Below are 72,089 nucleotides of genomic sequence, written 5' to 3'. Positions count from 1 at the left end.
GTCATATAATGCTAAAGTCTACCCCAATTTTTCTTAAAAGCTACCTAATAACAATCTTAGATGTAGGTTTTACATTTTATATACACAAAAGGTAAAATCTATCCTTATTGAGTTCCTCATAATTGGTCATTGGTATGTACCTTATATTTCTCTTGGCTCTTGTATGTCAAATCTTCAGATTTCAAAACTTTAAAATTTCAAGTTGCTTGTTTTTTTTTTTAACAGAATCCTGAAAGTCTGACATTTCATTAAATTTCCTTCTTTTCATTCAGAATTATGCTTATCTTTGCTGGGTATGATATTTTTGGCCAGAAATTCAGTTCTTTTGTGCTTGGATATATAGTGTTCCAAGAAGTGTAATCTTTCACTGCTGGGTCTTGTGTGATTCTAATTATGGCACTGCATTGGTAGATTTCTTCTTGTTGTTCATAATATTTTGTCCTTGAGCTGGGGGTTTCAGAATTTGACTGTAATGTTCCTGCAAGTTTTCCTCATAGGATCTCATTCAGTTGGTGATTAGTGAATTTTTACATTTCTACTTTCCCCTCTTATTCTAATCCTTCAGGACAATTTTCTTTAATTATTTCCTGTATTATTGTATCAAGGTACTTTTTGTGATGATAGCTTTCAAATAATCCTGTTATTCTTACGTTTTCTCTTCTCTATCTGTTCTCAAGATCAGTGGTTTTTCTTATGAGGTATTTCACATTCTCTTCTATTTTTTTCATTCTTCATATTTTGTTGTTGGGTTGTTTTTTTTTTAAATTTCTTGACCTCTTATAACTTTGTAGGTTTCCCCTTGCCTAATTCTGATTTTTAAGGAGTTATTTTCTTCCTTAATTTTCTGGATCTCCTTTTCTAATTGGTTGGCTTACTTTTCATATTCTTGTTTTTCTTGGATTATTCTCATTTTTCTTGTAAGTCTTTCTTCAGTTTCTCTCATTTGATTTTTAAAATCTTTTTTAAGTTCTTCAATGCATTCTTTTTGGGCAGGCGACCATTTGACATGGGTAGTGGAGGGTTACTTTGCTTCAGTATCCTCCTCTGGAGATGCACCCCAATCTTCTCTTTGCCCATAGTGGTTTTCTATGGCTGGATTCTTTCTCCTTTGCCTGGGCATTTTTTAAACATTTTCATTTTTACAATCACTTCTTGTTCTGGGAGTTGGTGGATGGTTTCTCTGGCCTCAGATCCTCTTCAGTCTGACCTTGAACTCAGACCAAGACCTACATCCTTCTGTAAGTGCCCACAGCTAGCTTCCCCACTGCTTCTGCACTCACCAGGTGTGTGGTGGTTTCTTCTTGCCCCCACCACATCTCCACAGCACAGCTGGTTCTGGCATTCCTTATCAGCAGAGATTCCCTAGATCTTTCCCAGCTCAGACACCCAACTCCCCTCACTGTCCTGGGGGTAAAAATTCCAGTGCCTAGAGCCAAGGCAGCTTCCCAACCCGGCTAACCTCAGGGCTTGCTGCTTGTTTTTTAAGGGGTCCCTAGCCTGGAGGTGTTTACTCTTCACGGGATGAAAACCTTGTCCTCTGATTTTTCTCCAGATCTTCTTCTATTGACTCCAGAGGACCCCTGTTCTACCCCTACCCTTATTTAATTTCACCACTTGATGTTCACCACTGAGGTGCTATTTTATCTCTTCTGTGGTAGAAAATCCTGAGAGCTTGAAATTTTCTGACTTCCTCTACCATCTTCCCAGAATCCTCTCTTCAATAATTCTCAAATTATCTCTCCTTGATCTATTTTCCAGGAGGGTTGTTTTTCTTATATTTCACATTTTCTTCTATTTTTTCATTCTTTTGACTATGTTTTATTGTTTCTATGGAGTCATTAGCTTCCACTTGACCATTTATAATTTTTAAAGAATTACTTTTTTCAGTGAGATTTTGTATCTCTTAACATTTGGCCAATTCATATCCTTAAGAAGTTATTTTCTTCAGTATTATTGAACCTCATCTACCTTTTGAGCAATTCTGATTATTAAGGAATTATTTTCTTTAATTTTTGTGCCCCTTTTACCAAGTTGTCAATTCTCTTTTCATAATTTTCTTGTACTGCTCCCATTCGCCCTTCAATTTTACTTCTACTGCTATTATTTTATTTTTAAAATCATTTTTATCCCCTTTTTAACTCTTCTTGGAATTCTTTGTTAGGTTTTTAATACAGTCTACATTTTTCTTTGATGCTTTGCTTGTAGATGTTTTCAGCTATTATCTTCTTCTGAGTTTGCATGTTAAGCTTCCTTAATACTATACTAGATTCTTATGGTCTAGTTCTTCTTTTTGTTGTTACTGTTTTCTTATTTTTGCAGTCTATTTCTTGACTTTGCATTTTATGTTAGAGTTGGGCTCTGCTAACTTCTAGGTTATATTCTGAATTTTATGCCCTGCTGCTTTCACAGCTAGGCCTGGGGGCCTGTAAGTTTCCAGGGTTTGCAAGGTGGTGTGATCCAGAGAGGGTTCTGGTCACTGCCCTCCTGCTCTGTGCTTTGGTCCTTGCCCAAGTAGGGCCCCTGCTTCCTCATGACCACAACCAGTCCTCTCCTTCCTGGAACTGTGACCCAAACTGGGTAATGGGTACTGGGTGCCAAATAGCACCCAATACCTCACCCAGTACTAGCACAGGATCCCTAGGAATGTCCTTCTGACAAGGTGCTCAGTCCCCTGACTGTCCTTGGATTCTGGATGCTAGGCATTCCTTGTGCCACTGCTGTTGCCATCACTCAAAGTCCCACAGCCAGGGCTGTTTCCATCAACTTCCTGGTCAGCCCTTTACCCAACATCTGAAGATCTGTCCTTGTGTTCCTAAGCTTTCTTGGGCTGGAAAAAATGATTGGTTGTGAGGTTGTGATCCCCTCAGAAATCAGTTTTACCCACTTTTTAAGGTTGTTTATAGGGATGTGTTGGGAGATCTTTGGGGGGAAAATGCTGAATTCACTCTGCTATTTTGGCTTCACCACTCATTATTTTCTTATTGAAAGTAGAACATAAAAAATATGATTTCATAAAAATCCATAAATTCCTATTATGCACACTCTGATTTCTTTTTTTTTTATGATATATACTATATTCAGGTTCTTACTTTCAAAACTTTCCTGTCTATCTGCATTTCCTTCTGGACTTCGTTCTGTTCTGTTTTGTGCATTTTATTTAAATGATTTAGTAGCCCTCTTTTCTTAAAAAAAGAAAAAAAACACTATTAGCCCCATTTTTTCTTTCTCTTCCCATTCCCCAGGCAAATTGGGGGAGAGAAGAAGAGAGGGAGGGAGAGAGAAAGCAAGGAAGGAAGAAAGAAAAGGAGGAAGGAAGGGAAGGAGAGAGAGAGGAAGGAAGGAAGGAAGGAAGGAAGGAAGGAAGGAAGGAAGGAAGGAAGGAAGGAAGGAAGGAAGGAAGGAAGGAAGGAAGGAAGGAAAGAAGGAAGGAAGGAAGGAAGGAAGGAAGGAAGGAAAGAAGGAAGGAAGGAAGGAAGGAAACCCTTGGAATAAATAGGGATACTCATACAAAATCAATCCACACATTGGCCATATCTGAAAATGTATAACTCATTCTCTGCCATAAGTGCATCATCTTTTTGTCAGAAGGTGTATAGCTTGCTTCATTATCAAGTTGTGGAAAGCCAGTGCATTGACTATTGTACTAAGTTTTCCAAAATAATTTGTCTTTACAGTGTCATTGTTAAAGTATAAAATGTTCTGGTTCTATTTAATTCACTCTGCATCAGTTCATAAAAGATTTCTCAGTTTTTTCTTAAAATGGTCACTTTTTTTCATATTTTTGTAGTATAATAATATTTACATACCATAATTTATTCAGCCATTCTCTAATTGATAGGTGACTCCTTTGTTTCTAGTTCTTTGTCATAACAAAAGAAGCAGCTACAAACATTTTGTGTGCACATAGCATCTTTTCCTCTTTTTTTGATATTTCTAGGGGTACATAGGATTAGTAGTGGTATCAGTGGGTTAAAGGGCATGCACAGTTTTGTAACTTTTTTGGTTAGTTTTTAAAACTGTTTTTCAGAGCAGCTGGATGAATTCATACCACTACTAACAATGCATCAATATCCCTGTGTTTCCATTTGTTTTTGCTCATTTTTGCCAATTTGTTGGGTATAAGGCAGAATTTCAGAGTTGTTTCATTCGTATTTTTCGTTAGTAACTTGGAGCATTTTTATAAGGCTTTTGATAATTTGGGTTTCTACTTTTGATAACTGCTTGTTCATATCCATTGGTCATTTAAATAGTGGAGAATGGCTCTTGTTCTAACAGTTTAAATTTAAATAAGTTCCTTATTTATATTGGAAATGGAACTTTTATTAGAGAAACATTGCAAAAATCTTTCCCCATTACTTGTTGCCTTTATAACTTTTGCTACATTTGATTTATTTGTGTACAATCTTTTGAAATTTATATTGTCAAAGATGTCCATTTTCTCTCCTATGATCCTTTCCATGTCCAGTTTGGTTATGAATTCTTCCCTTGTTAATAGTTACGAAATCTATTCCTTCCTTGCTCCTCTAATTGGTTTATGCTATAACCTTTTATATTTGAGTAATTTTTTCTAGAGTTTATATTAGTATAGTATATTAGTATATATTAGTGACTCTTCATTTTTGTCAAACTGTTTTTAGTTTTTTCAGCAGTTTTTGTTGAATGAATTCTTATCCCAGTTTTACTCTTTGGCTTTACTAAACACTATACTACTATGTTGTTTATTTCTATTTTCATATACCTAATTTGCTTCACTGATTGGCTTTGCTATTTCTTGTCCAGTACCAAATAATTTTGGTGATTACTACTTAATAGGATAGTTTGATATCTGGTACTGTTAGACTTATTTACTTCCTACTTTTTTCATTATTTCCATTGAAATTCTTGATGTTCCTCCTGATGAATTTTATTGTCTTTTTTTTAATATCTCTAAGGCAATTTTACATATGCAAATTAATTTAGGTGGTATTGTCATTTTTAGTATAATGATGTAACCAAAGCATAACCATGTAATCTCTTTTAAGTTATTTAGGTTCATCTTCATTTCTATAAAAACCTTTTTGAGTGTGTTTCCTATAGTGCTTATGTGTGGCTTGATAAGTTGACTTCCAAATATTTATACATTCTGTTCTTATTTTGAATGAAATTTCTCTATCTCTTGCTGCTACATCTTGTTGGCAATATATTGAAAATGTGTTGAAAATATATTGACTTGTGTCTTTTATTTTATATCCTGCTACTTTGCTGAAGTTCTTAGTTGCATCAATTAGATTTTTTTAATGGGCTGTCTAGGGATATCTAAACAGAATATCATATTGTCTGCAAAATGTGGATAAATTTCTTTCTTACTTCCTATGTTTATTCCCTTAATTTGTTTTTTCTTGTTGTCATACCTAGTATTTCTACAACTATACAAAATGTGAGAATCAAAACCCATTTTTACCCTGAATCTTATAACAATCTCTAGTTTTTCTCAATTATATCCAATGCTGACTCTCAATTTTGTGTAGGTACAATTTTTTAATATTAAGGAATGGTTCATTAATACTTTTTAATGATTTTTGACAGAAATGAGTCTTGTATTAACAAAAATGGGTCAGATGCTTATTCTGCCTCTATATATAATCATGTGATTTTAAAATATTTTAGACATAATATAGCCTACTATATTGATAATTTTCACATTATCACAGCTGTATTCCTGGTATAAATCCAATTTGGTTTTAATGAACAATTTTTTTTTTGATGTGTTGCTGTTGACTCTTTGCTGATATTTTATTTTAAATTTTTACATAAGTATTCATTAGGAATGTTGACATATAGTTTTTTTCTTCTCTAGTTTAGATATCAAGACCATATTTATATGAGAAGGAATTTAGTAGGCTCCCTTTCTTTCCTATTTTTACAAAGTTTATGTAATATTATAATTGATTATTCTTTGAGTACTTCATAAAATTCACTTGCAAATACATCTGGTTCTGATTTTTTTTTTCCTTTGGGAATTCATTTATGGCTAACAATATATTTTTCTGAGTTTGGATTACTTAAACTCTCTATTTCCTCTTCTATTAATCTGCACATTTTATGTTTTTATAAATATTCATCAATTTCATCTCAATTATAAGTTTCACTGGTATATAATTGAGAAATTTACAATGGTTTTCTTTCCTTTACCTTCAATTGTTTTTAATTGTTCTTTTCCACTTTTGTTGCAAAATATTTGGTTTTCCTATCTCTTAAAAATGAGATGAGTTGTTTATCTCTCTTATTAGTATTTTTAAAAATTCCCCTAAAGATAGTTTTAGCTACAGCAAACTAGCTAATGATTAATCTATTTTATTTTGGGTTTTTTAAATAGATTCTCCTAATTTTATTTATAAATGTAACAGGGTTTGGGTTGGGGTTTTGTTTGCTTGTTTCCTTTTGATTTTTTAATCTCTATTTCTCAGAATAATTACTTTGGAATTTAGTTTGTTTTGTACATTTTAGGAGATTTTTGACTGCATATCCAATTCATTTATCTGTTCTTTCATTTGTATTGCTAATGAAAATATTTAGAGACATATATTTCTCCCTACAGAACTGCTTTGGCTGCATACCAAAAATCTTGCCATGTTCTCTCATTACCATCGTTTTCTTTGACAAAATTCTCTGTTGCTAATTGGTTGTGTTTTTGACCCACCAAGTCTTTTGTACAAATTTATCTAATATTAATTTTATTATTATTAAATTATTATTTATTATTAATTATCTAATAATATTAATATTATCTAATATTAATTATTAATTATCTAATATTAATACTTTCTTCAAAAGACTCTTTATAGAATATAATTTTGTTGATTGGTCAATAAAGGATTGTTTAATTTTTTGGCTTTGCTGCATTTGTTTAAATTAGGGTTTTAATGTTATAGTGTGTGGCCAGTTTTTGTAAGGAAGCCACATACTACTTAGAAATATATATAATCTTCTCAATTTTGATTTAGTAATACCAGAAATAGGCCACATCTAAATTTCTTAAATTTGATTCATGCCTTAAAGCTTCTTTATTTTTTATATTTCTGTTAGATTTCTCTAGATCTGAAAGTTAGGGGCACTGAGGTCCCCAACTCTCAGTTTTATTATTTCTTCCTGTAAATTGGTTAAATTTTGCTTCAAGTGTTTAGATACTATACTATTCAGTATATATATATCAATTCATAGTCTATGGTGCATTAAGCATAATGAGATTTTCCTGTTTATCTCTTTTAATCAATTTTTTTACTGTTGTCTTGCATGAGATCATCATTACTGTCCCTGCTTTTTTTGAAGTTTCCCTGAAGCATAATAGATTTTGCTTCAGCCCCTCATTTTAATTCTGGGTGGAACTCTATCTTCTAAGTATGTTTTTTATAAACAATATATTGTTGGATTCTTGTTTTTAATATGTTCTGTTGCCCTTCTCCATTTTGTGAGTAAATTCATCTCTTTCATATTCAGTTTTGATTGTTAATTGTGTGTTTCTATCTTGTATCCTTATCCTTATTGCTCTCTTTGACCTTGCTCCATCCTTACAAAGAAAGAAAGCAGTGAGAGTGGAGGAGCATTAACACTAGTGATCTATATTTAAATTTGCTCTGCTTCCATCCAATGCAAGTATTCTTTTCATCTCACTTAGTCCGCAAACACAGGTCCTTGAAATATGTCATATAACCTTTCTTAAAAAGCATCATTTTTTCAAAGTTTAATGATTGTTAGATAATCTCAACTTGTTGTCCAAATCAGTTATTTTAGTAGAATATACCTTACACATTTTTTAAAAAGGTTCATTTACATAACAAGTTGAAAAGAGATTATCTAAGAATCATTAGATTTCCCAAAAAAAATGATGCTTTTTAAAAGCCATATAAGGTATGTTCCATATACCTTATACATGGATGTAGCTAGGTAGCTTAGTGGAAAGAACACCGGGCCTGGAGTAAGGAAGACATGAGTTCAAATTTGACCTCAGATGTTTATTAGCTGTGTGAATCTGGGCAAGTCAGTTAACCCTGTTTGCTTCAGTTTCCTCTTCTGTAAAGTGAGCTGGGAAAGGAAATGGAAATGGAAATTCATTCCAATATCTTTGCCAAGAAAACCCCAAATGGAGTCATGAAGAGTCAGACATGACTGAAACGACAGCAACCTTACATATCTTATTTTACAGTCTTTTGATTTTGTTTTATCATTTCTTATTATTTCATGGAATCACTTCTTCTTTTTTGTCATTTCTGATTTTCAGTCACCAGGTTATGATTTTATCTGTTCTGTACTAAGCTATGTAAGTTGGGCTATTATGTTGCCAATCTATACTGAGTCCCCTCCTATATCCCAGTCTTCTTAGTTAACTCTTGAAAATGTAACTCTGATTTTTTGTTCTATTTCTACCTTACCTTCTTTCAAAAATATTTTGAGGAAATAGTAAGATTTTTTACTCCCCCTTCAACCTGTGCAAAAGCAGAAAGAAATATAGACATACAGATTTAAGATCAATAACAGCATCCCAGCTCCTTTGCCTAATGGGATATCATATTCCAATCCCTTCGATCTTTTAATGTAGAAGCTGCAAGGTCCTGTGTGATCCTAACTGTAGTTGCTCAATATTTAAATTGTCTCTTTCTGGCTGCCTGCAATATTTCCTCCTTCACTTGATAGTTTTGGAATTTGGAAATGATATTCCTTGGTGTTTTTAGTTTGGGATCCCTTTCAGGAGGTGAACGGTGGTTTCTTTCAATGACTATTTTGCCCTCTAGATCTAGGACTTCTGGGTAGTTCTCCTTGATGATTTCTTGAAAAATATTGTCCAGGCTCTTTTTTTCATCCTGGCTTCCTGGTAGACAATAATTCTTAGATTTTCTCTCCTGGATCTCTTTTCCAGGTGAGTTGTTTATCCAGTTAGATATTTTACATTTTCTTCTATCTTTTCATTCTTTAGATTCTTGATGTCTCACAGAGTCATTAGCTTCTACTTGCCTGACTCTAATTTTAATCAAATTGTTTTTTTCAGTTAACTTTTAGATCACCTCTTCCATCTGTCCAATTGTTCCTTTTACGGAGTTATTTTCTCCAGTTAGGTTTTATACTTCCTTTACCATTTGTCCAATTTTCTTTTTTAAGGAGTTGTTCTCTTCAGTGAATTCTTTTTGCATATTTTTAAAATCATTGGCTGGTTTTTCTTCTATTTCTCTAATTTGGCTTTTAAAATACTTCTTGAGCTCTTCCAAGAATCCTCTTTGGACTTGAGACCAGTTCATATTCCTTTCTGAAGTTTCAGATGCGAGTACAGTCCCAGTGCTGACCTCTTTGGTGTTTATGTTTTGATCCTTGTCCCCATAGAAAGATTCTATGATCTTTTCTGGTTTGTTTCTTACTCCTGGCTCTTAAAGTAGGTCTCTGCTTCTGGGGCACAGGGGGCTCTGTCCCACAGTTCTTGTGCCTAGAACTTGAGGTTTTGTGCATTGTGGACTCTGGTTCTTTCAGCTAGAAACTAAAATGCTGCAGCTTACCTGGTGCTGAGCTGGCTGGTGTATGAAATCAGAGACCAGGTAGAGTCTTTCTGGGTTTCCCTGGAGTTACCCTAGAGCTAGCTGAGTTAAGTGTGGGGGAGGGTGATCTAGCCACAGGAGGTCTTCTCTGCTGAGCTAGAGCATAGTCAAGCTCAGTGGCTGGTGAACCCTTCTGCACTAGGATCTTCCTGATTTCTCTGCAGTGCTGAGGCACATCTGGGGTCCTGGTGTTAGTAGGTGTGGGCTCTACCCTCCTGAGGCTCAGAATCTTCTCCTGGTTTGCTGAGGTGGAGCTGTCTGGGACAGCCACAGCAAGAGGGACCCCCCCTTTGTGATTTTCCTAGCCTAATGGGCTAAGAGACTATTTGCCCCTTTGACTGATCCACTGTTCTAGGATGTTTCCTCGGAAAATATTTTATGGGTTTTTCAAGGTCAACAAGGGAAGGAGTAGATCATTTGTCAATCACTCTGTCATCTTGGCTCCTGGAAGTTCAAGTGGGTGACTTACAGACATTTATTCTGCAGGCTGATAGTCTCAGGAGCAGCTACTGCAGTTACCCAGGGCTCCACAGCTTCTCACTTGGTTCCACTGGACTCCCATCCTAGGCCGATGTGCCTGTGATTTTGCTGCCTCACGTAGCCCAGGGTTTCCTGCTCAGTCCTTCCTCAGCGGGGATCCCACTGGTACAACCTGTGTGCTGTGTGCTCCTCCAGCCCCTGATCAATAACAACATCAAGAAAATAATACATACCACATGTCATTATCAGCACTACCAATGAGTGCCTGGAATGATCCTCCTTCCCTCTACACTTATCAAAATATTACCTGTCTTTCAAAAATGAGCTGAAATGCTACTTTCCTTGATCACTCCTAGTAGCAGTGATCCCTCCTTCCCTCTCCATTTCTAGAATATTTCTTTCTCAATGAGTTCAGTACCTTCAATGAATTCACTGTCTTCCTTTCCACCCCAACTCCTGCTCTTGTATCAGAAGACTTCAACATATGCAGTGCTTCAGCAACGACCACAGTGTGTGAGAGTTTTTTCTGGTAGACTTGGAATTTTGTAATAACACAAGAACTTGTTAAAAAAAAAAATCCCAATGGTGGTTTTCCTAAGGCAAAATGCCTCCCACACTCAGAGAAAGAAATATGGAAATCATTCGCAGAATGTAGCAGATCATGTTTGTGTGTGTGTGTGTTTTTGTGTATCATGTTTTGATTTGTTATATGATTTCTTCCATTTATTTTAGTTCGACTACATAGCATGACTATAGTGAAAACGTACTCAATAGGAAAGTATATGTAGAACCTATACAGAATTGTATGCTGTTGTGGGGAAGGAGGGGGGTAGTGGGGGGTAGGTGTGGAGGGGATAAAATCTTAATTTTATGGCAGTGATTGTAAAACATTAAAAAATAATAATAATAAAATTAAATTTAAAAAAAACATGCAGTGTTTTTCCTTTAAATATTCTAACTTCTGGTTCCTGGTTACATAATTTTGTTGACTACACCTCAACTGCATACATAGATGGTCCTACCCTAGATCTTGCCACCACCTACATATATTCCACTTCCATGTTAAATTCCTCTATATGATCATGGTCTTTTATCATTCTCTCTTTCTCTTTGTCTTTTGACTACTAACCTACTTTTTCAATCTCAGCAGGACCTCCAGTGCCATAATATGCCACAACACTTTCACAGGCCATCACTTGTGCATTAGCTACATTCTACTCTTCCCAGTGGCTAGAGAAGAATAATGAGGATAATAATAATAATAAACATTTAGATCGTACTTAAATGTTGCAAAGAACTTATATATGTTATTTCATTTGATTATCATAACAACCCTGGAAGTTAGGTAATATTATTTTCCCCATTTTACAAGTGAGAAAACTGAGGTTGAGAAAGGTTAAGTGACTTGTCCAGAGTCATACAACTAATATCTGAGACAGAATTCAAACTCAAGTCTTCTTGATTCTGTCTTCTGTGTCACCTAGAGTACTAAACAAACTGTCCTTGTCTTCTCTAGAAGTCTTGAGTCCTGATTGGCCTATGTACTGTCTTGGAGTAGTCCAGATAGAACACCTAAAACTAGCTGAAGAAATTCAGCTGTGTGATAGTTGTCTTATCATATGTTATTTAAGTCTTATTGATTCTATACCAAAAGAGCAAAGTACTGTACAGAATATCCAAGCATACTTAGCTATTCCCATGGGGAAGTACATCTATCATGTCAAGGTCACAGGTCTAGGACTCAGTGAAATACCACAAGGTCGAGGAAGATGTAGGATTGTTCCTGGGCACATGCTCAGAGGTATTCTGATTGAATAAATGTAATCAATCAACAAGCATTCATTATGTGTTTACTGTCTTCCAGGCTCTGTGTCAGATGGTGGGATCCAAAAGCAACAGGGAAACTAGTCACTGCCTTTGTGGAGATGATAATCGAGTGTCAATCCAGAAAGATTAAAGAAAGTCACAGACCTGCCCTTGCTAACCAGGAGATCCAGATAGAGTGATTCATCAGACAGTTCAGGCCTGAAGTGCAAGTTTTTCAGTTCCCCAAAGTTGTCTTTACCTTTGCGGGGAGTATAAAGAGCATAATGGGTCATTTTATTGCAATATCTCCTTCAGAGCTTATTCTATCATCTTTCACTGCCACTGGTAAGTTGAATCTTCAAAGGGAAATCTCAAGGATTTAGAGAGAACTCTGTGGGTAGAATATCTCCTTACACTGTAGTTCATGAGCCCCTACCAGTGTGATCCTCTTCAACTCTCAACCAGTCATATCATTTAGTTCTTTAGCATAGGCATCTACTCAAATCAGGAACAGTTAGGAAAAGGCACTTCTCCCAAAGCTCGTACATACTCCCACACAAATATACTCTCACACAAAGAGTTTAAAGGGGTAGGAAGAGTGGACTGATGATGAGGCACTCATGGAGAGAATATATTTGACCAAGACAACTCACATCTCTAGAACTACATTACCTCAACGTCCTTCTTTCTCTGGAGTATCCTCACAAGATTTTCTGCATAGCACTATTGATGGACAAGTTATTTAGGTGTTCATTTGGACTTGCCCCTCAGAGAGCACAGTATGTCTGCTAGATGAGGAGCTCAGCAGTATCTTGTCAGAATGAGTCAATCTTCTGTTGGACTGAGTGAAGCAGGTTACTCAAGTGTTTAAGTAGCTCTTCATTAGCCTCTGTTGGGATTGGAAGCTCAATTCCGTGTGGATGGTCTCGGGCGGGTAAAAGTGGGACTTCTAAATCTTAGAGTCTTACGAGGCCCTCCATGAACAGCGGGGATTCGAGAAGGTCAGACTGAGCTAGCTCGGCTAGCTCGGGTATTTCCGCCTCTCCCCGGGAGATACGTGATGGGTGGAGTCTCCCTGCCCTCGAGATTGTCCCGGATTGGAGCACACCTAGTTACCTAACAGCACGGTATTGAGATGCAAACTGTGTGGCTGAAGGTTAAGTAGGATTGAGGAAGCCTGAAAGCTCTCTCTTAGCACATGTGGAGCCAAGAGAACAGTAGGCTCCGCTCCTCTTCTTTCCTCTCTCCCCTCCCCCTCTCTCCCTGCTTGTACTTCTACTTCCAATCCCTTAAGCTTAGCCTCCTTAGGAAGTCTCCTCCTCTTCCTCCTAAGGAAGACCCCCCCTGCACTTGTAATTAGACCCTGTAATAAAGCTCAACCCCTGTTCGACTCTGGAACGTCCTTTCTCTCATACGTTTATCCGGTTTGGCCAACCGAAGACCTGGGACAGGTAAGAAAGACTCGGGTAGCCCAATACAGGCCTCTAGGCCTGGCAAGCCTCTGTTGCTGCTGGACTGAACTAGGAAGATAGTTCAGCTACTGAGCACAGCTATTGTCAAATTGAACTGGACAGACTGCTCTGCCACTGGACTCCTTGCAGAGAATGCTATGTCAAATGGATTAACCAACCTACTGCACTCCCTGGGTTTTCTCTTTCTTGGGCAATTGCAGTTTTTATCTTCTCCAAACTGACTTGGCTAGGTGTTGCAGTACTCTTCTTAGCTGGAGTGTTACATCATGCTTTTCAGTAAGGTCCACAATCATGGTTTCAAGATTGACAGAAACTTCTCCTTTTTGATTCCTTCAGAAACTTGCAAGAGAAATCTATCTTGCCCAGATAGGAAGTTGGAGAGATAGAACTGCTTCTGTTTTACACTCCTTTTTGGTGCAGAAGTGGCTTTCCTCAGGGAGGCATTCCATATTTATACACAGCAGTTATCTCAGTTACAACTCCCAAATTCTTGTTGGGTTTTATGCAGATGCAGTGGTATACTTAGTATAACTGATACTCAAAATGGATCAAAACTATTTTCAGTAATCATGAAATGAATAGTTATGAATGATAATAATTATATAAAATTATTAATAGCCAGAAAATAAATATTGCAAAATTTCTCACATATATGTATTAAGCAAAGAAAAACACAAAAATTACAGCATAAAAAAAGGAAAAAGTAATGGACTTGTACTTTTATATCACATTAATATATTTTTGAAAAGGAGGAAAAATGTATGGCTGCATAATGGTTTGTCACAATAATGAATACTAACATGGTAGTTTCTGGTTTTGAGTCTTAACCTTTTGACTTCTGTTAATAACTTTCTAAAAAATGAACCTCATATATTTATGTGTAATAAACAACATAACCAGACTTATCAACTCACCACTGATCACAACTGATCAGAGAACACTTTGTGCTAGTTTAACTTTTGAAAAATTTCTTTCACATGGAGAAATAGACATACAACTAGTTAAGAAAAATCTTATACATAAGGATATGTTTGGCAGAGATTTATAAAAATTCCATTTTGCACATGAATTTTATAAAAACTGAAATATCTACAGAAGGTATCATTTAAGCAACTCCTAAACTGTACTACTGATATATTTTACTTTATTGATTCATTCTTTAGTTTTAAGACAATTACCAGTTTCAAAAGCATAACTTTCAATTTTAAAGATTATTGTTCAAATTCAGTAAGACATTTCACGTGTAAGCTAAAATTTGAACTTAAAACAAACATAAAACTGTACCTTGCAGTTTGTCTGTTTCACTGTTTCAAATTGTAAACATAAATAAAAATTGCCGTGGTCACACAGAATGACGGGATTTATGTAACTCAGATTTGGTTTCTTTGTTTTTATAATCATTGTGTTATCATTATTTATTTCAAATACATGGTTTAGTGACTGGAATATGTAGAATTAAAGGGCCTGAAAATGTGAACATTGATTAAAGTGAACTTGAATGATTCAGAGCCATTACGAACTTACCCTTGAAACACGTTTTGAAGCTGAGGGTGCCAGGGCTGACTATGGTCATGCAGCGATTTTTAGAACCTAGGCAAATAAATGATTTTTTTTCAGGAACGAGTATTTCCACTGGCATTGTTTAGAATTGCTTGCACATTCATAGTAAAAACAGAATGGTTTTATTATGATTTTAAAACTCTGCAGACAATCAGAGAATTAGGCTTTTATGAAACTAAATCATGCAATGGATAGAGCCCTGGGCCTAGAGTCGCAAAGTTCTGTATTAAAATGGGGCAAAGCATTTCAATTCTCTGTTCTTCAGCTTACTCAGCTGTACAATAGGATAATAATAGCACCTACTTCCAGGATTGTTAGAAGGATCAAGTAAGATAATATTTGTAAAAATATTTTTAAAGTTTAGAACAGTATTTAACACATAGTAGGTGCTATATAAAGGTTAGCAGTAGCAGCAGCATTACCATTCTTTTTTACCCTTGCCCTGAACAGACACTTCCAGGGCCTGAACCTTGCTATGCCAGAGTGCCAGTTGAGGGACAAGGGACAAAGGTTTGGCAGCCACCTGTGCTAGGGACAAGTTCATTGTCTCAGTGGTTGCTACATAGGCATAGGATATATGTGTGTCTATATATTATAACATATAACACTATAATTATAGTATACTATATATTATGCACATATAATACATATTACACATATGCATATGTATACTTGTGTATACTTACACATGTATGTAAAACCCCTCAATTCTATTACTTTTACTCTTTTAATTATTTCTTATTTATCTATATGTCATTTTCTTTGTACATATTTGTTTGAATGGAAAATTGAATGTAAAGTTGCAAGCTTTTTGAGGTCATGGACTATCTTTTGCCTCCTTTTCTATCCCTAGCACTGAGCACATTGCTTGGCACATAGTAGGTATTCAATAAATGTGTATTGAATTAATGAATACATATATACATGCATATCCTATATAATATGATGTGTATGAACATGTATGTATATGTGCACATATGTGTGGAATATGTGTATATATAGGATATATATCCTATTTCTATGTAGTATATATGTGAATGTGTGTGTTTATACGTATGTGTGTGTGTGTATATATGTGTGTATGTGTATATGTGTGTGTGTGTGTGTATATATATATCTCCTGTTTCTAAAATGCAGGTCCTTTATACCCGAAATGGCTTCACCTTTTCATTTTAGTTCTAATTTTTTGCCGTTCCTGAACTTCAACTTTCCAAAGTCTAAAGTCTTATGATATATGTGTCTGTATTTTTGAGGGGTAAACCTTTAAGCTATTGTCTTGTGTATTTTCTGTGGAGGAAAGAATAAGCTATTTCCCTCTACCTGATACTCATATCGTATACTCAGAAACTTTTCTAGAAGGAACCACATTGGTCACATTTTGTAGAGACTATATATGAGCCCTACCTCATTCACTTAAATCCATTTCACTTGTGCAACCCATACCTGAGTTTGACTCACCCCTACAACATATCAGAAAAGTTGTCCCACAAGCCTTTGCTCTACGAAGAAGGAATCCACTACCTCCATAAGCAGTCCATTCTTCCACATAGCTCTTTTTGTTAGAATTTTTCCATTTCAGTCAAAGCTGAATTTGCTCCATTTTTAGTATCTATCCATTGTTACTAATTAGGCCACTGATGGTTTATAAAATTTTCAACTATAAGTTAATTATCCTAGTCTCACTAAAATTCGGACAATTTCTTCCAACTTCAAAGTTAAGATCAAGACAGTGTAAAAGTGAGCCTGATTTGACTTTACCCCAGAAATGCCTCAGACAGTATTTCTGGACACTAGGATAGAGCTTTACATCACCACGACACCTTAATTAGGAGAATCTGTCACAACTTTGTTCTGAGGCGTTCAAGAGCTATTTAATCACACTCACATTAGTCTTTATACATAAAAAAAATCTTTTCAAATTTCAGGGGAAAAAAGGTGAGATTTATTACATATATTCACAAAAACTACCAACTCATATATCTGACATCAAGTCATATTTTGCAAACATGAAGCTCTAAAATGGAACTGAATGTCCTAAGGTTTGGAATTCCCACACTGTGCTTAAACTTTCTGCCAAACTTGCCAGTAAAGAGCATGCCTTGAACTTCTGTGACCCTGCTGTCAGAAACTCCTCCCCTGCACCCCAGACTCTGGCTCCAAGTTTCTTTGGACAATCACATCTGAGATTTAAGAAATGCTCCGTAGGCAAACCTCAAAATATGTACCATGGCTTCCTACTCACATCTGGAACCATCCATCACAAAGTGCCCCTGCACAGGCCAGCTGCAGACCTTTTCTGGCAAAATTCAATGAAGATCCAGCTACAGGACCAAGCCTGAACAAAGTAGTGAAGTGGGTGATGACGGTCTTCAACAGCTACCTCTTGCCTCCTGTTTTCCACCACATTTCATCTTATTTTACTCTCGGCACAGAACTCCTTAGATAACCAAGTCTCATGTTGGTTTTGCTGGCCCAGGGTTCCCCATTGTAGCTCCCACCAAGCTAGCCCTCTCCTCCACAAAAAGCATCTCAGACTCTAGACCTCTCCACATTTCCACTCCTCATCAAAACTTAAATGATCTTTCTCTTTTCCTCAGAATTCAGCTAACCCATGTGGGGAACCTGCAGCCTCAAGGCCGCATGTGATCCTCAAGTGCAGTCCTTTGCCTGAATCCCACCTTCACAGAATAAATCACCTTAATAAAAGGATTTGTTGTGTAAAACTCAGACTCAGTCAAAAGACCACACCCACTGACCTAGAAAGGCCACATGTGGCCTCAAGGCCACAGGTTCCCCACTCCTGTGACTTTAATGGACGAATGGGTTCCCACCCTATATAGCATGTTTTCATTCAATATGAGCTTCCTAGAAGTACAGAGCCTTTATCCAAATGATCTATTCTTGGCAAAAATTCCATCCATCCATCATGTCAGGACTAATGGGAGTGTTTGGGGGTTCACAAAGCACTACAGGTAGCCATGCATTCCGCCTAACCTTATGCCTGGTTCTTAATGTTATCATCAGCCTGAAGTATTAAAAAATAGAGGAGAAAAATAAATTATGTTTGTTCCAGCGATTTTTGGTCTTTCTGAATATTCATTCCCAAAATACATATGTGTAACATGTATTTGCATATATTTCCATGCATATATAATAAACAGTAGGTTCTTATATTCTCTATATCTTAGTCAGTTGTGAGACCCTAAAGAAGCAATCCGCTGCAAAAAAAAAATCACACATAAAAGTGGACTTGTTCCCTTTTCAAATTTTCATTCATATAAGAATGACTACCATGCATACATAGACCATAAATAATTCATATCAATGAGAAAACAAGCATATGCATCAATTACTGGTGTATTATTGGTTACCTTTTCCTACTTCTACATTGTAATCTTTTCCATTTGATTGGGAAAGTGGGAAGGAAGGAATCTTCCCTTCTTTCATAGGTCTTAAGAATCAGTATTGACAATTGGCCCATTATAATTGTGTTGCCTCCCAGAGGCCTCTGCTGCATGGATTTGATCTGGTCCTGTTCTCTCTTCTTGGCTTCACCTTTCCTTCAGTTCTACACATAAATACACCCAGTTACAGGATTTCAATTGGGTATTTTCAATACCCTTGCCAACAGGACACATTATCCACACATCCACGGATGATCCATTTCATGTCTTTTTATCATATGTATATGTCCATGTATATATTTATATCGAATGTCCACTGCAGAAGATGGCTTATTAATAAACAAATCAATTAGTGTTTCTGTCCAGGGCCAAAACTGCCACAACCTGACAGTGGTCAGGTCAGAGCATTGGGATATTTCCAGATTTCCAGTGTGGGGAGAGGGAGAGGGAGAGGGAGAGAGAATGTGTTGGAAGGGAAAATAACATGCATGAGGGAGAGTCAAAAATTGATACTAGAGGCTAGAGATCAACAAAAGATTTAAAAATTAGTAGAGGAAAAAGCCCAGAGGATAAGAACGAGGTCACTCGGATGGACTCCAAAAAGAAGCTGGACTCCCTAGGAAGGACTTCAGTAAGGACTCAGGCCCAGGACCAGATCCTTTATATAGTTCAAAACTCTTCCCTTCCAGGAAGTCTAATGCTATAAACTCCCCCTTACCCTACCATCAACTGCTTCATTCACATACAAGTTCACAGACCTCGACTTAGAGGGGACCTTAAAGATCATCTAGTCCAACTCCTTGTTTTACAGATGAGAAACTGAAGTCCAAGGAGGTTGTGATGTGTTCGGTGTTGTATAGGTCCTATGTGGCAAAGCTGGGATATGAGCTAGGGTCTGTGAATTCAAGTACAGAATTCTTTCTGCCGTACCTCCCTGGTACAATGTTTATCTTATATTGCTTTGGTTGCTGTAATGCTTTTAAATTGTTCTCAGATTTATTCACTGATCTGTCTTCTTCTGAACAATTAGGTAGCAAATTTTAATGGACTGGGATGTAGCCTCAGTTTCTCATTCATTCTGCTATGGGGTCTTCACAGGACATTGAGCAGAGAACCCTTTGGATTTGAATGTAGCTCTGATTAATTTTCACTTACTATCACTTCATGGTTCTTATACTTCAAATTCCAAAAGACTTCTTAAGGACAGGGATTAAATCTTTCTTTGCATCTCTAGCCCTTACCATAGTACCTGCTCATAGTAAGTGCTTAATAAATACTTGTTGACTGACTAGGTATTCCCTCAAGTGAAGCAGAAACCCATACATGCCTTTCTCTCATGCCTACATCCTCCCATTAATCCATCATATAGTGCCCAATGTCCTAATGAAATCCTTTCTCTAGGTCTCAAAATTGTGTGTCTACCAAAGCATATTATCCTTTACTCTTGATACACTGTATTCCCATTCCTTTTCCATTCTTACTCTTCTAGACTATTAGGAGAAGTTGAATGGACAGACTGTCTATGGAACTTTTCCATCTATACAACTTGGACAATCACAACTAATGGACGAGTTACAGCTGGCATTGAGTAGCAAAATGGAACCATTTTCTTTTTCCAACCATGTAGCTCCAGATTATTCTGTTGAATAGACAACCTTTTCTTTCTATCTATCTCTCTCTCTCTCTCTGTCTCTCTCTCTCTATCTATCTATCTATCTACCTGTCTGTCTGTCTGTCTGTCTGCCTGCCTGCCTGCCTGTCTGCCTGTCTGTCTGTCTGTCTGTCTATCTGTATGCATATGTGAGTATGTATATATATATGTTATGTATATATGTATGTATATTGTTGTTCAATAATTTCAGTTGTGTCTGACACTTCATGACCCTATCTGGGGCTTTCTTGGCAAAGATACTGGAGGTTTGCCATTTCCTTCTCCAGCTTATTTTACAGGTGAGGAAACTGAGGCAAACAGGATTAAGTGACTTTGCCAAGGTCACACAACTAATAAGTGTCTGAGGTCAGATTTGAACTCAGGAATATAAGTCCTCCTGGCTCCAGGCCCAGTACTCTATCTGTCTACATCCTAGCTACCATATATCCATATACATACACATACATATATACACATACACATATGTGTATGTGTATATATGTATGTGAACTTTTCCCTCAGCATACATGTGCATATATGTGTGTATGACAATCATATATTTATATATTTATATTTATATATGTATGGCAATCACTGCCAGTGGACCAAGTATTGGGACCAGAATTGAACAGCAAGGTCAATGCAGGCTGGATTGCCTTAAGGAAATAGTGAAATTCTTTTAGTGATCCCAATCTTCTACCTAAAACAAAGACCCATCACATTAGTATTCAATGCCACAGACTGGTATACCACTAAAGAGTTGAAGCTGAGGGTCTCCTAAAAGAGGATGTGAGACAGCAACAATCCAGTACAAACAAGGGATTATGCAGAAATGGTGTGAAGGATACCATCAAAGAAATATATGACCAAGAGAAAAATGTGTTGGTCCCATGGTGAGGGTGAGGTGTAACTAATGGATAGCCTTCATTCTCCACTAGTATCCTTGCAGTGTCAAGAAAACATGAGGAACCATCCCAGGAAGCTAGACCAACTTTTGTCGTGAAATTATGAAAGGATATGTTCAAGAATACTACAGAATGGGCAGACATAGTAGAGGATTTTTTAAAATTTTATTGCAAATTTATTAACACACAAACCAAATAAAATAATGTAAAATTCATGCATGCTGTGTGTATATATATATATATATATATATATATATATATATATAAAACATGAAATAATAAAACTAAAATTAATGACTTGAGAGGGTTTGGTGTTTTGGTGCATAGTTTCTCAAAATGTGGCATCTTTGATGAAACTATTACACATAATGATTTTTCAACTACTTGTCTTTTTTCCCTTTTATTAATCTGTCCTTCCCCCTACTGTTCTCCCAATTGAACAAATAAAAAAACAGAAAATACAATCCTTGATACATACAGGCATGGTCCAGCAAAACAAATTCCCACATTGGCCATGTCCAGAGTGTCCAATATGTATCTTTCTTCATCTTAAGATCATCACCACTCTGGCAGAAGATAAGTGTTGCATTTCATCTTCACTCTTTTGTTTTTTTATTTTTTATTTTTTTTAAATTTCTTTATTTAACTTTTAACATTCATTTTCACAAAATTTTGGGTTCCAAATTTTCTCCCCATTTGTCCACTCCCCCACCCCAAAACACCGAGCTTCTGATTGCCCCTATCACCAATCTGCCCTCTCTTCTATCACCTCTCCCTTCCCTTGTCCCCATCTTCTCTTTTGTCCTGTAGGGCCAGATAACTTTCTGTACCCCATTACCTGTATTTCTTATTTCCTAGTAGCAAGTACAGTACTCGACAGTTGTTCTTATAACTTTGAGTTCCAACTTCTCTTCATCCCTCCCTCCCCACCCATTCTCTTTGGGAAGGCAAGCAATTCAATATAGGCCATATCTGTGTAGTTTTGCAAATGACTTCCATAATAGTCGTGTTCTGTAAGACTAACTATATTTCCCTCCATCCTATCCTGCCCCTCATTGCTTCTATTCTCTCTTTTGATCCTGTCCCTCCCCAAGGGTGTTGACTTCAGGTTGCTCCCTCCTCCCATTGCCCTCCCTTCCATCATCCCCCTCACCCTGCTTCTCCCCTTCTCCCCCACTTTCCTGTATTGTAAGATAGGTTTTTATGCCAAAATGAGTATATATTTTATTCCTTCCTTGAGTCAAATGTGATGAGAGTAAACTTCATGTTTTTCTCTCACCTCTCCTCTTATTCCCTCCACTAAAAAGTCTTTTGCCTGCCTCTTTTATGAGAGATAATTTGCCCCATTCCATTTCTCCCTTTCTCCTCCCAATATATTTCTCTCTCACCCCTTAATTTCATTTTTTTTAAGATATGATCCCATCCTATTCAATTCACCCCGTGCTCTCTGTCTGTGCGTGCATGTGCGTGTGCATGTGTGTGTATGTAATCCCACCCAGTACCCAGATACTGAATAGTTTCAAGAGTTACAAATATTGTCTTTCCATGTAGGAATGTAAACAGTTCAACTTTAGTAAAGTCCCTTATGACTTCTCTTTGCTATTTACTTTTTCATGCTTCTCTTCATTCTTGTGTTTGAAAGTCAAATTTTCTTTTCAGCTCTGGTCTTTTCATCAAGAATGCTTGAAAGTCCTCAATTTCATTGAAAGACCAATTTTTCCCTTGAAGTATTATACTCAGTTTTGCTGGGTAGGTGATTCTTGGTTTTAGTCCTAGTTCCTTTGACTTCTGGAATATCCTATTCCACGCCCTTCGATCCCTTAATGTAGAAGCTGCTAGATCTTGTGTTATCCTGATTGTATTTCCACAATACTTGAATTGTTTCTTTCTAGCTGCTTGCAGTATTTTCTCCTTGACCTGGGAACTCTGGAATTTGGCCACAATGTTCCTAGGAGTTTCTCTTTTTGGATCTCTTTCAGGCGGTGATCTGTGGATTCCTTGAATATTTATTTTGCCCTCTGGTTCTAGAATCTCAGGGCAGTTTTCCTTGATAATTTCATGAAAGATGATGTCTAGGCTCTTTTTTTGATCCTGGCTTTCAGGTAGGCCCATAATTTTTAAATTGTCTCTCCTGGATCTATTCTCCAGGTCAGTTGTTTTTCCAATGAGATATTTCACATTATCTTCCATTTTTTCATTCTTTTGGTTTTGTTTTGTGATTTCTTGGTTTCTCATAAAGTCCTTAGCCTCCATCTGTTCCATTCTAATTTTGAAAGAACTATTTTCTTCAGTGAGCTTTTGAATCTCCTTTTCCATTTGGCTAATTCTGCTTTTTAAAGTATTCTTCTCCTCATTGGCTTTTTGAACCTCTTTTGCCAATTGAGTTAGCCTATTTTTCAAGGTGTTATTTTCTTCAGCATTTTTTTGGGTCTCCTTTAGCAGGGTGTGGACCTGCTTTTCATGCTTTGCTTGCATGTCACTCAATTCTCTTCCCAGTTTTTCCTTCACCTCTCTAACTTGATTTTCAAAATCCTTTTTGAGCTCTTCCATGGCCTGAGCCCATTGAGTGGGCTGGGATACAGAAGCCTTGACTTCTGCGTTTTCTCCTGATGGTAAGCATTGTTCTTCCTCATCAGAAAGGAAGGGAGGAAATGCGTGTTCACCAAGAAAGTAACCTTCAATAGTTTTATTTCTTTTCCCTTTTCTGGGCATTTTCCTAGCCAGTGACTTGACTTCTGAGTGTCCTGTCCACCCCTACCTCGCCTCCAGATCTGCCCAGCCAGCACTTGGGGTCTGAGATTCAAATGCTGCTTCCCAGCCTCAGGGCTTTGGGCGGGGGCAGCGCTGCTATTCAGTGTGAGATTAAGTTCAGGTGCTCAGGTCAGGGCAGGGCTGCCTCACAGGCTCAGTTCCCTTGGGGGGTTTATGCAGAGACCTTCAACAATGGATCTGGACTCCTGCCTGCTTGGGGAGCCCTGGTCTGCTCCCACTTCCGCTGCTGCCTCCCAAGGGGGCCTGAGTTATGGGGGCATCCCACTCCCCTCTTGACCTGCCAAAGAGACCCTCTCACCAACCCCCGTCACCTGTGGGTGGAGGGACCCACGTGGCTGCTGAAGATCCCGTCCCTGAAGCCTGCTCAGATCTGCTCCTCTCGGCACTGCGCCACCGAGGCAGGGTTGGGCTCTGCTCCAGGTCCGGGGTGCGAGGGACCTTTTGCGAGAGGTTTTCAGGCTCTCTGGAGCAGAAATCTCATCCGCTCCATTCTGTGGCTTCTGTTGCTCCAGAATTCGCAGGTGGTTCTTTTTTTTACAGGTATTTTATGGGCAGTGGGTTCAGAGGTAGCATATGTGCGTCTTTCTACTCCGCCATCTTGGCTCCGCCCCCTAGGCTCTTTTTTTGATCATGACTTTCAGGTAGTCCCATAATTTTTAAATTGTCTCTCCTGGATCTATTTTCCAGGTCAGTTGTTTTTCTAATGAGATATTTCACATTATCTTCCATTTTTTCATTCTTTTGGTTTTGTTTTGTGATTTCTTGGTTTCTCATAAAGTTATTAGCCTCCATCTGCTCCATTCTAATTTTGAAAGAACTATTTTCTTCAGTGAGCTTTTGAACCTCCTTTTCCATTTGGCTAATTCTGCTTTTGAAAGCATTCTTCTCCTCATTGGCTTTTTGAACCTCTTTTGCCAATTGAGTTAGCCTATTTTTCAAGGTGTTATTTTCTTCAGCATTTTTTTGGGTCTCCTTTAGCAAGGTGTTGACCTGCTGTTCATGCTTTGACTTCATGTCTCTCATTTCTCTTCCCAGTTTTTCCTCCACCTCTCTAACTTGATTTTCAAAATCCTTTTTGAGCTCTTCCATAGCCTGAGCCCATGGAATATTTATTTTGGATGTGTGGGATACAGAAGCCTTGATTTCTGTGTCTTTCCCTGATGGTAACCATTGTTCTTCCTCATCAGAAAGGAAGGGAGGGCATATCTGTTCACCAAGAAAGTAACCTTCTATGGTCTTATTTTTTTCCCCTTTTCTGGGCATTTTCCCAGCCAGTGACTTGAATTCTGAGCGTCCTCTCCACCCCCACCTCACCTCCAGATCCGCCCAGCTAGTGCTTGGGGTCTAAGATTCAAATGCTGCTTCTCAGCCTCAGGGCTTTAGGTCAGGGGCAGGGCTGCTATTCAGTGTGAGATTAAGTTCAGGTGCTCAGGTGGGGGCAGGGCTGCGTCTCAGGGCTCAGTTCCCTCAGGGGGTTTATCCAGAGACCTTCAACAATGAATGCAGGCTCCTGCCTGCTTGGGGAGCCCTTGTCCCGCTGCTGCCTCCCGAGGGGGCCTGAGTTATGGGGATACCCCACTCCCCTCTTGACCAGCCAAAGAGACACTCTCACTAACCCTTGTCACCTGTGAATGGAGGGAACTGCGTGGCTTCTGGAGATTCCATCCCTGAAGCCTGCTCAGATCTGCTCTTCTTGATGCCACATGGCCAAGGCAGGGCTGCGCTCTGCTCTGGGTCCAGTGTGCGATGAACATTTTGTGCCAGTTTTTCAGGGCTCTCTGGAACAGAAATCTCCTCCACTCCATTGTTCTGTGGCTTCTGCTGCTCCCGAATTTGTTGGGAGTTCTTCTTTACAGGTATTTTATGGGCTGTGGGTTTCGGAGCTAGCATACGTGTGTCTTTCTACTCCACCATCTTGGCTCCTCTGTCACTCTTTTGTATTATGCTGTATTATTTGCATTTGTCAGAGTTCTAAAGTCTTTCAGTGTTACTTTTCTCCATAATTTGTTATCATTACATAGATTCTTTTCCTAGTTAGGTTCACTTCCATCTGTAGCCATTCATGGAAAGTTTCCTAATTTCCTCTAAAACTCTCCTCTTCAACGTTTATAATGGAATGATAAAATTGCATTTCATTCACATGCTATAATTTTTTTAGTCGTCCTCCATAGGAGGGCACACTCTTAGTTTCTAGTTTTAGTGCTATCAAGAAAAGAACTGCTATATCTATTTTTGGGCATATGCATCCTTCACCTTTTTCTTTTCTTTCTTTTGGGTATAAGTCTAATAGTGATATAGCAGGATCAAAGGGAATGTACACTTTATTAACTTTTTGGACATAGTCACAAATTTCTCTCCAGTTACATATCGGTTCACATTGTTTTGCCAATTCACAACTCCACCAACAATGCACTAGTGTACCTATTTTCCCACAGCCCCTCCAACATTTGTCAGTTCCCAGCTTGACATCTTTTCCAGCGTGATGGGTGAGTGATGAAATCCTAGCATTGCCTTAATTTGCATTTCTCTAAGTATTAACTATTTAAAGATTTTTTTCATATCACTGTTGGTAGATTGGATTTCTTCTTTCTAAAACTTCCTGTTTTGACCACTTATTTGACCATTTATTTATTAGTGGCTCTTAATCTTATAAATTTGTATCAATTTCCTATATATCAAAGATATGAGACCTCTATCAGAAAAACTTTTTGCAAAGAATTTTTACCAGTTTCCTGCTTTCTTTTTAACTGTTATTTTTATTTGTGGAAAAATCTTTTAATTTTGTGTAATCAAAATTGTCTATTTTATTGTGTGACACACTCTCTTTTACTTGTTTGGTGATGAACTCTTCTAACCACAAGATCTGACAAGTAATTTCTTCCTTAACTCTACTAAATTGTTTCTGATGCGACTGTTTATATCTAGTACATATATTCATTTGGAGTTTATCTCAGTATGGTATGTGAGATATTGGTATAAGTCTAATCTCTGCCAGATTGCAGTTTTCTAATTAGTTTTTGTGAAGTAGTGAATTCTTCCTCCAGTATTTGGGGTCTTTGAATTTATTGAACATTATACTGCTTTTTTTGCTTCTATATGTTGTGTATCTAATCTGTTCCACTGATGAATTTCTATCTCTTTTTTAACCAGTTTGAAATACAATAGTAATAGATACCCTTCTTTTCCACCTTTCTTCATTATTACCCTTGAGATTCTTGACCTTTTGTTACTCCAATGATTTTCATTACTATTTTTTTCTAGCTCCCTAAAATGTTTCTTTGGTACTTGATTAGACAAGTACTAAATAAGTAAATTAATTTATGTTGGGTTGTAATTTTTATTATATTGGCTTGATCTACCCATGGGCAATTAGTGTTCCTCCAATTATTCAGATCTATATTTCTTCAAAGAATTTTTTATACTGAAGTTGGTATACTTCTGGAAGAATCTCAGTAGATAAACTTCCAAATCTTTTATAGCTTCTGTAATTATTAAAAATGAATTTTTAATCATTCTAACTCTTCTGTACAGAAATGATCTATGTGAATTCATTTTATATCTGGCAATTTTGTTGGTTATTATTTCAGTTAATTTGGTTCATTCTCTAGGGTTCTTTCAGTACTCCATCATAACATCTGCGAAAGTGATCATTTTATTTCATTCTAATTTTTCCCCTTTAGTTATAATGTTTGATCTTGAGATCAAATACAAAATGCTCTGTTTCACATTCAAATCCCTTCCTAAACTAGGTTCCTCCTACCTTTCCAATCTTCTTATACCTTATTCTGTAATATATATTCTTTGATCCCGTGACACTGGCTTCTTGACTGTTCCACAAACAAGATGTTCCATCTCTTGCCTCAAAGCATTTTCTCAGGCTTTCTCCCATTCCTGGCATACTTTCCTTCCTCTACTCCACCTACTTATATTAATTTGCAACTAAAATCTTATCTTTTATTGGAAACCTTCCTCAACCCCTCTTAATTCTAGGGTCTTCCTCTGTTAATAATTTCCTATTTATTCTGCATATGGCTTGCTTTGCATAGATTTTTTTTGTATATTTTCTCCTCCAATAGAGTATAAGCTCCTTAAAGGTGGGGATTGCCTTTTTCCTTTTTTTTCCTTTTTTTTTTTTTTGATATCGCCATGACTTAGCACAGTTCCTGGCACATAATAGGCATTTAATAAATATTAATTGATTTATTATTGACATTATTATACACTATATTAAGGAAAAGTCTATTCTTTTTATTTCTAGAGTTCATAAAAACAGATATTTTTCAAAATCACATTATTTTGATTATAAAATAATGGGCATGTATGGTTGGGTTTCAGTTTGTGTGATGGGAGGGAACACTTTCTTTGATGAAAGAATAGATTCATTGGAGTGTTGAAGTAATCTGCCATCTATTTTTAAAAAACCAATATGGCTATCATCAGACTACTGTTTACCACATGGGGCTTGTAAAAATAAGGATACAGAAGACTAACAAAGTCATGTATATGTATACAGGAACAGCATTTACTGAGCAGAAGACAGTGCCAGGAAACAAAAATCGAAGGTTGGATCTCAGCATGGACCAGTTAACTTCACTATCAGACTGGACAAAAGTATCATGAACTCCAGTTGTTACATAGATGATGAGGGGGTTACGCAACTGGTTAGGTCCTCATGCAGATAGCTCAAATTACTCACAAGTTGAGTTTGTTCTTTGTTTTCGAAGAGGACCATGACATCAGGGAGATGATGACAAGCCTTGCAGTTAGTTGACTTTGATTTGAGTAAGGGAAGGCTGTGCAAGGTCACCAGCCTCACTTTCTCCTCCAGAGCCATCTGGGTCCAGTGGCCAGGTATAGATCAGGATGACTGGAGATGGCACCGGATACAAAGGGAGACCCTGGCCCTTTTAGGCTAAGGTCTTGTCAGGTTCACACTTTGAGGTAGGTAACAGGAAAGTAGGGGTGATTCATTGAAATATGTCCCTTCTTTTAATACTGAGGGATCTAGATCTCATCAGTATAGGTACTTCTTTCAGCAACATATATCCCAGCACCCCTATGACTTAATAAGTGGTCTATGAAAGTTTTTGTGACCCACCTTCCCACCTCCCAAAAAATCCACAGCCTAAATATTTACATGTTGTTACCTCTTTTAAAATGTATGCTCTTTGGCAATAAGAAATGGTGGTTTTTTTTCTGTTTTTCCTTTCCTTCCCTTTTCTTTTCTTTTGTCCTCTTTCCTTTTTCTCTCCTTTCCTCTCTCTTTCTGTCTCTCTCTGTCTCTCTCTCTCTGTCTCTCTCTCTCTGTCTCTCTCTCTCTGTCTCTGTCTCTCTCTGTCTCTCTCTCTCTGTCTCTCTCTCTGTCTCTCTCTCTCTGTCTCTCTGTCTCTCTCTCTCTGTGTCTCTCTCTCTCTCTGTCTCTCTCTCTGTCTCTCTCTCTCTGTCTCTCTCTCTCTGTCTCTGTCTCTCTCTGTCTCTCTCTCTCTGTCTCTCTGTCTCTCTCTCTCTGTGTCTCTCTCTCTCTCTCTCTGTCTCTCTCTCTCTGTCTCTCTCTCTGTCTCTCTCTGTCTCTCTCTCTCTGTCTCTCTCTCTCTGTCTCTCTCTCTCTCTGTCTCTCTCTCTCTCTCTGTCTCTCTCTCTCTCTCTCTCTCTCTCTGTCTCTCTCTCTCTCTCTCTCTCTCTCTCTCTCTCTCTCTCTCTCTCTCTCTCTCTCTCTCACTTTTCACCTTTCTTTGCATCCCTACAGCTTAACACAGTGCCTGGAACATAATAAGCACTTGATAAAGGCTTCTTCACTGATTGATCTTGCAGCCAACCTGGTAAAAAGATTCATCTCTGTATACACTGAGATGAGAGAGTCATCACTGGGTCCCCATTCAAGGCCTTTGTAGCTTGGTAGAATGAGTGTAGCTTGTGGTCTATTTATATAGTCTTTGAAAACCTCAAATCACCTTCAAGTCACAATGAGAGACTGGAGGAAGAATTCAAGGATTCACAACACATTTCTACAGCTGAGGGGGAAAAATAATTCAAAGCCCATTCCCATGGGTGGTGGGTCAGGACATCCTCAAAGAAAACAAATAGCAGCTCATCGTCTCCATGCAGCTACTGAATCCACAATTCCTGGGTCCGTCTGGTTCTTTCTGCCACTGATTCCTACTAGATCAGAGCCCAAAGATTATGCACCACTGGAGATGGTTTTGCACTGTATGGACATGACTTTATACTTGTGTCTATACTTTATTCATTTCTCTCTCTTTTCTTTTTCATTGAAGCTAACCTTAGCACAGTCAGCATTTCCATATCCCACTGTGGGGTTTGCTTTGTAGACTGAAATTGGATATATGTCTCCCTATTAACATCATCGCACTGTCTGAATGCGTGTTAAATGTTCATGATGCTCCAGCAACCTGTGGATTGGCCTTTGTTATTCTTGGTTGGAATTTAGCATACTTAGCTTAAAATTTAGCACAAAATGTGGCTTTATCTGATCAAAGAAGCATGAAATAGAAGGAATGAGTGGATTTTCTTTGCAAAACAGACACCCCTGGATGTATTTTTCATGCCAGAGATTTGCATTGATTTCAATAAGTGCCAGTCACTACACAAAAACAGTTGCCACTAACATGGGCAAGTTGTGGTAGGAAAGAGAACTGAATATGGTCTCATAGGATCTGGGTTCAAATCCCAACTCAGTCATTTACTACCTATATGACCTTAGTCAAGTCATTTGATTTCTCTGCAATGAGTTCACCATTTGAAAGGAGTAAATTAGATGGGTTTCAAAGCCCCCTCCAAGTTTTCAGATTCTCTGATGTTATGATGATTCACCTTGAAAACACCAAGTGAAGGGGAAATTTGATGAAAATAACTCAGTTTATTGAATTACTTTTGTGATAGCACCAAAACCAGTAACAATCCATCCTTACAAAGAGATACTTTTTCTTGAATCATTTTTTAGGAATATGAATGGATTAAATGAAACAGGCACACTGAAAATGTTCATTAAAATGTTTGAGTGAGAAACAGGACTTAGTCTGTCCTAACTCACCAGGTTATAGCAAATGTTTACTTCATAAAGTTGCTGGGTCTCCAGGGGCATGAATTGACCCATTATCTATCAAATGCAAATACAAATGAACTCGATTTCTGGGTACTAAATCTCCAGGGGTGCAATGAAGTGTGCCAAGGAGAAATGTAGAGACTGAGTCCTGTTGGCCCCTTCCTAAGAGAGAGTAAGTAAGGAGTCTAGGACCCCAGATTTTCCACTGTGGGGGCCATAGACTACAGGTAATGGTACACTCAGTACTGAGGAAGGGAGCCACTTCCTGAAGACGGATAACAACTCATAATCATGCAGTACCCTAATGAAAGTTAGCTAGCATTTATATAGTTCTTTGTGGTTTGCAAAGTCTTTTATACATATTCTCCCATCCAATATTCACAACAACTCTAGGAGGTAGATACTTTTGTTACCCCACACACACACATTTTACAGATGAGGAAACTGAAACACTGGGTTGTTGTTGTCGAGTTGTTTCATTCATGTCCGACTCTTTGTGATACCATTTTGGGATTTTCCTGACAAAGATACTGGAGTGATTTGCCATTTCCTTCTCCAGCTCATTTTACACATGAGGAAACTGAGGCAAATAGGGTCAAGTGACTTACCCAAGGTCACACAGCTAATAAGTTTCTGAGGTCACATTTGAACTCATGAAAATGAGTCTTCTTGTTTTCAAGCCCAGTGCTCTATCCACTGTGCCACCTAGCTGTTCAAGAATTTACATGACTTCAATAAATCAGTAGGTATTTATTAAGTGTCTACTATGTGCCAGGCACAATGTAGACCTTGGGGATGCAAAGACAAAAATTAAAGTCTCTGCCCTCAAGGATTCTTTTTAGGGAAAATAATACATACATATATATATGCATATATACATGCACACACACACAGAATATATGCATTGTATTTTTTTGTGGGAGGCAGGTAAGATGGAAAACACCAGCAGCTGTTTGACTTACTCAGGGTCACACAGCCAGTAAGATTCTAAGAGGGGATCAAACCCAGGTCTTCCTGACGCTAGGCCCAGGATACAATTCAGCAGGCAATCCACTCATATAGCAATTTAAAGTTTACAAAACTTTCTTCCTAGCAATTCTTTGAGGTAGGTAACACAAATACACACATGTGTATGTGTGCATGTATAGATGTATGCATGTGTATACACATATACATATATGTGCACATACACACACATTATTCCTATTTTACAGCAGAGAAAACAGACTCTGAAAAGTGAGATGATTGACCCAGCATCATACACACGGCCAGTAAGTGTAAGAGTTCATATCCAAACTCAGTTTTTTCCTAACTCTACATCCAGGCCTGGCTACTGTCCAGCAATGTGTTGCTAATAAAATACAAACCCAGAAAAAAGAGGAGGGATAGTAGCCTCTTAGAAGACTTTCACATGAGTGACCAAAGAGAATTCTCAGACTTTCTCCACAAAAAACCACAGCCAAGAATTTCTTTCTCCCTGGTCCAGAGCAGTAAGTCCTGTCTTCTTTAGTACTTTCTAAGACCCTGCCAGCCCCAACCTTGCCACCAAATCCATCCGGTGCAGGGGAAAGAATTTGAAGCAAACACTCAGCCCTACAGTCCTACCTCCTCCCTGTGCCCCAATGGCCGGGCCCAAGCCAGTTTATTTGAAATAAGAATTAAAATGTAAATATGCGACATCCCCTTCCTTCTCCCCCAACACAGCAGGAGCATGTGTTGACTGCTGTCAGCTGCAGCCTTAGTGCCTGTATGCTGAGATCCTATCTGCACTCCCAATGAACAGAAATATTAGACACAGCTAAAGAAGAAAACACAGATTATTGCAGGAGACCCCTAAGGCCTACTTTGTCTGTGCAACAGTTTGTTTTACTTTTCACAGAATTTATTTTGGCTGCAGCCAGATTGATGGTGATTATATCTGAAATCCCTCCCACATATCTGTCACATAAACACTTCATTGAATTCTGGGTTGTCAAATCCACAGGGCTGATGAGGAGTACGCCTTCTGACTAATTAACGTACATCGGTGCTGGGTATCCCATTAGAGATCAGGGAGAGCGGCCAAGAAACGCCTGCATCCCTTTGGTATGTCCTGGACCTCCCCCTCTTCTCCTCCCCACCAGGAGGAGACTTGGGGGCCATGTCGTTTGGGGGGAGCTTTGGAAAACTTTGGCAGGAAAAGGAAAACCAAGAAAAAATAAAAGGAGGAAGGAGGCAGCCCAAGTCATCCCTGCTCTCTCGCTGGGATGGAAAGATGGATTCCGGTAATCGGACAACCAGCCAACGTCAGCCTGACCTGGCACTACCAGAGAAGGGGGGCTTAATAAGAGTTTTGAAGTCTGAGACAAAGTAAACCCTGGGTTTCCTCGGCGGTTCTGAAGATAGCATCGCTAGAGCTGACACTCTACTCTGAAAAGAAAGCCAAAGAAGGCGAAGGAAGGAGGTTGGCCGGAGGAGGGAGAAGGCTTGAAACGCCCAGCTTCTAGCAACAAGGAGAGCAGGAAGCGGCCACCGCAAGCGAGCCTCCGTGCTGCCTGAGGCTTTGATTGCCCAGAGACACCCAGACAGCCTCAGTCCCCAGTGACAGCTCTCCGCTCCTTCTAGCGCTGGGCAGGATTTCCTTCTGTCTGAACCGGGAAGGAGCCGACCCTCTAACACTCCGCATATGCCTTCCAGCTGTTGCTCTCATTCGGACACCACAGCCTGGGACAAGAAAAGCATTATTTCCTCCTCCAACCTTCTAATCTTCAGGCCTTGCTCACTTCACAAGCCTATTTTGGACATCATTAACTGCGTTAATAGAGTTATTTCCCGTCTGCCCAGAAAGGGATCTTTTATATTCTGAGTGTATTCACTCTTCCCCATTGAAATTGGGAGCAGAATCTAAGGGGTCCTATTTCTGGTGTGAAGGACATCAAAATAACTTGGATGTATAACTTTTTGTAAAAAATGTTTCATTTGTTACCTTAAAAAAGGGAAGTTATTCCAACTGTGTGAGAGAGAAATCAAGATAATGGAGAAAATTCAATTAATTTTATAGGATTTAGAGTGACCTTGAGATATCATCTTGTGCAGCTCCCTTATTTACAGAGGGAGAAACTGAGGCCCATGGAGAAGTGAAGTGAGCTGCCTTAGGTTATGGGATTATATCATCAAAAGGGACCTTAGAACTCAGCTGGTTCCACCCTCTCATTTTACAGATAAGGAAACTGAGGCCCAGAGAGAGGTGAAATGAACTGCCTAACATTATAGAATCATGGCATCATATTTAGAATAGAAGACTTTGAAAGTCACCTATTTCAGCCCCCTTATTTCACAGATTTGGAAACACAGGCCCAGAAAAAGGTGAGGTGAGCTGTCCAAGGTTAAAGAATAATGAAATCACACGTTTAGAGTAGAAATGGGGCTTTAGATGCCATCTAGTTCAGTCTCCCCATTTTACAGAGGGGTAAACTGAGGCTGAGAGCTTTTGTGAATTAGTCACACTGATAGTAAGGAGCAAGGCTAGGATGGGAACTCAGGTTCCCAAATCTAGCAGTGCTTTCACCATACCCTAGGTATGTCACAATGTCTCCCCCTTCCATCCTTGAATAACTTCATGACCAACGGCAACTCTTCAACCAGCACTTAAAAAAAATAAATAAACTCCAAAACAAGTCAAAGTCATATCCTGTTGCTACTATATACAATGATCTCTCCTGCTCTATCAAGAACTGTGCCTGGGGAGGAAAGGGGGAAACTCATTTTTAACCCTTTCAGGATAGTTGTCCTTTGCCACAGCATATGGGGACACAAAGGACCAATTTATTGCATGCTATTCAAATGAAGATGAATTTCTGCCTTTGCCTTGGGACTCTCCCCCCTGTGAAGCAACCAGCAAGAGCACCATTATCACACACCATCTTTTGCCTCACTTGTCACAATTTTTCACTCCTGTCCAGTTTTATAAATGTCATTTTCAAAGTGCAATTCCCAATCCAACCCCCTCCCCTAAAACAAAGGAAGTCGTTGTTTAGAGATCTGCCAAGGAAAAGTCTATTTTGGGGGTAGGGAGAAAGAGGAAGGAGGGAAAGGGAGACCCATTCATATGTGTTGATACAGTACCATGTTGTTCCTGAAGGTAAAGCTAAAGAGGCCTAGTAGCTATGAGGGAAATTCCTAGTCCCAATCAGGACACTCTGAGGCTGTATGGAACTCTTTATCGGAGCACTTCAAAGGGGCTTTTGAACATTACCTCGTTATTCCTCTTGACCTCCCTCAGGGGACGAGGAGGAGGTAAGACTTGTGCTCTCCCTAGACCAAATTTTATTGGTTTCTTGGGTTTTTCAAGTCTTTGCATTTTGCTAAAGCTGCCTCAGGGAGCAGATACAATGGAAAGAACATGATTCTGAGTGCTGCAAATGCAGGGGAAACACCCCCGAGAGTTGCAGCCTTGAAAATATGAGGAGACTCAAGGCCAGAGAAGTGGGGGCCCAACCCAGGTCTCTGGCCCCCTCTACCCAGAGCTATAATCATTAGACTGTATTTCCAGATGCAAGTCTTGGGTCTTTGGCACTCAAGGTTTTCTGTAACTAATCCACTTTGGGGTCATTCATCAAGGCATAAATACACACCTGGGATGCAGGGAGGGGGGAACTAACCATTTTTCTAGTTTTAAAAACATAAAACTCACATTACCCAACTGTATGTTTGCAAAAGAATGATCTATTAATGCATTCCTCACCAAGGAACAGATTTGAAATAGATGATAGCAGGTGAGTTCTAATTTTACACATACCATGCAAGAGAACAATCAACCCTCCTCTTCCCTTTCCCCTTAACTCAAGTCAGGAAAGAGATGAAGAAGCTAGGTACCCAGTGCTTACTTACTGCCTCTCCAGAGGGTCAACATGGTACAGTAGGGACAACCCTGGAGGTGAAACCAGAACTCAGTTCCTATTTAGGCTCCAATACTTAACTGGCTATGTGACCTTATCAAGTTACTCCTCTCTGGTCCTCAGTTTCTTCACTTGTGAAGTAAAGTGAGAAATTTGGACTGGATAATCTCCAAACTCACTTCTAGCTCTGGATCTTGTGATTCTTTGAAATACAACAAAACTTCTGGCCAAGGTTGACCTGATCACAGATAAAGCTGGAAACCAGCTGCATCTGAAGAACACTGGGAAGGTTCCCTTATTTCCAAATCTCTCCCCTACTTTTTCTGATCCTTGAAATCCCACTATTAGAGATGCATCCTCTTGGTTAAGGCACTACTTTTATCTAGCTGATGTTGGTAAGAAGGGATACACATTAAGTCTGAAATGCCTTAAGGGGGATCATGACTATTCCAAATGGGCAGGGAGAAGTTCTAGCATCATGAGAAGGGAGACGCTTGGGCTGGGCTGAGTGAAGCTGAGGTGGTGAGTAGCAGGAAAGGAGGGCAATTTGAAAAAGAAAAGGGAGGCACACAGAAGACAAGCTTCGCCTCATTCACCATTTTGCAAGGGCCAGCCAGGCTCGGCATCACTGTTGTTCCCAATCTGTCACCAGGCCCTCATTAACAAGAAGCCTGGGAGACCACAAGTTGTTGAGTGACAGAAAGTGCAGTGAAAATGAGAATGATGGAAGGGAGGAGGAGAAGGAGAGACTAACTATTCCCAACTAATAAATAATAAAAATTCCTTGAATTTTTATGGCACTTTTGATTTCTTTTCAAAGCACTTTCTCATTTTTTGTGATGTTTTTATGTTTACAACAAATCAGTAAGGTGGATAGGGTATTATTGTTTTAGAATGGGTAAACTGAGGCACAGAAAAAATGCAGCAACTTGCCTGCTGGAGCCAAAACTCAGGTTTTCTGTGTCCCAGGTGATCCCTTAGGCCAAGGGTTCTTACCTTTCATGTGTATTGGGCCACATTGGCAGTCTGGTAAAGCCTATAGACCCCTTCTTACAATAACATTTTCAAATATGTGAAATAAAATACATAGGATTTCAAAAGAAACCGATTATATTAAATATAATTATCAAAATATGTTTAAAATAAGTTCACATGCCCAGGTCAAGAACCCCTGCCTTGGACAATACATTTCTCCTAGGTGATGAATTTCCCCTGGAGTATGATGGCACCTAGGTGAAGCAGTGTATAGAATGCTCAACTTGGACCAAAGAAGACTAGAGTTTGAATCCTGTTTCAGTCATTTACTGGCTGTGTGACTCTGGGCAAATCACTTACCCTCACTGAGTCTCACTTTCCTCATCTGTAAGATGAAAATAATAATTGTCCCTACCCTATAGAATTGTTGTGAAGACTGTAGGAGAGCCTTAAAGCACTATACAAGCACTAGCTGCTGCTGTTGTTGTTATTCTGACATAGTAGAAGACAGTGCAGATGGTGCCACAAGCAGGGGAACGTTTCCCCTAGATGCTCCTGATGGTTGGAGGAGCAGCCAGATAATGGAATCATTGAATGCACTGACATTTTTTCCAGGATATCTAAAGTTACAAGAGAGTAGGAAGGGAGCTGGTATATGGCATTTCTTTGGTTGGTGGCTTCAGAGCTCAGGTACCATTGGCAATGTAGTGAATGGTGAATTACTTGATGGACAGAGAATGTATAATAATGAAGTGACCTACTTAAGAGAAATGGGTTGAGTCCTGGAGGTGTGAGTGACTTTCTGTGCCATAGTGTTTGGTCAGGTGGAGTCAACAAGCGTTTATTAAGTGCTTACTGTGGGGGATTCAAGAGTTACAAAAAAAGTACCTGCCCTCCTAGAGCCCACAGTCTAATGAGGGATACAGCATGCAAGCAGCCCTGTACAAACAAGACGTGTACAAAATAAACTGGACAGAAAGCACTAACTTTAAGAGAGATTGGGCCAGCCTTCCCAAAGGAGGAATTTTAGCTGGCACCTGAAGGAAACAAAGGAGGCCAGGGGGTAGAGATGAGGAAGAAGAACATACCAGGCCTAGGTGACATCAGTGAAGTTGCATGCAGTTAAAATGTCTCATTCAAGGGAAAATAAAGACTGTCAGAGACACTAGATCACAGAAGGGAGTGGGAAGTGTAAGGTCTAAGAAGACTGGGAAGAGCAGGTTATGAAGATCTTTGAACACCAGAAGATTTTATATCTTGGAAGTAACAGGGAACCACAGGGATTAATTGAATTGGGGGGAAGGAGATGTGACATGGTCAGACTTGAGCTTTAGGAAGATCTCTTTGATAGCTGAGTGGAGATGGACTGTAGTGGGAGATGAACTAGCCAGCTATCGCAATAGTCTTATTGCGTGAGGATACCAGATTGGCACCTAGATTGTTCGGTCCTCCCTTTTGTCCAAATTATAACGATCAGCTCTGTGTTGTACTATATGTGGCAACTGAATCTATACAAGGTATATCTCCCATTGGGATTTGAATGATGGTGAGACTCTGAAATCGGTCATCTCACAGTTTATTAGAATGAGTTTAGCTAAGCCTACTCCTGGTTCTATCCCTGCATCAGAGTACCCTGTAGCATGTGACTAACATCGTGAAAGGCAACAGACTGTTCATAGCAACTATCAAGTCATTTAAATCCAACCAGCATTTATTATAGTGGCCCAGAGGATAGAGCATGGGACTGGGGATCTGGAAGACTCATTTTTACGAGTTCAGATTTAGCCTTAGACAGTTACTAGCTGTGCAACCCTAGGCAAGTCACTTGACCTTGTTTACCCTAGTTCCTCATCTGTAAAATGCCTTGGAGAAGGAAATGGCAAACCACTCCAGTATCTTTGCCAAGAAGATCCCAAATGGGGTCACAGAGAGTCAAACATGACTGAAATGACTCAACAATAACAAAAATAACGTGCAAGGCATCATGGTAGGCACTGAAGACAGATTTAAAACAAAGCACACAGTCCCTGCTATGAGGAGTTTACATTCTATTGGGGTGGGGCACAACATGTACATAGAAAATTAAATACAAGATATATTTAAGATTGAATCTATGCATTATCTATTTTTAAAATTATTTTAAAAAACCCTTTGGTTTTATATCACCAAACATTTACCAATATAGTTTCCCACCCCAGTTTATTTCATAAGGAATAAATAGTTCCAGAAAAACAACCAATAAATACATTAATTATCTCTGATCCTATAGCTTGTGTTCCACACCCATAGTCTTCTACCTCTAAAGATAATAATGGTGATGATAATGATGATAACTGGTATTCATATAATGCTTTGATGTTTCCAAAGCATTTTACTTATGTTATCTTATTTGATCCTCATAACGGCCTTGTGGGGTAGGTATTATTGTTCCTATATTACAGAGGAGATAATTTAGACACAGAAAGATTAAGTGATATTCAATGCCACTTATGTTGTTTCAGACTTTTCATGACCCCATTTGGGGTTTTCTTGGCAAAGATACTGGAGTGGTTTGCCATCTCCTTCTTCAGTTCATTTTACAGATGAGGAAACTGAGGCCACAGAGTTAAATAAATCTCCTAGGTCAAATTTAAACTCAAATCTTCCTGACTTTCAGGGTAACACACCATCAGCTCAACCACCTAGCTCCCTCTGCCAAGTAAGGAGGGGAGCTATTCATCACATATTTAAGATTGTATCTATGCATTAAGGAAGCAGCAATGGTACCACCTAGCTCCCTGTGCCAAGTAAGGAGGGGAGCTATTCATCACATATTTAAGATTGTATCTAGGCATTAAAGAAACAGCAATGATTCAGGCAACATGTTTCATTGACAATAAGATCAATGACACATAGATTTCTAACCCCACAATTCAAACCTTTTTATTCTTGAGTCTTGTCTCTTCAACCAAGTTGTGAGTTCGTCAAAGGCAAGGAGAGAGGTACACTTAGCTTGTATTTAATACAGAGTGTATCTTCAGGACAGAGCTGGTGTGAAGGGTTAAGAGAGGAGTTAGAGAAGGAGGAGAATTATTAGAACTCCCTTTGCAGAAGTCGGGGGACAGGGACAGAAAAGCTTTCCAGAGCTTCTAAATAGGTTCCACAAGGGATTAAGCAGCTGTGGAGGGCACAAAGAGGTCTCACATCATGGCCCTGGACTTAGGAGATGACATCAACAAAACTGGATTTTTCAAATTTATAACATTTTCTCTGGTTAAAAAAAAAAAATTCCAGGAAAACAATCACAAAATCACAATAAGTTTTGCTATTTCTTAAACCTTTACCTTTGATATATGTTTTTCTTATTTAAAAAAAAATCTTTTGTTCTTACATCACCTAAATCCCCCCGTATCCTCAGAACCAGTCCTCATAAGAAGGAATTTTTTCTTAAAGGAAAAAAGGAAAAAGGAAAATAAATTCAGCAAAACCAATCAACAAACTGACAAAATATCGGACATTTTCAAAGCAGGGTTTCATACCTGTGGATCCCCACCTCTGCAAAGAAGTAGGAAGGGGTGTCTTCTACCTCTTCTTTGGGTCTAAGCTTGTTCTTTGTAATTTTGCATTATTCATTTTCAATTGGTTTGTGGTGGTTGTTTTTTTCATTTATATTGTAGTCAATGCATTCAGGAAAGGTACGTGGTGTAATGGATTGAGCACTAGGTTTAGAATCAGGGAGAGTCATCTTTCTGAGTTCAAATCTGGCCTCAGACACTTCCTAGCTGTGTGACCCTGAACAAGTCACTTAACCCTGTTTGTCTCGGTTTCCTCAGCTGGAAAATGAGCTAGTAAAAGAAATGACAAACCACTCCAGTATCTATGCCAAGATAATCCCAAATGGGATCATGGAAAGTCAGTCACAACTAAAACAACTGAATGACAGTAAGCCAAGCAGTACTCGGTTCCACTTACTTCACTCTGTATCACTTCATTCAAGTCTACCCCAATTTCTCTGATGTTACCATATTACCTTTTCTGACCACACAGTAACATTGCGTGTGCCATGCTTTGTTCAGCCATTCCTTGAGGTCTGTTTTTGCTGTAATGTGGGCTCCATACAGTGCCAGATACCAGGGTGAGCACTGAAAAAAGTGTGTCATTTGTATATTTCCAAATATTAGTTGATATTTAAATGATGATTGATCAATCAATAAAATAGGTCAAGCATTTTCTTTTTGTGGTTGTTTTTGCTTTTTCTGCAAGGCAATAGGAGTTAAATAGCTCAGCCAGGGTCACACAGTAAGTGTCAAGTGTCTGAGGCTGGATCTGAATCAAGTTCTCTTGACTCCAGGGCTGGTGCTACATCCATGGTGCTACTTAGCTGCTCCAGGTCAAGCATTTTCAAGGACCTGGTTATTAAATATTTACTAGCATACCCTTGTCTCTAAGGTTCCCTCCAGCTCTAAACCCATGATCCTTGAGCTTATTATAAATTACTTTGGGGGTCCTTAAACTAGGGTCCCCAGAACTCCAGATTTCAAGGGAACCATGAACTTTAAAAAATATTTCAATAATTATACTTCATCCCTTGTAATCTTACATATTTTACTTTATGCATTTACAAAGGTTATTCTAAGATGGGGTCCATAGACTGCCAAAGGGGCCAAGACACAAAAAGGTGAAGAACTCTGACAAGTGACTAAAGGGACTTAAAGGTAGGGGAAGCTCAATGTACTCTGCAGTGGTCAGGAAAGGGACAAGCCAAGGACAGCTCCAGGACCCCTGGAAGTTTCAGTCTGCTATAGTTCTGGAAGCCTGAAGTGAATAAGATGCGTCATTCACTCTAAGAAACTTCCTTGCTAGGCCTTTGTTTACTTAATTCTTAGCTCTTAGGGATGTCACAAAGATATTACATAAGTGGGATTACCCTGCTGATGGGTTCTTCTGGCTCTACTCCCAGCTACCATCAATCAACTCAACCCAAGCCCTCCCATCTCCCCCACCACACACCCATCCCAGGGAGTCCAGTCCCTAGGATCTGAGAATTTCGCACAGCTTCTCAATTGGGCAGTCACTAGAGCTTTCCAGGATTCCAGAGGAGAAACAGATTAGACAGGGACTTGACTCTATTTCCCTCAACACCAAATCACCCTTCTATAAATACCCCACACACATGCACACATAATTTCTTCCCATTCCTTTCCCCTTTCCCTTCTAAAACTGTCAGAAAACTTGACACATTCCAGAGACGTGTCTATTGTTAAAGGAGAATCTTGAGACCCTCCTACTGCCTTCTGCGTAAGTCAGTTGACAAATATTTACCATGCCCATTCTCCATCTTGACTCAGTTGTCTCCAGACTGCTTCTGCAAGGTACTTCTCCCATTGGAGAATTTTCCCCCAGAACCACCTTTTTAGGGAGAGGTCCAGACCAACCATCCCTCATTGTCTGGACTACTTCTCCTGCTTTTCAGCTCCCCTGTTAGGTTTTGCCTTCCCCTGTTAGCTTCTTGAGGACTAGGACTTTCTCTTCACTTGTATTTGTATATCCAGTTCTTAGCAGTGCCTAATATGTGGTAAGGCTTAGACAATGCTTATTGACTGAATTACAAACAAAACACCTGCACCCACTGTGTAGAGAGCCCTCTGCTAGTCACTATGGTGATACGAAGAATGAGGCAGAACCCTTGTCTCGTATAGATACCTTCCAATCTCATTAGGATAATGAGCTCCCCTCCTGCTCTGTCAAACACAAATAATAATATATGTGCTAAGTACCAAATGAGCTAGATGGATGATCATTAGCTTTGGAATTCAAAGGAAGGAGAAAGTGTTGCTGGCTGGGGAAGTCAGGCAAGGTTTTAGAGAGGACAACCCAATCATTCCTTCCCCTTGTGTTTCTTCTTTTTTTTCTATAAGCATCTGCAGTTCTTCCAAATAAAATTTTTTAAAAGAGCAAATAAAAACCTCCCTACAACCTTACTACCACAGAACTGAGATTAGTGTCCAGGTCTATTAGCTTTCTACTACAAGAAGAGGAAAAGCTTGGACTCAACTGGAAAACAGTTGAGAAAATAAACCTCCTTCCATACAAAAGTGGGGGACTATGGTTGGGAAATATCACATACATTGTCAGATATAGTGGTGCTGATTGTTTTTGCTAAATTGATTTATTCCCTCTCTCTTTTAATCTTTGTTCTAAGAGAAGAGTCAGAAATGAGATTTATGTAAAAATAAAAGCTATTGATTAAAAATAAGATTAAATAAAAAGGAAGAAATGTTAGAACAAATAAAAAAGTGGTAAAGTTTGCCCACCTGGTACCCTGATCCCCAAATATAATTTTCTCTTATATCTTTCAATCAGTGACCTTCATTTGGGAGGATAGGATCCTATATCATAGAGCCAGAGTGGAAATCTACTTCTAAGTCTGATTTCCATTCTTTCCCTCTCTCTCTCTCTCTGTTTCCTGTCTCTTTTTCTCCTTCACCTCTCCTCCCCTCTTCTCCTCTCTTTTTTCCTCCTTTTCTTCCTCTCCACCCCTCCCCTTCCCCTCCCACTTGTGATTTCATTGGTATACAGTACAGACCCCCAGCTGCTCTGCAATTTACAGTCTTAGAGAATTGCCTGGGGACGCTGAGAGATGAAGTAATGCCCAGGATCACATAACCAGTAAGTGCCAGAGACAGAACTGGAAGCCAAAGTTTTCTGACTCAAAGGCCAGCCTGTTATCCATGACACCAAACTGTCCTGCCTGATTCTTACGTTGGCAAATATTGCCAGGAAGAGGAAATCATCTAATCCCAGCCTTGTTTCTCAGACTCCCTCTTAGGAAGTATGCCTCATCAACCATGGACTTTGCCAACTCTTGTCCCCACTACCCTCAGAAGCCTGAAGATGTCAGTTAAGGCAGAAGAGTCACTTACGCTCATTGCTCATGCTCCCCACCAGCTTCTCACCTTTACAATCTGACTTTTCCCAATACTACTCTTTCTGAAATGATTTTCTCCAAGCCACCCATGCCAGAAATGGGAGACAGTCAGTTGAAAAGCACCAAGATGAGAGCTGGATTATTATGTATGAACAACAAGGAGACCCATTTGGCTGAACTACATGAAGAGGAGTAATATATAATAGAGTTGGAAAAATAGATTGAAAACACTGTAAGACAAATAACTTTAAAAGATCTAAGAACTTTGGATAAAATGACCAAACACAATGCAGAGGACAGGTAATGAACCAGCCAATCAGTAAGTCAATAAGCATTTATTAAGTGCCTACTGTGTGCCAGGCATTGTTTCTTAGCACAATACACTAGGGATACAAAGAAAGGCAGAAGGCAGTTCCTGCCCTCACGGAGCTCTCTATCTAATGCCACCCAGCTCCTAACAGAGAAGGTGATAGTCTACAAAATTAGGTATGCATTTTTGGACATGCAGGAATTTTTTATTATCTATGTTAGTTACAAGGTTTTGGTTTTTCTTTCTTTTTAAATTGAGGGTGGGGGGCAGAGCCAAGATGATGGAGTAGAAACACACAAATACGCTAGCTCCGAACCCACAGCCCATGAAATATCTGTAGTAAAGAGCTGCCAATAAATTCGGGAGCAAGAGAAGCCACATAATAGTGGAGTGGATAAGATTTCTGTTCCAGAGGGACCTGCAAACCTCTCGCAAAAGGTCCGTTGCGCTGCGGACGCGGAGCCCAGTCCAGCCCTGCCCCGGCCCCGGCACCAAGAGGAGAAGATCTGAGCGGACTTCAGGGACAGAATCTCCAGCGGCCGCGGCGGGTCCCTCCACCCACAGGTGACGGGGTTTGGTGAGAAGGTCTCTTTGGTGGGTCGAGAGGGGAGTGGGGTGCCCCCATACTCAGGCCCCCTCGGGAGGCAACAGTGGAGGCGGGAGCAGACCGGGGCTCCCCAAGCAGGCAGGAGCCTGGATCCATTGTTGAAGGTCTCTGCATAAACCCCCTGAGGGAACTGAGCCCGTGAGGCGGCCCTGCCCCCACCTGAGCACCTGAACATAATCTCACATTGAATAGCAGCCCTGCCCCTGCCCAAAGCACTGAGGCTGGGAAGCAGCATTTGAATCTCAGACCCCACGTGCTGGCTGGGAGGATCTGGAGGCGAGGTGGGTGTGAGGAGAATATTCAGAGCTCAAGTCACTGGCTGGGAAAATGCCCAGAAAAGGGAAAAAAACCAAGACTATTGGGGGTTACTTTCTTGGTGAGCAGGTTTATCCTCCCCTCCCTTCTGATGAGGAAGAGCGGTGCTCACCATCAGGGGAAGACACGGAAGTCAGTGCTTCTACATCCCAGCCCACTCAATGGGATCAGTTCTGGGAAAAGGTCATAAAGAGCCCTAAATTGAGGGTGGATATGGGAGAAAAAAAATAACTGCTTGCTAATTGGGAAAATACAAAATAAAAGTTACATTAAAAATTGCTGTTTGGATGAAGAAAGGTTTGGATTGCTCTGCTGCCTAAGAGCTGGAAACTCCTTAAGAGTCTAGGCTAGGGAGCATGTCTGGGAAACTTCTGCTTAGGGTTTCTACTTCTGTTGAAAGAGTATAATACTACCTCAAAAGCCCAACAGGAAGGTGACCTAAGTGGAACTATCAATAAGGAATAAACCCAATCTGGCAGTAGAATGGAGAGGCCCAGGAGAGGAACAACGTTGCCCATCAGTGGACTGAGGATAGCACAGGACATGGTGGCCCAGAATCAAGAGTTGTGAATTGCCCTGGGCATCCATGTTCACTAGACCTATGCCTCCCCATTATTGTTCTGTAAGGTGCCCACTCTCCTTCACAAACAGACATGGTGTGTGAATGAAAATGTTTTCATGGTTTAAGGATAGAATATTACTTTATTATACTTGTTCCTGATTTCCTTTCTGTTTAGTAAATGTTTCTTGAAGATTTAAAAAAAAAAAAGGTAACTTTGAACCAAATTGTGAAGGGTTTTGTCAAAGCAGAAGAGTTTTTACTTGGTCCTAGAGTTAATAGGAAACCACTAGAGTTTATTGGACAGGATAAAATTTGAACTACTTAGCATATCATTAATAATAATATTATTAATATTAATTAATAATATTATTCCATAATCTGGTCACAAGCTCTCTCCCTAACATTATTCCTCATTACTCTCCTGCATGCACCTCTTATTCCAGGAAACTGATCTCCTCACGGTGCCTTTGGTACTCTAAACACTTTTTTCACTTCCAAGCCCACATCTCACCTTAAGTTCCTTAGTTATTCTGTTCTAGAATTACAGGTTCATGACTTTCAATCCCACTTACCTCCCGTCCTCACACCCATTGCAGCTGTGGAAAAATCAAATTGAAGTATATTATGTGTCTTGGTCCTTTAAGCCTTTATGCTGATCATCATTTCATTCTCTCGTTCTCTTCCTTGCAATGGCATTCTTCAGCATTGTGTGGTTTTATTTTTTAGCTATTTTCATACCCAAGAAAATGAGGAACAAATCACATCCAAGACCAGTTCAGAAAGGTCCATTGTGTTAACCTAGGGACCTTGATGACAGTTCTTCTAAATATTGTCAATATGACTGGCTATACATTATACAATTGAGTCATGGCCTATCGCGAAATAATTTCACTCATTTTTATTTCAAGTTTAATAATAATACTCAGTACTCATTGTGGCATTTGATAAAAGACAATATACTACGATGTGATATAAAAACAATATAATAATGTATGATATGATATGATTAATGTAGTATAGTATAATAATGATTTTTAATTTGATATCTTTTATCCCTCTTCCTCCCATTCCATCCCCATTAAACTCCTTAGCTTGGCATTCAAGAATCTTTACAACATTATTTCAATCTGTCATTCCAATCTCACCGATGCTACTGTGTACCATGTAAAATTGAATGAAATTCCTCAGCTTTGTCCATCCTTTACTTTCCTGGTTTCGTGCCGTTCCTCACAACGACACCTGGAGCTCACGCTTCCTTCATCTGCCTCCTGCAATCCTTTTCAAGTTCCAAGGCTCTGCTTCAAGATTCCTTGCCTGATCTCTCAAACCGCTCCTTTCTCTAATCTATGGCAGCCTTTTGTTTGTATCCTCCCCATTCACTAATATTCCCATTCATGTTATAAAGTTACCCATATACCTGTCATCTCCCAGACTAGATGGCAAGCTTTATGAGCTTAGCAATGTTGTCTTTCTATACCCAGTATCTAGCCCAGTGCCTTACCTATAATAGGTACTTAATAACTATGTACTGAACTGAATTGAATGGAATAGACGGAGATTATAAACCGCCTGAAAGTAAAGACAATATTTGTACTTTTTTATATTCCCAGTTCCTGTTACATTCCCAGTTCTGGTACCTGTGCTGGTATCCCTCCAGATGAAGCCACTTAACTATATCCCACCTGAACCCGCAGGTTCAGTTCTTTCCAAGCCCCAGAACTTGTGCTATGGCTGAAGACCCATTGTGATACATCATTGTCCACACCTCAGGGGATGCAGCATCTACTGCCTTGCCGCTTGTGCTACTCTGACTTTATACCCCAATTTTAGTAACTAAATTCGTAACACATGTCTCGCAGTAAGCCTCTACCTTTTATAAGTCACTGTGCTTGATTTGTTTGATTTTGCTCAAGTCCCTGCTTTGTTCTCAAGCCCAATTCTCCATTTTCCCCAGACTGGTCTTATTTCCATCAGTATTTCTAGGGTCTCAGCTCCCATCCCAGGTGGTACCATTTCTCCCTGGGTTCACACTCTCAGGCTCCAGTAGTGTTCTTCTGGACCTCCTGTCTCTATTATCTGTTTTTCTGCACTTCTGCCCAGACTTCTTTCTGTCAAGCATTGCAAAGACCCTCCTGCAGGTCCCACTGCACCATAAAGAGGCAGTCTAATCTCTAGATCCCAGATTGTTCTATCCTATTGACCACTAATACCCAACACTAATAATCACAAAGATGATGATAACATTTGTATAACTCTTTAAGTCTTTTTAAAAATTTTAATTTACTTTTTTGTTACATTTTAAGTTCTGAGCTCTTTTTATTGGATCCTCACCATAAGAGGTAGGTATGTTTGCTAATCTCATGTTCCAGATGAGGAAACTGAGTTTGAAAGAGGTCAAGTGACTTGCTCAGATTCATATAGCCAGGTAAGTATGAGGCCTATGCCAGTCATAAGACCTAGAAGTCGGCACCACAACCAAACACTATAACACAAGTGTTGCCACCCTTAGGTTGGAAAACATGGAGGTGTCATTGATCAGTCTACATCATTAAATATAGATAGTAGACATGAATCCAAATAGGCAGGGTAGGGTATTAGGAGAAGAAAAGCAAACCTTACTTGCAGTCATGAATTTACAGATTAAAAGGACCTTCAAGTTTTCTAGTACAAACTTTTTATTTTGTAACTGAGGAAATGGAAACCTAGTAAGATTAAGTGATGGTTCAGTGGATAGAGCACTGAACCTGGAACCAGGAAGACATGAGTTCAAATCCAGCCTCAAATACTTACTAGCTGTGTGACGCTGGACAAGCCACTTAACCCTGTTTGCCTCAGTTTCCTCATTTGTAAAATGGGCTGGAGAAAGAAATAGCAAATCACTGCAATATCTTTGTCAAGAAAACCCCAAATGGGGTCAGGCAGAGTCAGACACAACCAAAATGACTAAACAACAATGAGATTAAGGAACTTCTCCAAAGTCACACAGGAAACAAGAAGTTTGGATTTGAACCCAGGTCCTTTGACCCCAAATCCGACATTCATTCCACTGTATCACCTGAGTTTGGATGCTAGCTCTGCTACCTCCTGGCTATGTGGCCACAAACAAGTCACTCTTCCTGGAACCTCTGTTTTCTGAGATGGGCACAACAGTGTTCATACACCTACTTCATGTGTTATGGGGAAGGATATGCTTTATAAACTTTAAAGTACTGTAGAAATGCAACATCCTCCTGCTTTCTCTCCTCTTCTTCCTCCTCTTCATTACTATTATTTATTCAAAAAGTTTACATTTATTTATTACTTTGTGCTTTCTACACATCTGGAAATGTGAAATACGTTATCTCATTTGACCCAGCAGAACGTAAGCTCTTTGAAGGTAAGAACTGCTTTATTTGGGTTTTTTTTAATCCCCCCCAAGTCCAGCTCAGTCTTTTTCATGTGGTAGACACATAATTATTGTCTTATGGAAATGATCATAGATTCATAGGTGTAGAGCCAGAAGGTATATCAGAAGTCATCTAGTTTAACCCACTCATTTTTACAGATGAGGACGTAAGGCTAGGGAGATTGAGTGACCCACCTGAGGTCACACAGTAAGTGTAGAGTTGATATTTGAACTAAAGTTCCCTGCTCCAAATCCATGTTCCACTCCATCACTCTGTTAAAGTGAATCCCTACAAAAACTCTATTAAGTAGGTAATGTATGCCTTATCATTCTCATTTTATTGAAAAAGAAACCCAAACCCAGAGAACTGAGATGTCATGCTCAAGGTCATATAACTTACAAATGGCAAAGCCTGACCTAAAACTGGCTAAATCATTTACTTGTCTGTGCCTCAATTTCCTCATCTGTAATATGCGGAGGTTGGATTTGTTAGCCTCTAATTTCCCTTCCACCTTGAAATCTGTGATCCTATGAGTACTAAGTTTTTGATTCCTCCTTTTTAAATGTATTATGCATACATTTGGACCATATAAACATATGTATGCCCTATCCCCAGATCACTTTAAGTAAATGTTATCACAACATGGCTCAGATACATTGATTTTTTTTTTTTAATCCATATGTGCCTTTGGCAAACAAAATGAGGAAGGAAATCACTGGATGATACATTATTCATGAGGCTGCCTGAGCTCTGATGACTGGTGGTGATAAAAGCCCCAGTGTTAGTGGACTTGTTTTCTGATAGCTCCTTATCAAGTCAATCTAGCCAGTTCCCTTCCTGATTCAGGGAGCAGAGAGATCAGCTCTCCTCACTTTTCTCCCAGTCTCCTTCACACATGAGAGTCAGGATACATGCACCTGTGGGAACTGAATCTGCCCCTTGCTCAGGTCACGTCACCTGGGAAATAGCTTTTTTACTTAGGGTTGAGAAGCCAGGTAGGGAGGAAACACCCTGGGCAGAAGAATTCAAATGGATATCCTAAGCATATTGTCAGCCTTCCAAATAACATTTCTGTTGTTTAGGAGCCCCACTCAGGTTTTCAGCCTTTCTATATGTCCAAAGATCACCTGAGGGCACTGAGCAATAGAGCTGCCCCAGTGGAACTCTGAAAGGGTCCTAAGGATCTTACTTAAAATTTGGGCTGCCTAGGGGTTCCTATGGAACAGTTGGGTGGTACTGTGCATACTCCCTGCATTTGTACCAATTAACTCACTGTGGAAACAGCCAATGCAAGCCAGAAGTCACTGGTTTTGGAGATGGAAGAATGGGTTCAAATCCCAACCCTGCTATTTATTATCTGTGTGACCTTTAGCCTATTTTAGTCTCAGTTTCCTCATTTGTAAACTTCAAGACTCCCACTCCTGTTCTTAGCTCTTACCCATTCCTAGCTCTAAAGTCTTGCAGTCCATAAGAGGTACAGGGAAATGGAGGTGGAAGAAAACAGAGTATGTAGTCAAAACAACTGGATTAGAACCTTGACTCTGACGCTAGTTGGGTTACCATGGGTAAATCAATAACTTCTCTGGGTTCTGTGTCTTCTTGCTTTAATTGGGGATGGCATTTATACTCCCTCCTTCACAGGATTGTTGTGGGCAAAGAAGTTTACCTTTCTGGCCTTTGATTTCCTCATCTTTGGGGACCTGAGTTCAAATTCTAATGTTTCCACTTAGTATATGTGTGATTTTAAGCAAGTCAGTCTCTCTGAACCTCAGTTTTCTCAGCTGTAAAATGAGGGGGTTAGAATAGATGTCTGCTTACAGCCCTGTCTAACTCTAGATATAGCATTTATACAGTACTTCAAGGTTCACAAAGCCCTTTACATATGTCTTCCTCATTTGATCCTTCCAAGAACCCTGTGAGGTAGGCACTATCTTCCTCATTTTACAACTGGGAAAACTGAAGTAGAAAGCCATGAAGTGACAGTTATGTAGCAAGTCATGTACAATTTGAGCTAATGTAGAGAATTTTCACAGTGGGAGCTCCCTATGCTGATGAAATCACAAATTCATTACTCTTTGCTTATCTTTTCACCCTTCTAAATGCTCAGGTCCTTAGGGGCATAGACAGTATCTCTTTCATCTTCATATTGCCCTAGCACATACGCTTAATAAATATTTGCTCAACAAGTGAGATTTTGCTATAAAAGAAACCAATCTACATACCCAATAGAATTTGATTCACTTTTTTCCAAGTTCCCATCCCATATGAGGTTGAAGGGTAGCAGTTACAAGGTTATGAAGAATGACTTTCTTTCTTAGAAAACCTTCTATGAGTTCTCCCTCCCCACAAGTGCTATTTCTCTGCTCTAGTCCTTACAAAAGAAATAAAAGGGAACTAGAAAATGGTGGCTTCCAATCATAGACCAAGGCTGCATTCAGATCATTAACCAATTTCTTTCTTTCAAAAAAAAAATGTGCCCTGCCTGGAGCGGAAGTTCACTCTTACTTATACCCATGAAGATAAATGGCTTTTAAATTACCTCCTAAAAGGCTAACAGAACATTAGTCATTTTAAATAATGACAAAGAAATAATTTATGCCTGTCATCCTAGCCCTGCAAATGAAAGAGGTCATTGCTAGTTAGGTGTGCCAACTTAGAGTGGGAGCTTGGGTGAGCTGAGTGAAGAAAAAGTTAAAAAACACCTAGTTGGGAGTTGGGGGTGGGAAGGGGGGGAATATTTGGCTCTGGAAAGCAGGAATTTTTATACCATTAAGTGAAAATGGCAGTTCATCTGTTTGTTGGACCTTCTCAGAAGACGTTGCTAGCTAACTTTTCTCAGATGGGAGAACAGTTTGAGGCCCCTTTCCTAGAGCTCAGTAGGTCTATTAGAAAGAGGCCCAGGTCCAAAGTGGAGTCCAGGAATCTAATCCCTGCTGCTCATCTCCACCCCCCACCCCACCCCTCCCTCACACTTCCCTCCATCCTACTTTCTTCATGGCTCTCTTTCAACAAACCCAAACAACAAATATGCATTGAGTGTCCACTATGTGCCATACAGTACACTAGACCCTAGGGATAATTTGTGAGTTTCTTGGGAGTGGGGGACGTGATGATAGCCCAAATGAAGAGCTAAGTCATATGTTTGTTTGGTCATATGTGTGATATAACTGGAAAAAATATATGTAGGAAACTCCAAATAAAGGTTTGTACATTACATGTTAGAATATGTGGTGTTTACTTGTTATATTCCTGAACTTTGCAAAAAACCTTTGTATCTATCGTCTGTTCTATACAGGGATTATGTTTATGCATTCAGTGTCAAAAACCCTTGTAGAAGCCAAGTGAAATTTCTTGACCCTTTCTCAGAATCATGTATTTAAGTAACTGGGAGAAAAAATGTTAGATTTCAGTTGGAAGTTAATGAAAAATAAAGATGTAATTTTTTCCAATCCAAGTTCATGAACCCGTTGCCATCAATTCCAGCTTAAGAACCTCTGCTACAGAGTCACATATATGTATGTATTTATATATATGTGTGTGTGTGTGTGTGTGTGTGTGTATTATACATACATATATATATGTATATACATACAGAGAGAGAGAGAGAGAAGAATGCCATAGAATGCCAAAGAATGCCATATAGATACATGGCCCTCATGTCTGCAGTGTGTGAAATCTGCACGGTTTGCCATGGGACTTTGCCAAGCTTTCTTTCACTTCTTTAACCAGTCATGAGGCTCCAAAGCCACATGTCACAGATTTTGAAGCAAGAGAAATAAAGATAACAGTTCTAAAGTAGGGCTCTTTCAAATATGAACATATAGCAACTGAGGTCCTAAGCATGTTCCTCTGGCCATGTATACTTTGTGCTTTGCAGCAGGATGTTATTAGAGAGGCCCAGATGTAATCTCTGGGGCATCTGAACAACCACACAGTCAAGGACCATAGATTGCTAAGTTCTATCTTCTTCAGGACAGCGCAGCTATGGGATAAGGGTCATTAAAAGGTATTAATAAATTGATATTACTCTCATCAGAGTGTACTACAGTCCCTCAGAGCAAAAGAAGAAATTGGTTAGGAGCTCAGCAGCCTGATCACAATCCTAACACAGAGACATGGTCAAGGAAGAATGGGGAGAGACAGCTAGGTGGCACAGTGGATAGAGTGCCAGCACTGGAGTCAGGAGGACCTGAGTTCAAATCTGGCCTCAGTAACTCACTAACTGTGTGACCTTAGGTAAATCACTTAACCCCAATTCTGTCCCCCCCCCAAAAAAGAGCAATGGGGAAACCTCCATATTGCCAACTGATGCTGGAGTGTTCCATCAGCCAAAAGCAGACTGCTAGGTGAGGAAATTCCTTCTGCTAGTATATTTTGGCAGCATCACTTCAATTAAGAATCAGAGGATCATGCACTTAGAGCTAGAAGGGAACATGAAGGTCGTTGAGCACAATACCTTCAGTGAAGAAACTGAGGATCAGAGAGGTTAAGTGACTTGGCCAGGATGACACAACTACTAAGTGGCTGAGGTGGGATTCAGACTGAGTTCTTCTCTGAGAGATAAAGTGATTTACACAGAGTCGCATGGACAATATGTGTCAGAGACTTCAAGGTCAAGTCTCTATCCATTATACCACACTGCCTCTCTGCTAGAAACGGAATAGATGATAACTTATGGTATTGTCTTAATAATAATTACATTTCAAAAAGTAGAGGAACTGGCAATATGTTATTCAAAAACAAGAAAAAAATGTCAGTTATACACATTTTGAAAAATATGTTTGGACGTGTACTCCCTCACCTCCTGTCACTTATATACTCTAAAAACTTGACTATATTATTTTAAAATAGTTCTGTCTACTTGACATTTTAACTGGATGTCCTACATGTGTCTCAAACTCAGCATGTTCGAAACAGGACTCATTTCTCCCCCTCCTCATTCCCCCCATCCCTGACTCACATTTCTTCTGTACTTCCCTATTCCTGTGAAGAGTACTACTACCTTCTGATCACCTATACTCACAACATTGGTGTCATCTTTGACCTTTCACGTTCACAATCTCCAAAGAATCTGATCAGTCACCAAGTCTTGCCATTTCTATTTCCACAACATCACTCATAGAAATCTCTCTCTCCACTCGCATAGTTACCACCTTAGTACTGGCCCCCTTCACCCTCTCACCTGGAATATTATAATAACTTCATAATTAGCATAAATGCCTCAAGTTCTTACCTTCTTCAATCTATCTTGCAGCTGTCACAGTTCATTAAAACACGCCACTCAATTCTAAAGGTCCCCTATTACCTCTGGGACCAAACTTAAACTCCTCTCTTTTCATTTAAAGCTCTTCACAACATGGCCATACACCTTTTGCCCTTTCTAGACTTTTCTTATTTGCCCTCACACAGTCTATAAATCAGTTGTATGGAATATTTGCTGTTTCTCACAACTGGCAGGCTATATCTCTGTGCCATTGCAATGACTGTTACCCAAACCTCGAATTCATTTCCACTCTACACCAGCAGCCTCTTGAAATGTCTGGTCTTCTACAAGACTCATTCTTCCAGATTATTCTTGCCTTTGTAATTCTGTAGTTTCACAATTATGTGCCTCTAAACTGTGTAGTTGGGATTTTCCTATGCTGTAGTCCTGTGTATTCTCTCATTTGCAAACCTGCTCTTGTTCATGTGAACTCTTGAAAATTTTCTTTAGTTAGGATATTGAATGTGATGTCTACTTTTTCCTCCTTTCCAGTGCCTTCTGATATGTCATTTAATTTCATATAAGTACCTCCTCCTTTGTCTAACAAACCTGCTACTTTATCCTTGATAGTCATCATTTGTTTTCCGATTCTGATTTCACCTGAATTTGTTATTCAAATATATTTTTATCAGCTCTTGATCTTTGCTTGACTTCATTTATTCTGGATATTATTTTGCAGTTTTCCCAATAGTTCTTTCAGCTTTTCTTTTTCTTTAATTGAATTATAATCTTCCATTCATTACTTTATTATGTTTAATATATAATTTGAATTACATTAGTTTATTATCACTTATTAATGAATATAATATAAATTTATATTAAACATATCAAAGTAATTAGATAGAATATATTTTGCTGTAAGAAATTAAGAAAGAGATGGTTTCAGAAAGGCATGGAAAGACTTGTCTGAACTGATGCAGAATGAAGTAAGCAAAACTAGTAGAATAATTTATACTATAATCTCAATATAATAAAAATGAACTCTGAAAGGTTTAAGAAGTCTAATCAATGAAAAAAAAACTAACCACAATTTCAGAGGACTGATGAGGAAGAATGTTCCTCACCTCATGACTAAGAGATGATGAACAGATTTGCAGAATGAGAAATGAATTTTGGATGTGGCCAATGTGAGAATTTGTTTTGCTTCTGTGTGTTTCTATAATATGAGTTCTTTTTCCTTTCTTTCCTTCCTTCTTTCCCTCTTTTTTCCTTCTTTCCATCCTCCACTCCTCCCTTCCTTCCTTTTTTCCTTCTTTCCTTTTTCCAATCTTCTTTCCTTTCTTTATTACTTCCTTCTTTCCTTTACTTTTTCCTAGTGAGTGGAGGAAGTGGGAGGAAGAAAAATTTATGCTTGATAATTTAAGAAAATACAGAAGGACATCATGTGTACATATCTATGTATATATACACATAGAAATGTATATGTGTGTGTGTGTGCTTACTAAGTTTCCTTCTAGATACAATAGTTTTTTTCTGCATTCTAAAATATAAAATTTATGGAAAGACTTGCATGAAGTAATGAGTGAAATGAGCAGAGTCAAGACAATGTCGTACATAGTAACAGCAATATTGTTCTAAGAATAACTTTGAATGACTGTCATATTGAGTATTACAAATACTCAGATCAATTGTAAACAACATATGAAGGAAGATGCTATCCACATCCAGAAAAAAAATTGATAAATAGAAGCAAATATAATGTGGTTTTACATATATACATATTGATGTTTAATAATAATCTTCTCAAGGGTGAAATAGATAGGGAGGGAGAAAAAAATAAAAATACACTGCAGAGAGCAAAGGAAAACTTAGAAGGAAGCACAGAAAATCAGTGTAGCTTTGAAGCAATGTCTAGTATTTATTACAAAGTTTTTAAAAAAATAAACAATGTGAAATGGAAATTAATGGTTTTATATTGAATCCTGTATTTAAGTTCAAATGAATAAATATTTAAAAAAGAAAAGAAAATGTGTAGTTTAAATCATCTTTTGAAATCTCTTTCATTAAGGGAATCAGGGTGAAGTAGAGGAGAGGGAAGGAGTGGGGAAGGATATCCTGCTACTCTCAACCTTCTGCTATGGAAACATAGGCTGGAAATCCACAGCTTAGGAATGGAAAAGAGCACATGTCCTAATATTCAAAAAGAGAAAGCAGTGTTGCTTTCAACTGTAAGTCAGTTAGTTTTATTTGGATTCCTAGAAAAGTTTTAGAATGAATTATTAGAAGAATGACTGGCGAACATCTAGAAAGGGAACGTCCAGGATGTCTGTATTAAGAGCAGATCATTTATGACTGATTTTCTTTTTTGAAATGGTAGATCAGGGAAATGTTATTGGTAGTCTGCCTAGATGTTAACAAACAAATTCTCTCATGATCTTCTTGTGGAAATGATCAAAAGACTTGGTCTAGAATTCACAGGGCCCCAAAGTGGGCAATACCATCCCTTAGGGGGTGCTGGAATGATCCAAAGGGGCAGTAGTAGCATTGGATGCAAGTGGAGGGTGTTGAATAAAAATAAGGGGGCCATGGAAGCATAAGGAAAAAATTGAAGACAATTCTGAAAAAAACGTTCATACATGTTTCATCTGTTGTATGACAGAGTTAAAGTCATAGTAATTACATTATTTTTCCAAGCAAAAATACAAAATGCAAGTTATAACCAATCAGTGGTCAAGTCTGCCAACAGGTCTTAACAAGACATGATGCCTTGACAGGTGAGCATGTCTAGCATTGTTGGGAAGTCCAGCATGCATTGGCAAGAATATGTATATGTAATGATTTGTTTACAATACTATACTATACAGTTATATAACACAATTTGCGACATCAAAATTTCAATGCAGGAAAAGTTCCACAAATTTACAATAAATTATTGAATTTAAGATGTAACATTTTAAAAAAATATTTTATATTTTTTGAAATGACACAAATTCTAAAAATAAAACATTAAAGGGTTAAAGAAAATAGATTTTCAGGGGGCCACTGAGTAATTTTTTTAAGGGAGGCATTAGGCCAAATATGTTTGGGAATCTCTGGTCTAGACAATAGCACAATTAGTGAATTACAAACTGGTTGAATGCATGTATTCAGTTGATATTAATGGTTAAATATCAATTTGAACGGAAGTATCTAACACAATGTCTCTGTTATAGCCTTGGCCTTGTACTGTTTAGGATTTTTATCAATTACTTGGACGAAGGTACAAGTGTTCTGTCTGCCAAATTTTCAGATGACATAGAACTTCAAAAGCTAGCTAACACATTTTATGATAGAGTCATGATCCAAAAAGATCTCAGCAGACTAGAACATTGGGACAAATTGAATAGGGTGAATTTCTAATAGAGATAAACATAAGGTCTTTTGCTTTGATTTCACAAATATAAGATAAGGGAAGTTTGGTTACCTAGCATGCATCACTTTCTCCCAAAGTTCTAATCATTTCCACCCAGCATCCAGATTGTCCTTGTTGATGAGAATCAAATCCAAGAGAGTCTTCCTTTGGTATTGATCCTTCTACTTTTTGAGGGAAATTGTTATTGAAGCAAATTTTTTAAAAAATACCTCCATTTTTGGCAGAGAAACTGCTCTAGGAGAAGTCTGGATAATCAAAATGTCTCCTCACCTCCCCCTTCGCTTCTCTATTATGCCTCTGTGCCAGACTATGTGATGGCACAATGGGTAGAGTGTTGGGCTAGGAGTAAGGAAAACCTGAATTTAAATCCAGCCTCAGATGCTTATTAGCTGTGTGACCCTGGGTAAGTCACTTAACTTCTATTTGCCTCAGTTTCCTTAAATGGGAATGATAAGAGCATCTATCTCCCAGTGTTATTGTGAGGAATAAATGGGATAATACTTGTAAAAAAAAAAAAAAAGGTTCTTAGCACAGTTACTGACGCATAGTAGGCACTATGTTAATGCTCTTTTCCCCTTTCCCCTCCTTTCCCTGATTCCTACACTCCGTATATGTGTGTGTTTTTGTGTATGTCTGTATATGAGTATATGCACACATATATGTATGCATTGTATGGTTGTATATACATATATATGTGTCTATGTGTGTGTATACATTATAGATATATATCTACATATAGATGCAGATATTCTCTTTCTGACTAAGAAGCTTAAAGTGCACTCTGATGCCTCTATTACTTCTATTTCTACCTTTGTTCGTCCTTAGCCAGATGCTCTCCATCTCCTTCTTTCACAATTCCTGGATTCCCTCACACAAGAGCATGTTCTTGATGTATAATGTATTCTAGGAGTCAAGATGATGCAGTCTCAGTATTTTTACCCAACTCACCAAGCAGAAACCTCTTTGACAATAACCTAAAAAAAACATGCCAGACCGAATTCTTATTGGGAAAGTCAAGAAAAAGATCCTTTTGAGTCACTTTTCCAGCCCAGAGCAACTTAGGAAGATAGACAAAGAGGTCTATGGACACCGAGGAAGAGACTGATCAGGATTACAGTGCAGTGGTAGTGTTGGGGAGCATTCCAGCACCCAGAAGTTTTAAGGGGTCTGAGAATGAACCCCAAAGTAAGAAAAACTGTGGCAGAAAGAGATCCCCAGAACCCCCTGAACCATGCTAGGAGAAGGAACAAGTGTCAGCTGGGAGCTCTGTTGCCCATTACCCAGTGCTGGATCAAAATTTCAACATAGAGAGAAGCACTACTTATGGAAAATTTTATATCACTAATGCTCACATCAATAAAAAAGAGAAAGAGAAGATCAGCAAATTTGATTATGCCAGTAAAAAAAAAAAAACTACAAAAAACCCCAACAAATTCAAATCCCCAATTAAACATCAAAATAGAAATCCTGAAAAACAAAGAACAATTTACAAAAGTGAAAGCTTTTTTAATTGAACTAATAAATAAAACTGGAAGCTCTTTTTTTAAAGAAAAACCACAACTGACAATATATTGGCTAAACTGATGTTTAAAAAGAAAGAATAAAACCAAATTGCCAGTTTCAAAAGTGAAAGAAAAAATGAATTCACAACCAATAAATAGGAAATAAAAGCAATTGTTGGGAACCATTTTGACAAAATACAACACTCATTCTATCATATGAAAAAATAGGAAGCACAAGAATAAATGGAGCTTCGCTAAAAATGATAAGTGATATCTCTTTAAAACCAAGAGAAGACATTATCTGCAATGGGGATAAGCTAAAAGTCTTTCCAATAAGATTGGAGTCAAATGAGGGTTCCATTATCAGCATTACTGTTCAATATTGTACTAGATATGCTAACTATAGCAATAAGGCAAGAAAAAGAAATTGAAGGGGAAAGTATAGTCAACGAAAAAGCAAAACTATCACTTTTTTTGCAGATGAAATAATAGTTTACTTAGAAAACCTGGAGAGTCAACTGACAGAAAACTAATCAAAACATTCAACAACTTTAGCAAAGTTGCAAAATATAAAATAAATCTACATAAATCATCAGCATTTTGGCATGTTAAACTCAGTAGGAAAAGATAAAAAGAATTCCATTTAAATGTCTAGAGACAGTATAAAATACCTGGTAGTCTATCTGCCAAGAACCACAAGAATTATATGACTATAATTACAAAACAATTTTCACACAAATAAAGACAGATCTAAATAATTAGAGAAATATTAATTGTTCATGGGTAGACTAAGACAATATAATAAAATGACAACACTACCTAAATTAATTATTGATCCAGTGTTTTATCTATAAAAGTATCAAAAAATTATTTTATACAGCTAGAAAAAATAATAACAAAATTCATCTGGAAGAGCAAAAGGTCAAGACCATCAAGGGAATCAATGAAAAACTGTGAAGGAAGCTCTTAAACTATACTACAAAGCTGTTATCATCAAAACAATTTGGTACTGGATAATAGGTTGATTAGTGGAAAAGATTATATACCCTTCATATATATACATATATATGCACATTCACACATATACATATATGTATATACATATACATATATATATATACACAAAGATACACACACATTTGCAATGGTTTTTTTTTTTCCTTACCTTCTCAATGGATGATGTCAGGGGAGAAAATTTAGGGTTGGAAAAAAAAGAATAAAAATCTTCATGCTTTAAAAAAAAGTTTAATGCATTTTCCCCCCAACTCCTCTCCACCTACCTTGTTATTTTTATGTGAATTATACTCTTCTAGAACCATCTTCTAGTTATAGGTCTCATCCTACCAAATCTGTTACACAAAGGCAGCCAAATTCATCTCATTGTTTTAGGACCTCCAGTTTATCTTGCTAGGTACCTATGACTTGTGTATTTGTGTATAGATGTCTGAGCACCTGTGGTACCTTTTGTTTTTCACTTCAAAGCCCTTTTGATTATTCCAAAGACTTCAGTAAAATATAGTATTATCCACCCAGGTTAGGTGCACTTTTTTTAACTTGACCATGACCCTATCGTTCCTACATTTTAAGCCATAGTCCAGAAATTTAAATCATTCTCTCATATACCATCTACTTAACCACCTGTTCACGTACTAAATCTGTCCTTCCATTCTTAATTCTTTGTCTTTAAAGGATATCAGTGATGAAAATACCACCTCTGTCTCTAGGAACATCAGTTTCTTGCCCTTGAGACTTTATAATCCTCAGGAATGCTGGCTAGGTTCCTTCTCTCAGTATCATTTGCTCCTGCTTAAAGTAGGAGCTTAAAAAGTTTGGGTAGATAGCATATTTAAAGCTTTTTTAAAAATTCTAAAGCTTTATATTCTAGCTATTATATTGTCACCTACAATTTTGATTCTTCAGAGATAATGATGCTCTGGGTTTCCCCACCATGTAATAATAAAAGGACATGGATATTAAAAGACATCCTTTTACTGGTCTGATTCATTTTTTAAAAGCAATTGTAAAATCTCACTGAAGCCCTATTGTATCATTGCATTTATTATTTTAAAAATCATCACAATGTTCTCTGCAAACTGGAACACTGGTAGAATCTCACATCTATATCAGGAGTTCTAACTTTTTTTGAGTAAAAAACCGTTTTCACAGTCCAAGGAAACCTATGAGCCCCTTCTCAGAGTACTGATTTTAAATGAATAAATTAAATACATGGGGTTATGAAAAAAATCAATCATATTGAAATTGTTACAAAAACTGTTTTTGTTATATTCGCAAACCTCACATTAAGAATCTCTAGTGAATCCCTATTCAATTTGAATTCTGCATAGGACTCTGTGGAAGTGGTGAATACTTTTCCCTCTGCTTTTTATCTTGCTTGACAAAAATACCCACAGGCTTTTTGAACAAAGTCATCTCTGTGGTTTCAACTATCATCAATATATGCATGGGAGATTATTGGAGAAGAGTTTTTAAGACTGCATTTTATTCTATTACAACCAACAAGAAACAGTAGAATCTTTCATTCCCTGCACCTTTCATTCAATTGGTAGTCTATTGTAGAAAGTCATTTGTGAAAGTCTGTCTTTTTCCTCTTCACGTTTTCATGAAGGGTATTTGTAATATGCATATATATCATATATTATGTCTTATTATATATCATATAAATATATTTAAACATATATGTTTCATAAAGATTTTATTAAAAAGAAAACATATACTTAAATTATACCTAAATCAATGATTTATGATATTTTCTCAAGTCACCTTTTTTTAATTCCCAGGGGAGATAAAAGTACCACTAATGGTTTTTTGGTGTTGTTTTTTTTAAAGCTAGATCCCCAAGTGATTTCAAAATTGTTTCACTTCTAGCTTGAATTTCTTTGGGATATATTTGGTCATGTCCAGCTGCTCTTACCCACTTCATCTTCTGAAGTGCCATTTCTATTTCCTTATATAGTACATTTGATATTTGAGGGCTTAAGGTCTATTATGGCGGTCCCACTGAATTCAAGGATGTGAATAGATCGCCATGGCAAGGCTGGCAAATCTGTTTATCTTGTGAGTTATCCTGTCAGTGTAATCTATGGTGGCCATTGGAGGGGGAGGGGAGAGGAGAGAACACAACTTACCTAGTTAGAGGTCACACCAACCTTTCCAGAGTCTTATTTTCACCACCTCTTATGTTTGCTGCTTTTTGAGGTAGTTTCATTTATAATGTTCTGCCAGTATCTTCTGAATGTTTTTTAAATGAGCTTATAATCTAAACTGACATTTGTCTTTAGTTGCTATTTCTCTTTGCTTAGTAAAAAGATCAAGTATTTGCTCGTTAAAATTTCAGCTTTCTTTTAACCTCTTCTGTAGCAAATATTTTCTATCTTATAACTTCTCAAAGAAATAGTAATTATAATCATCATAATTAATATAATATTACATGATTTAAAGTTTGCAAAGCACTTATATGTATTATATCATTTAAAACTCATAATAACTTTGGGAAGTAGGTACTATAGGTATTATCTCCATTTTATAGCTATAGAAACTGAGATTGAGACTTGTGTATGCCAGCAATAGCTCTTAAGTGTTAGAGGCAGCATTGGAAATCAGGTCTTCTTGACTAATTCCAGCTGGTTCTGTATTTATACTGAGCTATCTCTTTGAATAGTCCATACCCGGACATTTATGTATTTCCCATTTTTAAGAGACAATAGTTTGTTTTAGTTCAGGTTGGAACTGTTATAATTGAACACAACGCATTCTCATTTTTACCCTTTCTTCAGATGTTGATTCTGACCTTTGCTCTAATTAATGTTTTGACTTTACATAAACAGGTGAATCAGTACCAAATATTCATCAAGCATTTATTAAACACTGACTGTGTGCCCAGCATTGTGCTAAGTGCTGGGGATATACAGATATTCTAACTGTAGCCTGTAGGAAGTACAACTATTCCCAATTGTTTGAAGGCCTGCTGTTAGAATATCATTTTACAAACTGGATTGTTATTTTATCCAAGCCTCGGAGTGCAAGATTGATCAACTGACTCATTTTATAGACTTCCTATTTAGGTCACCTCATTTCATGTGATAGTTCAAAGCATTTCACTGCTTCCAAATTGATTAGGGATTTTTTGCTACCTAATGTATACTTTTATACATTTGATTGATTGGTTCAGTTGAAAAGGAGGGACCCTTCTGTGTTTGATTGAGATAGGATAGACTCCTTATAAAGAAAACCAGAGATTCTTAGAGGTCTGGAGAGAAAGCATTCCATGTATGGGGGACGGCCAGTACAAAGTCACAGAGACAGGAGGTTGAGTGATGTGTGTAGTGAAGTAGGTTAGTATTGCTGGATTAGAGATTGTGTGTAATGATGGTCAACAAATATTTGTTAAGCTCTTCATGTGCTAGATACAGTACTATCCTGGGGATATTTTTGTAAAGGTTAAAAAAAGAAAAGTATCTTCCTTCAAGGAGATTGCATTATAATGAGTGATATAAGATGTAAATAAATAGGCATATAGAAGAGAGAGAGAGAGAGAGAGAGAGAGAGAGAGAGAGAGAGAGAGAGAGAGAGAGAGAGAGTAGATGGAGGGTAACTTCAGAAGGAAATACTCTACCAGGTGGTAGAGACCAAGAAAATCCCCCTTCCCTTAACTTTACATCCTGGTACAGGCCTTCCTCACCTCTCAAGGGGACTTAGGCAATAGCCTTCTCATCAGTCCCCCTGCCTCATCTTTCCTCACTCTAATACCTCCTCCACTCAGCTGCCTAAGTGATTTTTCTAAAGCACAGGTCTGACTATACTATATCGCCCTCCCCCGCCTTATTCAGTAAATTCCACTGGCTTTCCATTAACCTCCAGATCAAATATCAAGTCCCCCACTGGGGATTTAAAGCCCTTCATGGCCTGCTCCCTCCCAACCTTGCCAGTTTTCTTACACTTTACTCTTTTCCATTCCAATGCAGTGACACTGACTCTCTTGCTGGTTTTCCCAATAACATTCCCTCTCCACACTCTACTTTTTCTCTATTGCCCATTCCAAGAGTATTTTGTCTTTACCTCTAATTCCTGTTTTTTCTACTCTAGATTCAAATACCCCCTAAGGCAGGAGGCCTTTTCTAGTCTCTACCTCACTCTAATACCTTCTATCTGGTACTGGATCTTGCTTCCTTCACTCCTTGAGGGCAGAGATTGTCTTTGGATATAGGAAATTCATAATAAATGCTTGCTGAATGATTGACTACATGAGTCCAGGCAAAGTTGGGTAGGAAGTTGTGAGTAGGAAATAATTACCATATTGTTAGTTTATCATTTCCCGTCATATATTTTGTTAAGATAATTTCTTTGTTAAGTACTTGCCACATCCAGCACCTTCTGACTCCTTTTTAAAAATTGTTCCCCTGCGGAGCCGGAGCGGAGGGTCAGCCAACGAGACTGGACTGCGTGCTGTCTGCGGCCTGCGTGCCTCGCAGCCGCCCAGGGAAAGTGCCGGAGCCCCCCCGGCTTTGGTGTCGAGGGTCTGAGCTGATCACCCGCTCTGACGGTCTGCCCTGAAAGCTGCTCGTACGCTCTGGGGGACTGGTGGCGAAATGGTGCCTGCCCGGGACTACCTGCCAGGTGCCCAACCTTCCTTCTTTAATATCATCAATTGAATGGCTCCTTCGGTCCTTTCTTCTACTCTAGCAAGTTTTAGTAAAGAATTTCTAGGGGGTGGAGCCAAGATGGCAAAGTAGAAAGACGCATATACACGTAGCTCCGAACACACAAACCACAGAACGGCTAGAGGCGACCAAGCCAGGGCGAATTCTGCACCCAGAGACCACAGAGTACTGGAGCGAGGGAGATTTCTGCTCCGGAGAGACCTGCGGACCTCTCGCGGGGGGTCCTTCGCGCCACGGACTGGGCACTGGGACGGGGAGCGGAGTGCGGCCCTGCCACGGCCCGACACGGAGGGGAGGAGATCGGAGAGGGCTATGGGGATGGGATCTCCAGCGGCCACGCGGGTCCCCCCACCCACAGAGGGACCTGCAAACCTCTCGCAAAAGGTCCGTCGCGCTGCAGACGCGGAGCCCAGCCCGGACCTGAGGTAGCGGCAGCGGCCGAGGATCCGAGAGGCACAGGTCTGAGAGGGCTCCGGAGGCGGGATCTTAAGCGGCGGCACGGGCCCCCCCACCAACAGGTGACTGACAGGGGTGGGTGAGAGAATCTCTTTGACGGGTTGAGAGGGGAGTGGGGTGCCCCCATGGCTCGGGGCCCCCCGGGAGGTGGGGGCTGAGAGGCGGCTGTGGACGGGGGCTCCCCAAACGGGCAGGAGCCTGGATCCATTGTGGAAGGTCTGTGCATAAACCCCCAGAGGGAACTGAGCCTGAGAGGCGGCCCTGCCCCTGACCACCTGAACTTAATTCTCACACTGAATAGCAGCCCTGCCCCTGCCAAAAATCCTAAGGTGGGAAGCAGCATTTGAATCTCAGTCCCCAAACGCTGGCTGGGAGGACCAGGAGGCGAGGTGGGTGTGAGGAGAACATTCAGAGGTCAGGCCACTGGTTGGAGAAAATGCCAAGAAAAGGGAAAAGAAATAAAACTATTGAAGGGTACTTTCTCGGAGAAAAGACACTTCCTCCCTTCCTTTCTGATGGGGAGGAACAATGCTTGCCATCAGGCAAAGACACAGAAATCGAGGATTCTGTGTCCCAGCCCACCCAATGGTCTCGGGCCATGGAAGAGCTCAAGAGGAATTTTGAAAATCAAGTTAGAGAGGTGGAGGAAAGACTGGGAAGAGAAATGAGAGGGATGAAAGAGAAGCATGAAAAGCAGATCAGCTCCCTGCTAAAGGAGAACCAAAAAAATCTTGAAGAAATTGGCACCTTGAGAACTAGCCTAACTCAGCTGGCAAGGGAGGTGCAAGGGGCCAATGAGGAGAAGAATGCTTTCAAAAGCAGAATTAACCAAATGGAAAAGGAGATTCAAAAGCTCACTGAAGAAAATAGATCTTTCAAAACTGGAATGGTACGGATGGACGCTAAGGACTTTTCGAGAAAGACAGATATCTCAGAACATACCACGCAGATTCGAAAAATGGAAGATAATGTGAAATATCTTATTGGAAAAACAATTGACCTGGAAAATAGAATCAGGAGAGACAATGTAAAAATTCTGGGACTACCTGAAAACCATGATCAAAAGAAGAGCCTAGACATCATCTTCCATGAAATTATCAAGGAAAACTGCCCTGAGACTCTAGAACCAGAAGGCAAAATAAATATTCAAGGAATCCACAGAACACCGCATGAAAGAGATCCAAAAAGAGAAACTCCTAGGAGCATTGTGGCCAAATTCCAGAATTCCCAGGTGAAAGAGAAAATATTGCAAGCAGCTAGAAAGAAACAATTCAAGTATTGTGGAAATACAATCAGGATAGCACAAGATCTGGCACCCTCTACATTGAGGGATAGAAGGGAATGGAATAGGATATTCCAGAAGTCAAAGGAACTAGGACTGAAGCCAAGAATCACCTACCCAGCAAAACTGAGTATAATACTTCAGGAGAAAAAATGGTCTTTCAATGAAATAGAAGACTTTCAAATTTTCCTGATGAAAAGACCAGAGCTGGAAAGAAAATTTGACTTTCTAACACAAGAATGAAGAGAACCATAAAAAGGCGAACAGCAAAGAGAAATCATAAGGGACTTACTAAAGTTGAACTGTTTACATTCCTACATGGAAAGACAATATTTATAACTCTTGAAACATTTCAGTATCTGGGCACTGGGTGGGAGTACACACACACACACATGCACACACACACACATACATAGAGACAGAGTGCACAGAGTGAATTGAAGAGGATGGGATCATATATTAAAAAAAAAATGAAATCAAGCAGTGAGAGAGAAATATTAGGAGGAGAAAGGGAGAAGTTATATGGGGCAAATTATCTCTCATAAAAGAGGCAAGCAAAAGACTTATTAGTGGTGGGATAAAGAGGGGAGGCAAGAGAAAAACATGAGGTCTACTCTCATCACATTCCACTAAAGGAAAGAATATAATGCATACTCATTTTGATAGGAAAACCTATCTCATAATACAGGAGAGTGGGGGACAGGGGCACAAGCAGGGTGGGGGGGAGGATGGAGGGGAGGGCATGGGTAGGAGAATGCAATACGAGGTCGACACTCATAGGGAGGGAAAGGACCATAAGAAAATAGAAGTAAAGGGGGACAGGATAGGATGGAGGGAAATATAGTTAGTCCTATACAACACAACTAGTATGGAAATCATTTGCAAAACTAAACAGATATGGCCTATATTGAATTGCCTGTCTTTCAAGGGGAAGGGGTGGAGAGGGAGGGAGCTAAGGAGGTTTGAACTCAAAGTGTTAGGACCAAATGTAATGTTCTTACCACTGGGTAACAAGAAATATAGGTTAAGGGGTCAAGAAAGCTATCTGGCCCTACAGGACAAAAGAGAAGATGGAGACAAGGGCAGGGAGGGAGGATAGAGGAGAGAGCAGATAGGTCACAGGGGCAATTAGAAAGCTCGAGTTTGGGGGGGGGGGAAGGGGAGAAAAGGGGAGAAAATTTGTAACCCAAAACTGTGTGAAAATAAATGTTAAAAATTAATAAAAAAAAATTGTTCCCCTGATAAGCAGATGTTATAACACTACTAGTAATATTTATTAATAGTAGTCTCTAATAATAATAAAATAATAAAAATAGTCTCTAATAATAATCAGTAGTAACAGTAGTGGTCTAAGTCTTTGGGCTCTTTCATTTCTTAACACGTATTTACATATTTTACAACATATATTACAACATATTTTTATTTGCCCTCCCCTATGCCTTTCATCACATTGGAATCAAAATATCATCGATACTTTGCCTGGACTCATATATACCCACCTCCTTATACTCATCCCTTCATGGTGATTCTCACCATCTCTAGTTGTCCTGATCAATATCTTGCCACTGGACCCAGGTGTCTTGGGAGGAGAAAATGAGGCTGGTGACTTTCCACAGGCCTCCCTCACTTCCTCACTTAAATTTAATTCACTTGTATGTCATGGAATCATCTCCCTGATGTCATGGCCCTCTTCGAGAATGAAGGACTTATGGCAACACCACCAACACCACTACTTACCATTGGGCACATGTCCACCCTCCCCCTGCTCCAACTGACTATTATATACAGGATAAAATACAAAATCTTCTACCATCAATAAAGTTTTTCAAAATCTGATCCTTCTTACATTTTAATCTCTCACATTTTTAACCCATTCATTCTATAACTTCACTACTCTAACCTACTTAGGCTTCCTTGAAAATAGCATTTTATCTACAAACTTTTTGTCTTTCCACTGGCTGTCCCCCATACCTAGAATGTAACCTCTTAGTTTTCCTATATTCCTTCAAGACTCAGTTAAATTCCACTTGCTCCAGGAAGCCCTTCTGAATCCCTCTAATTGCTGGTCCCCTTCCCTCTTGATTACCATCCACAACTCTGCATAGATCTTATATGTACCTGTAATACTAGAGTTAAAGATCTTCCCTGCCTATTAATAGGTCTCACATGGAACCCATCAGGGGAGCAACTTGTTTAAAGAGAAAGTTTGCTTATGGAGAGGTTTGCTTGCTTCAAGGTTTTCACACCTTTTGGTAATTAGGCACTGAAGCTATATATATCCTTTGAGGTGAGGAGTTGCTTTGGGGCTCACTCACTGGAAGAATGTTGGTGTGATATGACCAGACGAGACTTTGGGGTAGTTGTTAAGGAGCCCCCTGGCTTTGAAAACCCAGATGTTGGTGCCTCTCTCTATTAACTCTGTATGTATGTAATGGTCAGAAAGTTGGATCTTTCTGTTGATCTATGATGTATGTATTGCTTATGGTCAGATAATTAGAAGCCTTGTCTCTTGGTCTTTATTTCTCTGCTTGGATTTTCTCTGTTGGTGAATGTAATTAAAGAAGATTGTTGACCCCTCAAAAGTTGCTTTCTTTTTAGACAAGCAGAGCTAGGAACCTGTGCAGCAGGCCCTCCTGTGTATGCCGTGGTGGTTGTGGTACCTAGCTATTTACATGTTTTCACCCCCATCAGAGTGAATGTGAGCTCCATGAAGACAGAGTGTTTTTGCCTTTCTTTGTATCTCCAAGGCTTTGCATAATGTCTGACACATAATAATTGCTTACTTCTTTTTGTTGACTTAGTTTGGACAACAGTCTTTTCAGGTTCTTTTAGAACTTCTCAGCTTCTTCATCCTTTACAACAGATATTGGTATATGAACTACAGTTATCTTCATGTTAGCCATTTTGCTTATGATCATCATGAATACCAATATAAACCATGGCTCAAGTCCCTTTGCATAAGACTCTCCTCATTACTGGAGATTGATTACTCATTTGATCAATTGATGCTCTGTGCCTTAATAAGGGGTGGAATTTCTGAGAACCTGGGGAAAGAGAATACCTGGTCTTCTAGCTTGCAGATTCAAGATAAATGGTTCCAAATTCTTGTCTGGTAAAAGTCCTTAAAGAGAAAGATTCTGGAAAGAAGTCATCATGTGGAGGAGCCATCCCTTTAAACACGTTCCTCTCCCAAACTTAGTACACTAGAGATTTCAGAGAATTTCCCCTTAAGTGAAATCTAGAACCCTTTCTCTTGACTGATCTGAGATATCTTACTCTCAGTGGGAGAGCTCATTGACTCTGTGAATGATCTAGTATATTCTCATCTGTACAATTTCTTTGATTTTTATTTGTTATTGGCCTGGATAAATAGGTTTAATTACTATCTGCTATGTGTGGTGTGTGTAGCTGGCATCTAATAAGAAGGGAGTTGAGTCTTGGATATATAACTTGGAGTAATACCTCCTTGATTTTAAGAATTATTTCTCCTAGGCCAATAATATTTAAAGAGTATGGACAGATGTAATTCTGATACTCCCTATCTCTGAGGAGATTGGAATGGTCAGCCTTGTGGCCCCAGTCTCTTGATCTCTTCCTGGTAAGAATCAAAGTGTCTGTTGGAGAAGGCTAGGTGGAAGGAGATTTTAGAGTTTTCTATTCATGCCTCCCTACAAGTCACATTTAGATAGTCCCAAAACTGTCCCATAACATAACCTGCATGGGCAAAACATGGCACACACCCTATATTAAAAGGAAAGATGACCACATTTCTCATTAAATAATATTGATGCCTTTGTCTGTATGATGAATCAAACCCTACCAACTCCTTTGTCTATTTCTCAAAGGAGGGCATTCAGATGCCTTTCCCTTTAGCTCTTACTTCTTTATTTCTTCTATTTTATTTATAACAAGAATTTCAAAATTGTTCTGATTTAATTCCTACAGTCTTCCCATATACATCAAAATAGTTATAGAAACACTTTTTAAGTACCAAAGAACAAGGAACAAAATAGATAGCAATTGTTTGAGAGAATGGTCAAACAAATTATGTGATGCATGAAAGTAATGAAAGATTAAAGCTTTGTTAAAATGGCAAAAATTAACAATAAACACACGTGTAAATAACTTTAAAGTTTGCAAAGTGCTTTATTGATATTGTCTCATTTGATCCTTACAATAGCCCTGTGAGGCAGATCCTATTGTCATCTCCATTTTACAGATGAGGATACTAAGGCTGAGAGAGTCACTTGCCCAAAGTCATACTGCTAGTAAGTGTCTGAGGGATGATTTGAACTTAGATCTTCCTAATTCCAAGTCTATCACTCTATCCACTGTGCCGAGGAAGATTTGCATGAACTGATGCAAAATGAAGTAGATACGAGAAAAACAATATATATTGTGGAAGGAAGGAAGAAAAGGAAAAGAGAAAGATACTTCATGTTGTGTAATTTTAATGAACAAGGAGAGATGAGAAATTGTACTTTTCTCCCTTCATCAGAAAGTGGGAGACTATGAGTGTGTAACACAGCAAGTATTGTCAGACTCAGTCAGTATGTTAGTTAGTATTGCAGAACTGCTTTTTAAAATTATTTCTTACAATAGATGTCTCACTGGACAGCAGAGAGAAGAATAATATATTTTGAAATAAATTTGGTATAAAAAATTAAAAATATCAATTTCTTAAAATACATATAAGGAACATAGCAACTAATGATGTCCCCCTGGCATGGGTTCTGATTGGATGAGCATATCACGTCGGAAATTTTAAAAAGAATTCTAGGAGGCAATGGGCTCCAGGTAGTGTGGAGGATAGTCACCTAGTGCTCCACCTTATTGTACCCCAGTTAGTTGACATTGACAGGAGTTTTGTTTTTCCTCAATTAAACAAATAACTGGTGTATCAGCCTTGCCTGGTAATAACTGTTGTTTTCTTGACTTGCTAGAGAAATTATATAAAATGTGTACTTCCTTGACAGTAGAACTAGATGAATCCTGGACTCTCTCGGAGATTTATGAGGGAATGCATGGCAACAGCAGGGCATATCTTAGTGTGTTCATTTGTGAAAAGTCTTAGACTTTCTCTTTGTCTTTCCCCAATTCACAAAAATGCTTAATGAGGCCACCTTGAAGGACAGAAGTAAAGATTACAAGATAATTAGGGCTAGGCATTGGGTACATGGGAGAACAGTGCTTTGAAACAATAATTGCGTTCACTGCATTTTGTGCTATATTTCCTTTGATATTTCTTGATCTCACAATGCTTGTTATTTTAAGTATACTATTTTGCTTTTGCTACAATATAAGGTCTGTTATTTTTTCTGACTGGATCTGAATAGCATGAGTTTATATCAGGTGATGGCTAAACCAAGTTTAGGCAATTGGATGGCACAGTTGATAGCGTGGACCTTGAGTCAAGACCTGAATTGCTATGTGACCTCAGACATTTATTAACTGTGTGAACCTGGGCAAGTCATTTAACCTTTATCTGTCTCAGTTTTGTCATTTATAAAATAGGGGTAATAAAATCTCCCAGCTACCAGGGTTTTTGTGAAGATCTAATGAGATTATTTATAAGACATTTTGCAAACCTTAAAGCACTATAAAAAATGAGAGCTGTTGTTGTCTGGAATCAGTCTCAGGTAAACTCAAGCAATATGAAAAGTAGTCCTGATCGACACAGTGACCAACTAGGAATCTAGGTGACACCTACCTCCTGACAGAGAGGTAAAGACCTCTCATATTGTTGTTTTTTTTTAACATGGTCAATGGAAGGATTTGTTTTGCTTGAGCATTCATGTTAATTGTGAGGATGTTCTTTTGCTTTTCTTTTCTCTTTCAGTGAAATGGGAGGTGGGAAGGAGAAACAATCTATTTTTGTTCATTGAAAAAAACTAATTTAATTTTTTAAAGTAGTCCTGTGGGGATTGGTCATACCACTCCCTGT

The sequence above is a fragment of the Notamacropus eugenii genome, chromosome 1 (genome assembly GCF_028372415.1).
Source record: "Notamacropus eugenii isolate mMacEug1 chromosome 1, mMacEug1.pri_v2, whole genome shotgun sequence".
Classification (NCBI taxonomy): Eukaryota; Metazoa; Chordata; class Mammalia; order Diprotodontia; family Macropodidae; genus Notamacropus; species Notamacropus eugenii.
Note: the sequence above shows the minus strand (reverse complement) of the source record.